General features: G+C 34.6%; 1 protein-coding gene and 1 non-coding gene across 4 annotated transcripts; one reads left to right on the plus strand and one right to left on the minus strand.

Annotated features, from left to right (window-relative positions):
• Positions 1 to 240: 240 nt before the first annotated feature.
• ZBTB41 (zinc finger and BTB domain containing 41) lies at positions 241 to 49,198 on the minus strand. Of its 3 annotated transcripts, XM_059413038.1 has the most exons (12): positions 49,097 to 49,198; positions 47,165 to 48,419; positions 39,633 to 39,840; positions 38,677 to 38,746; positions 36,388 to 36,535; positions 32,722 to 32,851; positions 27,152 to 27,247; positions 25,647 to 25,753; positions 23,962 to 24,067; positions 18,494 to 18,582; positions 8,326 to 8,431; positions 4,756 to 4,839 (listed from the first exon to the last, which is right to left on the minus strand). In XM_059413038.1, the coding sequence occupies exons 2-12, from the start codon at positions 48,285 to 48,287 to the stop codon at positions 4,836 to 4,838; spliced, it is 2,187 nt and encodes a 728-aa protein (XP_059269021.1). In that variant the 5' UTR covers positions 48,288 to 48,419; positions 49,097 to 49,198; the 3' UTR covers positions 4,756 to 4,835. The 3 variants fall into 3 exon arrangements, with proteins under 3 accessions (XP_059269019.1, XP_059269021.1, XP_059269022.1); XM_059413036.1 differs by lacking the exon at positions 8,326 to 8,431 and having other exon boundaries at positions 241 to 4,839; XM_059413039.1 differs by lacking the exons at positions 4,756 to 4,839; positions 8,326 to 8,431 and adding an exon at positions 14,961 to 14,985.
• A 13,436-nt stretch (positions 49,199 to 62,634) lies between these two features.
• Positions 62,635 to 62,822, plus strand: LOC132026358 (U2 spliceosomal RNA). Its single transcript, XR_009406876.1, has one exon. It is a non-coding gene; the product is annotated as a U2 spliceosomal RNA (small nuclear RNA).
• Positions 62,823 to 72,089: the final 9,267 nt, after the last annotated feature.

A 72,089-nucleotide genomic window follows, 5' to 3' on the forward strand; every position in this document is an offset into this window, starting at 1 on the left:
GAAGACAGAGAAGCAGACACACTACTCATTTTATTTTATTTGTCAGATTCCTCTAATAAGCATCTAGAGACAGGCCCTGGAGTGGCTTTAAAGTAACTATAAAGGCCACAAAAGAGATTAAAAAAAAAATGTTCACACAAGTACTTAGTGCCATTTTCCTAAATAATTATAAAGTAATCTTAAAAATGTGCTGCCTGACCAGCAGGTAGCACAAACATAAAACCCATAACAACAACAACAACAAAATCAAAATCATTTATTAACCAGTACAATCTAGCCAGCAGAATCAATTTGAAGCAACTACAACACAGTGAAAAGGCACAAAGCATGCAATTCAGAAAAGAGTGGGTATAAAAAGGACACTGTCAAAGAGCTAATGCTCTAAATCTGACTTTTCATCAATGATATGTTAAAATGATCTGGTAGGAAGATAACTCAAACTTACAAACATACCAGTTTAATTATGTATTTGTTTGCAATTAAAGAGTGAAAAGCAATGAATGATATTTAATTACTTATTAGCCCTTAACAGTTTATAGTCACTCTGCAAAGATGTCTTGACACTTTTAAAGTTGACAGGATATTATTAGTGTACCTATTTCATGACCTACAATCACTTAAAAGGAAGTCACTTAATAAAGCACCAGTTTAAATCCCTATTTATTCTACTCCTTTTCTCAGCAATAAATGACTAAATTACTTAAAAGTATGCAAAGATAATTACCTTTACAGTTGTTGGTTAAATCTTGCTGGCATGAAGAACAAATGCTAATCTTAAATGGTACTACAGGCTGCAAAAAATAGGTGGGGTTTTTTATAAAAATAACTTTGACTTGTCTTAAAAAAAAATTCTAAGGCAAAATTATTTTAATAGTGTAGTGTAAAAAATAAGCTTATTATTTAGCATTTAATAGTGTCCACTTAAAGATAACATTCAATTAATTAAACTGAGGGAAACTGAGTATTCTTACTTGTAACTGGTTTGTCAGTATGACTATTCCCAGAGTATTTTCTTCTGTTTTTATTTTTATACATATAAACACAAACAATCTTAGTATTCAAACTAATGATTTTTTTTAAAAAATCCATAATCCTAGGACTTCAACTGTGCTTCTTTGGACAAATATTTATTCAAACAACAAAGAATTTTAATTCTCTTAAACTATTTTAATACCTACTAAAAATCTTTGGTGCATTTAAGTAAAAACTGATTAGGTTAACAAATTTCTACACTTGATAAATTATTCAGTTTACATATTAAGTGCTAACTGCTATCAGCTAAAAAATTAATTTAAAACAATAAATTATGTTCATAAAATAAAAACTCTGAATGAGGCTAAGCTTAGTTGCAAGATTCAAAACTTTAAGTATAGTTACAAAATTAATGGATTTTAGAGTTAATGGAACATTTGTCCAAATACTCCAAATTAAATATTATAAAAGGTTAACTGAAAAGAGTAGGCCTCATTACATATTTTTTGTGCCAACTTCAACAACTTATATACATTCAGTTTGCCCAAATCCATGAGGTTTTCACAATTTTAAAATTTCCTATATTCTAATTTTGGAAATTAGAGGCAGCAGATTTGTGTGTTTGTCCATCTGCTGAGTAATTTCTTCATAAGAATTATGCTATCTAATTCCCAGACTGTTTACGATCACATGAGAAAATGTAGTGCCTGGCACACAGTAAGCATTTATTAATGCTAGCTTTCTTTCCTCATTAGTAGCTCTGACATTAATGATGTGAGCTTAACTGAGTCCTTTATCTTAACCTCAGATTCTTCATCTCTAAAATGGGAATATAACATGTCCTTTCTCTTTTAGAGCTGGTTATGAGGTTAAACGAGATAACTGAAAGCATTTTATGAAAGACTAAACCAGTATTCAAGTTTATCTACAACAATAACTAAATATCATTCTATTTCACTTTATATAAGAAATGTGTTCCAGAGAAGTTTTATACTGTAAACCAATTCCTACAATCAAATTACATATTTAAAGCATTAGGAAATTATTATTAAAAGAATCCTCAAGTAAATACCTTCAAAAAGCAAAGTATTCTTTTCAATGTGAAAATGCAACACTCTCTTTCTTTCTTGCTACCAAGCATATAATATACCATACACAGACCCATACATACCATCTGCCTTTTTGTAAGTCCAAACTTTTCTACGATGGTTATGTAAGGCAGGGTATACTTTTAGGTATTATTTCATCTCATTACAGTAAGTTTTTTCATTAAAAGTCTTGCTGGTCTTTATGATAAAAATCATAAAGATCTGCATTTTTAAAAGTCAATTTGAAAGACTAACAGACTAATAGTACCTCATATAGTCAAGTTCAATCATGTAAGTACCTCAGATATAACATTTCCACACAAAAGTAAGAACCTTTTAAAAAGAAGAATACATTAATTTTATCTACTGGTCCTAGATTAATTACAACCAAACCTTGATAACTGAGGCGAAACTCAGGTTGGTTTTGTTACTTATATGAGCTACTTTGGTTAACTGCCTCAATCTCGACATTTTTTTTCTTTTATTTCCACTAGTATGGTGAATGCTCCTGTAAAGTACCTTCATTTCTTAAGTGCTTCAGCAAACAAGTTTCCCCATTATTAAGTGGTTAAATTTTATTCATTAAAACTTCATTATTTTATTTGTGATTTTTTTCACAAGGGCTGGGCCAGACTTTACAGTTTACACAAAAAAAAGTGCTTAAAGCAATTAGGAGTGTAAACAAAACTGAACTAGAAAACTCTTAAAATTGCTCTTTTCCAGTAGTTTACATACAAATGACATGCTAATAATAAATCAACCCTGCCTATTCTAATCCTTCAAGCAGCTCTACTAGGAAACATTATCCTAGTTTAAGTTTAAATTGACTTGAAAATATGGAAAGTGCACATCTTTAAAGGTATTTTATAATTTTAACTTTTTTCCTCGATTAATTTTTATCAGTGTGGTTTTTGCTCTAACTGCTATTTCTTTTCACCAAGTCCTCAACTTTTATCTCCTACAAAAATAAAAAATCAAGGATAATTACAGATATTGGGCTTATGTGAAAAGCAAAATAAAAATCTACATTACATGTAAATCTGTATACAAGTAGTGGTTCCCTTTAATTAAAGTAAACATTAAGTTTAGTTAGACATGGATTTTATACTTTGGCACCTTCCCTTATGATTATATATGAAATATCTAGGTTCTATTTCCCACAATTTTATTAGCCAAAGTAAATGAGACCAAAAGTAGCTTGTTAATTAAATTTCATTGATTAGTTATAATTGCCCCTCCTTTAGTGAGATTAAGATACATGCTATGATGTATTGCTGATGTTTCTTAAATGATAAAATTTAAAAGATGAACTTACCTTTAAAGCTATCTAGTTAAAACTGTCATAATTTGCCTTTAATACATTTTCAACTTGTATAATTTAATGCCTATACATTAAAAATATGCATTTCTTATTCATAATAATTGAAGCATAGGCAAAAACCAATTATTTGGATAATTATTTCATTTCTAGGTTTCATTTAACAAACTATTCTTACATTAAGTTAGCTTCCTTGCTTTGAGTTTGTGAAAAGACCAAAGGATTAATTATAACCTGAAATTAGGGCCACATTAAAAAATAAAAAACAAACAAACCACGGAAATAGCCAAGAGTTCCCTATAAATTTAAATTCCTAATTTCAGCTTTTTAAAATGAAGAAATAATAATGAATCTTAATAAGGAAGAGTTGCAATTATCAGTGTACTCTTATATTCTTTCTTAAAGGCTACATGGTCAGTCCTTAATCTTGTTTAGAAGATGGTCAAGGAGAAAAACAGACTGAAACTAAAGAATGAAAATTTCCATGGATAATTAAGAAAAAACCCAAAAACAAAACCACAAAGTCAACAGCTAATAATTTTGAAAAGTTTGAGAAACCATTAAAAATTAGCACTAAGTTATCTTTAAAAATCATAAAAATGTTCATTTCAAATATTATACCTCAAAATGTGTCCCAATATTCTGTTCAGTAAACAGAGATACATATATTTTTCTTGATTTGAAATGGTTCTGAGGACTGGAGAAACTAGAGAAAATGAAAAATAGCAGCCTTACTAATTTAAAAGCCATCAGTCTAGGCTACCATTAGCACAAAACCATCAAAAGTCTGTGGAATGTTTAGATTTACTCATGAATGATGCTCGTTATTAGAAATACTTTGTACAGCAGTAGCATTATCAAGGCCTAGCAATGTTCCAAGATAAGACTGTTCTCTAGGATCTAGCATTTGTTCAGGTCGTACTGGATGAACTATATTTGCAGGTTGAGGAGTGAGAGTATACTTTTCCAGAAAAGCTAAATCAGCTGCTCGGGGATAATCAGTCGCTTGTGGCTGTGGCGATAGGATCTCATGAGAAGACGGTGGGAGTGTGGTTGTATGACGCACCAGATCGCTCTGAGTGTCAGGCATCTGAACTGGAACCAGTGTTACTGGAACACACACTTCAGACACATTCTGTAACATAGTCTTGGCTTCTGACTGATAAACTTTGGGCTGGTCCATATATTGTTTTGTTTCTGTTTGAAAGATTTTATCATCAGATGAGTATTCTACTGGCAAAGATACAAGTTTTTCCTCAGAAGTATTGAGTGGATCGTCAGGAGATTTTATGCCATGAACATGGTCAATGTGGTATTTCAGCTTGTCTTTCCGCTTAAATGTTGCATTACAGTGCTGACAGTTGAAAGGCCGGGCATCAGAATGAATAACCAAGTGTTTTGTTAAAGTTTTCTTAATTCTGAAAGATTGATTGCAAATTTGACACTTGTATGGTTTTTCACCTGTATGAACAAAAATGAAATTAAGTGTAAAATGCACTCGCTTGGTAAGACAATGATTTAAAGTAATAAATTATCTGCATGAATACTCATAAGAACTTAATAAAAGCAGTGATATTATATGTTATCACAATAAAGAAAACAGGTTCAAACACTAAAAAGATCCAGGCTTGAATTCTATCTGTACCACTTACCAGCCAAACCTGGAGCAAGATAGTTTCTTTCTCTTTTTTTAAAAAGATTTTATTTCTTTAACAGACAGAGATCACAAGTAGGCAGAGAGGCAGGCAGAAAGAGAGGAAGGGAAGCAGCCTCCCTGCTGAGCAGAGAGCCTGATGTAGGGATCCGTCCCAGGACCCTGGGATCATGACCTGAGCCAAAGGCAGAGGTTTTAACCCACTGAGCCACCCAGGCGCCCCGCAAAATAGTTTCTAAGCACTGTTTCTTTGCCAGTAATATGGAATAATGATTGTACCTACCTCAGAATTGGTAAATGGAATGAATAAGAAAATGAGTAATGCTTAGATCTGTACCTGGCATAAGTACTTAATGGACTCAGATTATTAATATTGCTTTTTTTTTTTATTTCTACTACAACCCCTAAAAAAGTTATAAAACCAAAACATCTGATTTTCTCCCACACAAGAAGGGAGAAACTCCAATTAACCAGGTTCTTAGAATCATACTAAGAAGTAGTGATTTTTATGTCTTGCCTAGTCTCCTTCTGGAGAGTTGATCAGGGTAAAGATCAAGGAAGCTGGACTGCTTTTCACTTTTCCCTGAGTCAGGTTTCCATGTTGTAGTTTTACATTTGTTTGTTTTTTTAATATGAACATTATAAATTCTAGTGGTAGGCAGAATAACAGCCACTCAAAGACATACACGTTCTAGGGAGCTATAAATATGCAATTTCCATTGGCAATAGGGACTGTGCAGATCTGATTAAGAGTAAAGATCTTGAAACGGGGAGATTAACTAGATTATCCAGATGGGCCCAGTTTAAACATACAAGTCTTCAAAAGTGGTGAGCGATGAAGAATGGGTCAGAGAGATGCACTAAGAAGAATTCAACCCCTGCATTGCTGGCTTTGAACAGGGAAAAAGGGGCCAGAAACCAAGAAATGTGGTGGCCTTCAGAAGCTAGGAAAAACTCTCAGCTTACAGTACATAGTAAAACTAGAACCTGGGTCTTGGTCCTACAGCTCAAAGAATCAATTCTACCAACAAAACAATTGAGAAGGAACCCAATTCTTCCCTAGAGCTGCCACAAAGAAATGCAGCCCTACCCAAATACAGATTTTAGCCTATGTCAGATTTCTCACCAAAAGATCTGTAAGATCATACATACTGTATTGTTTAAGCCACTAAGGTTGTAGTAGTTTGTTACAGCAGCAAGACATACAACTGTACAACAGACATAAAGGCACGTATTTTTAAAGCTAAAAGAAAAGATTTTATATTGTTAGATGGGTTTATTGATAGCACTATTTTCTTTATCCTTCCATTAAAACAAGGCCAATTCTAAGAAAATTAAGAGAACTGCATCTTCAAGTTGGGCCACTAATATCGAACAATTGTTTACTTGTTAAATATTATTGCTTAATTGTTACTTTGTAGACCATTAGAACTTTCAAATCCCAGTGAAGAAAATTTATATAGACTGGGATGCTGGTTTCTGACACTATTAGATTCCTACTCATTTCTGGACTGATATCATTACTGATGTCACTAAAGAAGAAATAAGACCTGAAGTAACACATTATATAAAGGGTTAAAATTCCTGAAGAGATACTATTTGCAACTGTGTATAGAAAACACTGTATCCAACATATGATCTCGTCTGCAATACCCAGAATCAGGGACAATATGAAAAAGGTCATAAAAGAGTGTTCTGAAAAACAAAATTATACTTCCAAAATGCAAGAAGAACTACAAAGCTCTTTCTGTAATTCCTGGCATCAAAACCAGTCACACCAGGAGCTTTTATGACTTTTTTAAAAACAAAAACCCTAGCACAGCATTATTACCACCACCACCAAGCACAGGATTTATTTTTTAAAGATAAAAATTTATTAGTTTTAAGTGTTCTCCTTTGGCACAGCATTAGCCATGATAGTTTCTTAAGCACATTCCTTAAAAAGCTTTCATAAAGGACTTAATAAAGTCATAGTCAATCAGTTCCAGTGTCCCACAAATACTTTTAAGAAACTGGGACCCAAACAGGCATACTGAGAAGTTCTTTGAGAAGTTTTTATGATCATTTTAAACAAATATCATTTTCCAACAGAAAAATCAATTTAGGTTTGTAAAAAGATAAAGATCCACAAAGGAAATGTTGAAGTATTATATTTAAAAATATATTTTAAAAAATATCATATTTAAAAAGCAAATCTAGAGTGCTTAAAGAAACATAGTGAAAAGGGTCAATTATGAATTTAATGAAAAGAGGAATACATATCAAAGAAACATACTTTCTACAGCAAGTCCTTCTGTAGCAAAATTACCTATTTGACAATATTTAATTCAAGTTGGATGCATCTCAAGATCATAAATCAGAGACCTAAGAAAACAAAGGAAAGGTCTCTTACAAGATATATAGGAAGATGTTTATTTTTTAAGAGTAGAAGTAGATAAAACAACACTTAAAGAAAGCTAATCTGTTTCTCAACTAAAACCACAGAAACTTATGAGTTTTTAGAATTAAAAACTGTTGGGGCACCTGGGTAACTCAGTCGGTTAAGCATTCTTGATTTCAGCTTAGGTCATCATCTCAGTCATGAGATCAAGCCCCACATCAGGCTCCGTGCTCAGCACAGAGCTGCTTGAGATGCTCTCTTCCTCTCACCCTTTGCCCCTCCCCCACTCATGCTGTCTCTAAATAAAAAAAATAAAATCTTTAGAACTAAAAACAGTCTTCCAGTGGATCTGTTATATTTAGATATTAAAAATTAGTATATGAGGGACACCTGAGTGGCCCAGTCGCTTAAGCCTCTGCCTTCGGCTCAGGTCATGATCCCAGGGTCCTGGGATAGAGCCCTGCACTGGGCTCTCCGCTCAGCAGGGAGCCTGCTTCCCCCTCTCTCCCTGCCTACCTCTCTGCCTACTTGTTATCTCTCCCTATCAAATAAATAAATTAAAAAAATTAGTATATGAAAATATAACTTAGAACTTCCATTCAGACTTAATGGAGTAATTCATGTCACACTAAGTCTCTTGCTGCTGAAGAGGAAAAGACACAAGATTTTTAAAAACTCAATCTACTCTTTAAGGGACTGAAGTACAAACAAGGCAGGCAGGACGTGAGAAGCCAAGATTCTGGAGACACAAGAAGATATGGAGGTGTCTTCTTTCCTCAGTGCACTTTCAGATTTAATGTATGGGGAAACAGAGGGCAAGTGGCAGCTGGAAGGTAAAAGCTGGAGTTTGGAACTAGCAAGAATTTAAGGGGTCAAGAGCCTGGAAAAAAGAACAAAGAAATGAACAAAATACCTGTATTTTCCAACTCCCAAGATGACCATTTGCTGGATGAGATAGCTAAAAACCAGAGGCTGGGATACTGAATGTTTGAACAGATACAGCAGCAATCCCAAGGGTACTAGGGAAACAAAGATTAGAGTTTAAGTCTCATCAAAGTGGAGAGACTCTTGGTATAAACACCATACTTCAGTTGAGACCCCAGAATGATGATGAACTAGAAGAAAAGTAGAGTAGAAACAGACCAGAAGAGATCAATGCCATCTCAGTCTATCTGCTTGTGAGAAAATTAAATATATCTGGGAAAAAAATACAACTTCAAGAGCTTCTGTAATTTTTCATTCACAAAATCTAAAGTTCAATTCAAAGCTGTCAGGCCTATCAAGAACAGAATCAAATGACCAAATGCCAAAAGAGGGAGGGAAAAAAAAGATAACAGATACACCTAAAGGTGAAGAAAAACTACATTAAGACTAGAATATTAAAATGAATATGAGTAACATGTTCAAGAATTGGAATCTATGGGAAAAAGGAAATTCTGGAACAGGTAAAAAAAAAAACTGAGCAATTCAGTAATTCAGTAGATGGATGTGGTAGCAAATTAGACACCACAGAAGAATAATTAGTATATTGAAAAATGGATCAATAGGAATTATCCATATGGAAGCACACAGAAAAATAGGATAGAAAATACAGAAATATGCCTGGGTGACTCAGTTGGTTAAGCATCTGATTCTTGATTTCAACTCAAGTCATGATCTCAGGATTGTGAGATCAAGCCCTGTGCTGGGCTCAGGGTTGGGCGTGGAGCCTGCCTGAGATTTTCTCTTTCCATCTCCCTCTGCCCCTCCCAACCAGCACATTCGTTCTTTCTCTCTCTGTAAACAAAACAAAACAAAACAAAACAAACAGAAAAAGCATGAGAGATAGCTATAACATACATAAATTGGAATCCCGGAAAAAGGAGAGAGTACAGAGGAAAGGCAATATTTGAAAGAAAAAATGGCTGAGAATCTTACTAAACAATAGAAAGACATCTCAAGTCAAAGATGCAGTAAGTTCTACAAACCTCACAAAATTAAAAAAAAAAACAAAAAACAAAAAAACCCTAAAGCCAAAAAGTACATCTGAGCACACTATAATTAAACTACTAAAAATCAAAGCTAGAAAAATCTTAAAGCGCAACCGATTAAAAAGAGACATTTCCTTTAAATGAGCAACAATAACAACAGTATACTTTTCAACAAAAACAAAACAAGTTCAATGAGGAAAAAAATGACATATTTACAATGTTGAAAGAAAATTAAATTCTAATGCAAATTCTATACGCAGGAAAAATATTCTCCATAAAAAAAACCAACAAAAACAACATTTTCAGATAATCAAAACCTAAGAGAAGTTGGTGCCTATCCTGCAGATATTCACCAAAGGAGTTCTTCATGCAAAAGGAAAAAATCCCTGGGACGCCTGGGTGGCTTAGTTGGTTAAGCAGCTGCCTTCAGCTCAGGTCATGATCCCAGCATCCTGGGATCGAGTCCCACATCGGGCTTCTTGCTTGGCAGGAAACCTGCTTCTCCCTCTGCCTCTGCCTGCCACTCTGTCTGCCTGTGCTCACTCTCACTCCTCTCTCTCTGACAAGTAAATAAATAAATAATTAAAAATAAATAAATAAATAAGGAAAAAATCCCAGGTGGAAGAATGCAAATGCAGGAAATAACAAACAGTAAAGGGCAAATATATGGTTAAAAATAAATAATATGTGTTATATAAAACAAACCAAAAAATAATGTCTTTGTGTTTTAAAGTATATGTAGAATTAAAATACATTCTGCATAAAAGGTCAGGATAAAGGTATTGTAAGGTCTTTGCACTGTCTAGGAACTGGTAAAGAACTAACAAGATAGACTCTTTAGGGTTCTATCTAACAAAATAGCAATCTTTAGGGTGACTACTAAAGAACAATGCAAGAACATTCAACTGACAAGCTAATTGAAGGGAAAATGTGTAATAAAAATTTTTCATGATCATAGGGAAGTGAGGATGAGAGAGAGAAAGCATCAAGGAACACGTGAGACCAATAGCATGATGACAGATTTAAACCCAATAAATATCATGTAAAATTTTAATAACTAAACACATCCCAATTAAAAGAGATTATAATGGATAATAAAACGAGGCTCCAAAGAGACACATCTTAAATAGAGGCCCACAGAAAAACTGAAAGTAAAGACAGAAAAAATATATCACTGATATCAGTAACATAAAAATACTTAGAAAACATCCCAAATATTTAGGAATTAAGCAATGTAATTAAAAATAAACCATTAATAAGAGAATAAATCAGAATAGACATTAGAAAATACTGTAACTGAACTATGATGAAAACAGGAACCATAAAACAAAGGGTGGAATCTCACTAAAGCAGTGTTTAGAGGGCAATTTATAACTTTAAAATACATACAAGAAAAAATAAAAAGAAATGCTAAAATTCAGTAAGTAAGGCATGGATTTAAAAAGCTAGGGAAAAACAGAAATTAAACCCAAACAAAATTAAAAGAAGAAAAAGCAGAAATGAAATTTAAAAAATGCATAAAGAAGGGAAAAATAACAAATACCTACAGTTACCGAAAAGATACATAATATGATAACTTTAATTTTGAACAGATTTCATGGAGTCCTTTAAAAATAAAAAATCTGACAGCTCTATATTAAATAATATTTCACTGAAGTCTTTCTCTAAAGAAAATAAGTTCAGAGGGATTTATCAGCGAATTCCTCCAAATATTAAGAAGGAAATAATGCAGGGCGCCTGGGTGGCTCAGTGGTTTGGGCCTCTGCTTTCAGCTCAGGTCATGGTCCCAGGGTCCTGGGATGGAGCCCTGCATCAGTCTCTCTGGTTGGCAGGGAGCCTGCTTCCTCCTCTCTCTCTGTCTGCCTCTCTGCCTACTTGTGCTCTCTGTCTGTCAAATAAATAAATATTTTTTTAAAAAATAAGGAAATAATGCCAACTTTACATAAACTCCTCCATTTCTTTTAAAAAGATGTATTACTTCCCAAATAATTTTTGAGGCCAGCAGAGTCATAGTAACAAAACCTGTCAGGGGCATTACAAGAGGGGGAAAAAAGGAGAATGTCTAATCAACATAGGCCAAAAAAAAGACCAATCAGGAATGCAAGATCTCATATTAAAAAATCAATGTCATTTATCTTATTAATAAGGGAAAAAGATATGATCACCTCAATAAATGCAGGAAAAAAATCTGATAAAATTCAACACCTATTCATAACACTAAATAAATGAGGAATGGATGGTAATTTATCTGATAAACAGTATATAGAAAACATCATACTTTTTTAAGATTTTATTTATTTGAGAGAAGAAAGAGAACATGAGCAGGGGAGAAGGGCAGAGGGATAAGCAGACTCCCTGCTGAGCGGAAAGCTATGGAAGGGCTTAATCCCAGGACCCAGGATTATGACCTGAGCCAAAGGCAGGAGCTTAACTGACTGAGCCACCCAAGAGCCCCAGAACACATCTTACTTAATTATGAAATACTGAAAGCTTTTCCCTGGAGATTCAGAGTAAGACAAGGATGTCCACTACTCAGTATTTCTAATCATATACCACTAGTGATGTCAACCAAAGTAGTAAGGCCAAGAGGGAGAGAAAAGGATTTAGAAAGGGATAAATTAAATTTTCACTATTCACAGATGGCCAGTTTGTATGCCTAAAAAAATCCAAAAAAGAGATAAACTATGAAAATAACTTACAGCAAAGTCATTGGATAGAAAGTCAATATACAAACTCAACTGCATTTTTATACATCAGAAACAAATACAAATAAAAACAGTTTTCAATTTTGTATAAAAACATCAAATATCTAGGCACATATCTAATGAAAATGTGCGAGATATCTGCACTAAAAAGTTGTAACTTCTTTTTTAAGTAGGCTCCATGTCCAAGGGCCTGAGACCATGACCCTGAGACCAAGAGTCATATGCTCCACCAAATGAACCAGGTACTCCCCAAAACCATAACATCTTTGAACAACATTTAAAAGAACTTAAGTTAATGTACAGACTGTTCATGGATTGGATGATTCAATATTATAAAGATAATCAATTAAGGAAAAATTGACTATATAATTGAAAATGGAATATAATATTAATATAATGTTATATTATATAATTAGTATATATTAAATATATAATATATAACAATACATTGTAAAATATATATTAGAAAATATATAATTATATATTTTATATATAATTTATTTATATAATTATATAATTGTTATATAATTATTATATATTATAGGATTTGTATTATAGTATAATTATAATATATATTGAATATAATATTCAAGGACATTCTAATAAAATTCCAGCAGGTGTTTGTGTTTGGAAATTAGTAAGATATTTCAAAATTTGTCTAAAAACATAAAGGAACAAGAATAATAAAGACACCAAAAAAAACGTTGGATAATTTATAGTACCAGATATCAAGTCATAGTAATTTACATATATAGCAGTGGTGCAAGGATATACAAATAATACAAAAGAACTGAGCAAAGCCCAAAAAGAAACCACACATATATCATCACTTAATTTAAAACAAATATGCCAATGAAATGCTGTAAGGAAAGGATGGTCTTTACGATAAATGGTGCTCAGGTAACTAGAGAGCTACATGCAAAAAGAAGTTAAAAAGGAAATTTGATCTTTACGTAATAATGAACACAAAAGTAAATTACAGAAGGTTCATAATCTAAATATGTAAGTTAAAACAGATCTTCTAGAAGGTAACAAAAAAATATATTAACAACCTTGGAATAGGCAGAAATTTCTCAAAGAGGATACAGTAAAAAACTAACTAGAGGGCGCCTGGGTGGCTCAGTGGTTAAGCCGCTGCCTTTGGCTCGGGTCATGATCTCAGGGTCCTGGGATCGAGTCCCGCATCAGGCTCTCTGCTCAGCAGGGAGCCTGCTTCCTCCTCTCTCTCTCTCTGCCTGCCTCTCTGCCTACTTGTGATTTCTCTCTGTCAAATAAATAAATAAAAAATCTTAAAAAAAAAAAAAAAAACTAACTAGAAAAAAACCCCTGATACATGACTTCTAAAAAATTCTAAAACTTCATTCACTGAAAGATGCCATTACTAGAGTGAAGAGGGAAGCCACAGAGTAGAATGAATCTGCAATTTATATATCGAACAATGGACTCATCCAGAATACAGACATAACTCCTGAAGATGAATTAGAAAAAGACAAACAATCCAGTTTAAGAAAATCAACAGAAGAATGAATCAGGTATTCCAAGAAAGAGGATATTCAAATGAGTATATATGGGAAGGTGCTCAGTATCATTATTTTCACAGAGATGCAAATTAAAGCCACTTTGAGACAGTGCTACATATCCATCAGAATAGCGCAGAAAAAAGGCAATATCAAGTGTTGGTGAAAATAGGGAGCAACTGGAATTCTCATAAACCATATACTCACTGGTAAAAACACAAACTGCATAATTACCTTAGAAAACTGTTCAGTCATGTCTACTAAAGTAGAACATATATGCATATCTTATCAGCCAACAAACCTGGCCAGGCATATACACAAAAGAAATAAATGTGTATGTATAATGAAAAATCATGAACAAGAATTTCAGAGCAGCTTTATTCATAATACATCCAGGTAATTACAAACCAAGTGTCCATCAAAGTACAATGGATAAATAAACATTTTATCAATAAAATGGATAAAATTATTATGAAAATTAAAGGAAATAAACCATTTCCATGGATGAATATCACAGACATCATACTGAGTGAAGTAAACAACCCAAAAAAAAGTACATACTGTATGATTCCATTTATATCAAGTTCAAACAGGCAAAACTAATTAGTGGTGATAGAAGTCATAATAATGATTATTTTTCAAGGAGGTTATTAACTGGGAGGGACCAAAGAGGATACTTCTGCAATTCTGGTACTAGTAATATATTAATAATTTATATTAATCTAAGTGGTGTTTACGTAGATGTATTCACTTATAAAAATTCATTGAGGGGCACCTGGCTGGCTCAGTGGGTTAAAGCCTCTGCCTTCAGCTCAGGTCATGATCTCAGGGTCCTGGGATTGAGCACTCGCATCGGGCTCTTTGCTCAGCGGGGAGCCTGCTTCCCTTCCTCTCTCTGGCTGCCTCTCTGCCTACTTTGATCTCTGTCTGTCAAATAAATAAATAAAATAAAAATTCATTGAACTGTTCATTAAGATTTGGGTACTTTACATATAGTTTAAATAATTCTACCAAGTCTAAATTCAGGCCCTAAATTTATCAGCTTTAATGCCTGTTTTAAATGAATGCACTACATTTCAACAAGACTACTGCTGAGAACAGATCTAATCACTATTCTGAGAATTACAACAAGCAAAACGCATAACAGATGAGAGTAAGTCATCTGAATTCCAACTTATTTCCCTAATTGTGCGGTTTGAAAACATCAGATAGATTAGATGTCAGTCATAGGTAAATATGATAAATTCATTCATTCAACAAATACTATTAAGCACCTACTATTTGCAAGTCCTGGGTTAGGCACTGATCATATCTTCTCATCTGAACCATTAAGTACACTGACCTGGCCAAAACTGAAACCAATCCATTAGTTACAGCTCGCCTAGAGAAAGAATACATTAACAGAAAAGAAAAGGTCTATATGGGATCTAGTTAAGGGGATTCCAAAAAAACCTGAATCTGTTTCTTGAAAAAAGCAGTACAGATAATGCGCTAAGGGTATCCTGGCGAGGCAAAAGGAATCTGGGGAGCAAAATTATTCTGGTCACAAGAGAGGTACTAAGTTTAGCTTTACAAAACTAAAGATGATTCAGTATCCTTCACCATTTCCTTGATAAACTATTCCATAAAATTACTACTTAATTTTACTCTATAACTGTATTTAGCAATTTTTCTAGTTAATAAATTTAGCAACTCTGCTTCCTTGATTCGAGAAAAAGGATACCTTGGCTAATACACTATTCATTCTCTAGAAAGTGAATAATAATAAGCTGACATTCTCGTGAATCTATTTCCAGTGGTAATTATGAAGACTCCTAAGAGTATTTATAGCTCTCAGTGTACAGATATAAAAGTGAGTTAAATCTCAGGAATGGACTTGGGAATATGGTAACCTGTTTTTGGAAGGGTCACACTGTCTGGGTAGCCTGATGATTAAATTAACATTAGGAGTTGGCAAACTATGGCCCGAAAGCCGAATACAGCCTCTTGCCTGTTTCTGTAAATGAAGTTTTATTCGAATACAGCCATGTTTATTTGATTACACATTATCCAAAGTTGCTTTCATGCTACAGAAGCACAGTTGAGTGATAGAGACTGTCTGGGCCACAAAGTCTTAAACATTTTTTAAATTAAAAAAAAAAATTTTTTTTTTTTAAAAGATTTTATTTGACAGACAGAGATCACAAGTAGGCAGAAAGGCAGGCAGAGAGTGCGGGGGCGGGGGGTGTGTGTGTGTGGGGGGGAAGCAGGCTCCCTGCTGAGCAGAGAGCCCTATGCGGGGCTCATCCCAGGACGCTGAGATCATGACCCAAGCCAAAGGCAGAGGCTGTAACCCACTGAGCCACCCAGGTGCCCCACAGTCTTAAACATTTATTATTTAGCTCTTTACCAAAAAAGTTCACTGACCTCTGCTTTAGGTGATTTCTCCCTCTCGTTTCTTAACTGCCATAAACTTTATCTTATTCCGTGACTGAGTTCACTTCTGCAGTTTTCAATGGGCAGAGTGACTTGTCCCTAATTCCAATTGAGACATTCAGAGATGGAAATTCCACATTGTCACTGGTCACTGACTAATTACTATAAGTCAATGTTTTCAAAAACTTAATATAATCATGAAGCCCTTATTAAGTTTCTCCTCTTAAATAATTCCTGCAGTTCTACAATTCTTTTTTCTTTTTAAAAGATTTATTTATTTATTTGACAGATAGAGGTCACAAGTAGCCAGAGAGGCAGGCAGAGAGAGAAGGGGAAGCAGGCTCCCTGCTGAGCAGAGAGCACAGATGCAGGGCTCAATCCCAGGACCCTGGGATCATGACCTAGAGCCGAAGGCAGAGGCTTTAACCCACTAAGCACCCTGGTGCCCCAGTTTTACAATTCTTAAATCATTAATGGTCTTGAATTAACTTCCTGTAAGTTCATCTCTTTCAAACCATAAGCTTATTAAGCTTATTATTCATAAATAATATGGAAGATAGCATTAATATGGTTTCCTCATTTTATATTCCTATTTATGTACCCCCAAATTATGACTTTTTCCTTGGGGGGGTGTATTTTATTTTTAATAGCAGCACTGTACAAGTAATAAATGAAATTGCCCAAATCCAGTTATTTTCCACTCTGGTATTTATGAAATCAATTATTTTTCTCTTCTAGAACAATGGCTTGAGAAAGTCCAAATAAATATAGAACAAAACAGCCATAAATGCACAAATAAGTTGTTTTTTTTTTTTTTTTTTTTAAAGAAAGAAAGGTTAGGTTTAAGAAGGGAGTTGAGGGAAATGGGAAGGGGAGATGAACCATGAGAGACTATAAATTCTGAAAAACAATCTGAGGGTTTTGAAGGGGCGGGAGGGTGACAGGAGGGGGGAGCCAGGTAGTGGGTATTATGGAGGGCACATATGGCATGGAGCACTGGGTCTGGTGCATAAACAATGAATTCTGTTATGCTGAAAAGAAATTAATAAAAAAAATGAAGAGAAAAAAAAGAATTCTTAATTTCTATGGGAAGTCAAACAAGGACTATGACAACATCTAAGAAAGAATCCAACACAGTGTGTATTTCAAAATATGGCAGCATTACCAAGGGGGAACAAAGAAGGGTTTAGAAAATGGTATCTTCTGGAAAGCAGCTGAAACAAATCATTCTATTATAAACTACCTAAAATCACAACTCACTATGTGAAAAGGAAAGTATACAAGAGTAACCTGGTAAGGGAAATAAAAATCAAAACCACACTGAGATACCACCTCACTCTAGTCAGAATGGCTAAAATGAACAAGTCAGGAAACGACAGATGTTGGAAAGAATGTGAAGAAAGGGGAACCCTCCTACACTATTGGTGGGAATGCAAGCTGGTGCAACCACTCTGGAAAACAGCATGGAGGTTCCTTAGAAAATTGAAAACAGAACTACCCTATGACCTAGCAATCAAACTACTGGGTATTTACCCTAAAGATACAAATGTAGTGATTCGAAGGGGCGCATGCACCCGAATGTTTACAGCAGCAATGTCCACAGCAGCCAAACTATGGGAAGAACCTAGATGTCCATCAGCAGATGAATGGATAAAGAAGATGTTGTATATATACACAATGGAATAGTATGCAGCCATCAAAAGAAATGAAATCTTGCCATTTGCAATGACGTGGATGGAACTAGAGGGTATTATGCTGAGCGTAGTAAGTTCATCAGTGAAAGACAATTATCATATGATCTCAATGATAATGAGGAATTGGGAAGCAGAGTTGGGGCTTGTGGGGTAGGGAAGGAAAAAATGAAACAAAATGGGATCAGGAGGGAGACAAACCATAAGAGACTCCTAATCTCACAAAACAGACTGAAGATTGCTGGAGGAAGGGGAGGTGGAGAGGGTGGCTGGGTTATGGACATTGGGGAGGGTATGTGCTATGGTGAGTGCTGTGAAATGTGTAAGCCTGATGATTCACAGACCTGTACCCCAGAGGCAAATAATACATTATATGTTAATACGAATAATTTTTTAAAAAAAGAGTAAACTGGTAAGAATCAAATCCTATCTGACTTATTCATTCAAAAGAGGAAAAAAAAAGGAATGTCTTCAGAGAGTTACACAGATACAGCACAAACATAAATATCCAGAAAAGGGGAGTATTAGAGCTAAAAGGTGAGTAAATTCCCCATGGAGAAAAATTTGCCCGAATTTTACAAAATAATATTCAAAAATATTGAAGCTTATAGAGAACTGAAGGGCAGAATATTACTCATCCATGACCTCAATTTTAATAAAGTAAGTAAAAATCATATGGGGAAAAGACAAAAAATTTAACCAAGAACAACCAAGTTTAAAAGTCCATATTTTACTCCTGAATAATTACACAAAAGTATAAATAAAATACCCATTAACTTTTACCTGAATGCGTCCGAAAATGCATTTCCAGACTTGATTTGCCTTTAAAAATTTTCTTACAAACATCACATTGATGAAAGGTTGCTTTATATCTAAGAAACATAAAAAGGGTAGAGTTTTCAATATAACTTTAATAATATAATGAAAAGAGGTTATAACACTTAAAAAGTTTACATGTAATTCTCACATTAATACAGCACAGAACTCCAAAGGAATGTAGAAATACTTTTAAAGTATCAAACTTACTTCTGGCTCTTCCTCCTCCAGTTACATTCAATAAGCAAATCTATAAAAAGAGGCCTTAGACTTTAAACCACTTAATTTTAAGATTTAAATCACTAAACTCCTGTAATATTATTATTTGCTATTATAAATATCAAAGGAAAAATTATAGGGACAGAAACAAACCAATTATGGGTTCAAGGAAGAAAAAAGGAGTTGAACAAAGAGGTCTGGCGGAAATTTAGGGGTGATGGACTACACTGTATCTTGACTGTGGTCATGGTTATATGACTACATGCATCTGTCAAAACATGCACAAAACTAGGAATTTCTCTGTATGTAGAGTATACCTTAGTCAAATTTAAAAAATAGATGCTGGGGCTGAATGAAGAGAAACTGCAGCAACTCAAAATGTGCCTCCATCAAAAAGGTGACACTGCTCCAATTGGTTCTCTTAATAACACAAATAATAAATATTACAAACTTGAAGCTAAATTTTATACTTAAATTTTAAAAGAACACAATATCAGAGCTTTATTTTTATCACAGATTAAAAGACATAAGAAGCTACAAGGTACTCAAATCTACCTTATCAAGCAGTAAAGTGCAGTACCTAAGAATATGTGTGTGTGATTTAAACAATCCTGGACTCCAATTTCATTGTGGGATTAAGACATTGTAAAATGATTAGCATTTAAGTGGTGGTTATTAGGAAACCTATCATCTCACCTTGGAAGTAATTCATATCTGATGAGCACATGCCAAACTAACTCAAACACAGGTTACTATAATGTTCTGTAAGACAGTTTGCTTTTAACCTATCTACTGAGTCTTACTGGAATGTTTAACGCATATCGTTACCAATATTCAACAGCAACAGTACGCCTAAGGTTTCAAATGCCACTCGTACTTTTCAAGCCATTCAACTCAACATTTACAAAGCGGCTACAAAAACTCCATGCAAGGTCCTGTCTTCCAGAAACTTACTTCTACTTGATGAAACATTTAAAAAGATAATCTAGATTTAGTGACTTGGGAGTGTCACTGATGAACTTAGCAAAAGACCTGTAACTAGTATACTTGTTTTGTCTTATTCTGTTCATATTCACAGTAATTACAAATGGAGATACAAACAGGGGCACACATAGAGAGACACAGGGGTCTTTTCTGCCCTGCATAGGACATTTAGCAATGCCTGAAGACATTTTTGGTTTTCACAACTGGGGCTAGGTAGGTGCTACTGCCATCTGGTGGACAGAAGTCAGGAATACCAATAAATAAACCTAAAGTGTACTGGCCAGCTCCCCAACAAAGAATTAGCCCGCCCAAAATGTCTAAATTGCTGTGACTAAGAAATCTTGGTCTATATTATGAACTGAGTGACTTTTTAAACACACATAAGCTCAAACACTTTAAGTGCCTCACAGTGAACATAAAATAAAGATAAAATCTACAAAGACCTCAATGGGTCAGGCCCTATGCATGTATCTGGGATTCTTCTTTCTCTTATGGATGTTAGAGTATGGGTTTTCAAGATAGGATTAATAAAAAGTTCCAAATGAAGTTGAGATGCCCACTGTGAAAAGGACTTAAAAATGGGTGGCTCAGTTGGTGAAGTTTCTGCCTTTGGCTCAAGTCATGATTTCTGGGTCCTGGGATTGAGTCCTGCATTGAGCTCCCTGCTCAAGGGGTGCCTGCTTCTCCCTCTCCCTGTGCCCTCCCTTAACCTGTGCTCTCTCCCTCTTTCTCAAATAAATAAAATTATTTTTTAAAAATGTCTATTGAGTTAGAAATAAGGAACTTACGCTGACAACAATTTAAGAGGTATTAGTAAAGTCAGAGATCACATCACAACAGCTTGTTACACTGAATGGAAAGTGGAGAAGTAGATATGGATACTGAAATAGAGACACCATTTTTAAATGTTTAAAAGGGAAGAAGAAATGTAGAAAATAATGGGTAAAAGGAGGGGTGCTAACCTTCATCACTCCACATTCTCTTCCTGGAAAATGGGCTTGAATGTATTCATGTATAAATCTTTATCCACAGGTCAGACTTCACTCCTGAGATTCAGACTTAGATTTACCTATCACATTTTATGTTTGAGTTTCTATTAAGCATCTCAAAGTCAATACACACCAAACAATTCATCATCTCCCTCTGTAAACTTAGTCCATCTTCTGTATTCTCTGTCTCAGTGGCTCATTTATCAAACATCCATTTGAAAAGAGGAACTCCTTGAGAACAGGAATTATCCATGACTACTCTCATTCTCTCAAAAAATTAAGTATTTTTCAAATAAACACCTTCTACTATTTATTACTAATGCTATTCCCTAGCTAGGCACCCACTATCTTTTTCCAAAATTCTAACAACTTTCTAAGTGGTTGATTTATTTCCCTCAATTTATCCACTACAAACCCAGCCTCCCTACACCAATAGTGATCTAACCCAAAAGAAATCCAACTGTGTCACCCTCTTGTTTAAAATCTCCAATGGCTTTGTATCACACAGGAATAAGTACTGGTTCCATAAAATGATATGCAAGGCTTCACATTCTAGATTCACCATTAGCCAGCCCTTGTAGAAAGTGGAACCTACAGGTTCTGGTTCCAAAATTACCTACGCCAGTAGATAGACCCACAGGCTCCTGCACCAGTGAGGGAATTCCAAAATTCTTTCATAAGGTTTCCAAGATCAAAGTTATTTTCAAAATAATACTGTAACATTATTTGCCTTTCTCGTTGTATTGGCATTTACACTAAAGACATATACAAAAAAAACATGGCAGGTAAAGGTGCTGGTATCTGAGCTCTGAACAAGGCAGTGGAACCAAAATGTACTAATGATGATTGTGCTCCTCACTGTCAGGCACTCACAAAAAGAAAAGAAAAATGTGGTAAAAGAGTTAAATTACTAATTTTACTAAGTTTCAACCTTTCAGACTGTGGCCTTTGTACTGTTCTCAGTCATGAAGGCACAAGGACACAGGGGCCCTTCTGCACACTGAAGTACATGTGTCTGAGGGATGAGCTGAAGGAACCACTTTCTTTATGAAATACCATTTTGCTTGAAAGAATAAAAGACAAGCCATGGTTACAGACTTGAGTATTTGGCAGATACTTTCTTGAAAATTAAAAGAAGTAAACCTGTTACTTCAGTATTGTCATCAGTGATAAAGTTTGAGCTTTCGAGCTAGTATAAAGATTTTGGAGAACTTGTGGCTGCCCTTGTCACATTGACAGCTTCCCAACACACCTTTCTGAGAGACTGGAGGCAATGTGATTTGTTGATCTGCTACTGGGAAATGTGCTAACATTTAGACAACTGGCATAACTTACTGAACACATATTTTCCAAATGACAAATGCATATTACAACTTATGCATAGGTTAAAAAATTCATTCAAGTAAAAGACCAAGAGACTGTAACAGAGTATGCAATTTCATTAATCTTGTTTCAGATTGCACCTTGCAACTATCTTGAAGAAACTAGCATTTAAATAGTTTTGGTGTAGCCACAATTATCTAAGACTGCTATACATCTAACTATGTATAGAGAGAGGCTGGATTTTCTTCATTTACTTCAAATAAAATAATGCATGGCAGTAATCCAACTGTCTTCTATTAAGCCAGCAGACAGATTTACATATGGGCATATTACTATATGGCAATATTATTATTTTTAAGTGAATTAATAAATAAGTACTTAATTTTTTCTCAACTGAATTTCTAATACATTTACATAACTTAAATAATGTAATTTTTATATTGTAATTTATATAATAAGAGCTCCTGAGATACTGAACAGTTTTTAAAAGTATAAAGGAGTTGAGAAAAAGTTATAGAATCTCAGAAGCAAGTGAGTCTGCAGTTCAGTCTATTTTCCATCCATTCATACAATATGTAGAATTTCTTATTTCCTTCTTTAAAAAAAAAATATTTTATTTATTTTTTTTATTTGAGAGAGTGCACCCAATCCACAGGAGAAACAGAGGAAGAGGAACAAGCAGACTGCACTGAGCAAGGGACCTGACGCTGGGCTTGATCCCATGACCCCGAGATCACGACCTGAGCCAAAATCAAGAGCTGGATGCTTAATTGACTGAGCCACCCAGGTGCCCCCTTATTTCCTTTTCGATACAGCATCATATGTATCTTTCTATTCTAGCACTTAATAAGATTCCTATTATCTCACGAATATAAGAATTCAAGACTATAATGAATACACTGACTCACTGAATCACTGAATAAAATCAGTGAAAGAAAATATAAACCAGTATATGGAAATATAAAAAACAGATACAAATCAGCACTTCCTACTCTTCTTCAAAATGGTCTATCACACACTACATTTAAATATATTATGTATATTTCGTTGATCATGCTCAGTATATTAACCTAAGCTTCTTGGCACCCTGGACCATGTCTATTACTTAGCATTTGTTCCAACATTTAGTCCAAGAACATGGATTCTCTGAACATTTTACACTCAACAACTCATCTCAGTTAAACTTTGACTAAACCTTATTAAAAATTTGGTGATGAAAATAAAAAGAGAGACCAAAAAAACAGACTTTTAGAGAATAAACTGGTAGTTATCAGAGAGAGATGGGCAGGCGGAATAGGTGAAACAGGCTGGGGATTTAGAAGTACATTTATCATGATGATCACTGAATAATGTATAGAATTGTTGAATTACTATATTATATATCTGAAACTAATATAATTGTATGCTAAGTATATTGGAATTACAAAAAAAGTTGGTGTTTAGGACAGCACATGCCTCCTTCAAATAAAATACCACTTTAAATGCTCAGTGTGCTTAAAAAGAAATTAAATTCTGACTAGAAAGTGTCTCAATAATTGCTCTTATTAAGTATAATATATAGGCAGCACACTTATATTTTTAGGTAAGAGACACAGCAACCAAAGATAAATGATGAGATCAGGCGCGTTCAGGGTGGTATGGCCATAGACAACCAAAGATAAATGAAATGCCCAAAGAATTTCTAGATTTTATATTAATCATTAACTTCAATGTCTACCATCTTTAGCCTAAGTCAAATGAAAACAAGTAAAACAAAAATGTTTCATTCAGTTCCTTTAGGTCTGCAGAGAAGGAACAGAAGCCAGAAAAATAGAGCTAGTTAACTTACCCCAGCTAAACAAAAAAAACTATGAAGCAAGTTATAACTTTCCTCTAACTTACACTTATCCAATGTAGTAATCAAATTGCTTTTTCACTTACTTTTGCCACACCTTCTCTCCCAGGTGTACACTTTTGTAATGAACAGTGAGATGATCCCTACGACCAAAACATTTTCCACATTCTTCACACTGATGAGCCTTCTCACCTTAAAGACCCAAATATTTTGATTATAATATGCACTTCACTTTTACCTCCAGAAATATTATCAAACAGTAAGATAACATAGTGGGAAATATAACAGAAAAGTAAAGCCACCCTTTATTCTGGGCTATTTGCTTTATATTCTTAATCAAATCTCTTTCTTCAGTGAATCTATGCTTATTTTCATGGATGTGAGCCCTTTTCCCTCACTTGGAAAAGAAACCACTTGGATTTTTGCTGTAGATTTCAAATCTTACGTTTCAACATAACACAGCAAAATAAATGAAATTACTTCAAACCTCAGTAACTTTCTGGGAGTAGAGTAGGTCTATATGTCAAACACTTCAAATGAAAATATAATGAATCAAGAAGAGGCTGTTTTACTGTTGATAAAAAGGACCTGAACATTTTCAGATCTTTGCTGTATTTTTTTTTAAGGATTTCATTTATTTATTTGAGAGAGACAGTGAGCAAGAGAGCACAAGCAGGATGGAGGAGTAGGAGGAGAGAGAGAAGCAGACTCCCCATTGAACAGGGAGACCGACAAGGGGCTCAATCCCAGGACCCTGGGATCACGACCTGAGCTGAACGTAGATGCTTAACCAACTGAGCCACTCTGGCACCCCTCTTTGTACTTCATTTTTAAAGTATTTTTTATCTGTGGGGATTTCACACATTTATTTGTAATGAGCCAAAATATAAATATGATGTAAAATTCCAGATGAGTCCCACTTCTCATCTCTATTCTTATATTCAGTTACAAAGGCTTGCCTTTAAAAACCACTGTCTTAACTTAATCCAGTATGCAATTAAAGCATGTGATCTCTAGAATTAGGAATTTAGAATTCTCCTCCTGAAAATGAAAATGTGTAATTTCAGTGAAAATGTCACCAGACTGTTAGCATCTCTTAAAAGTATTGATAACAACTGCACCCTGCAACCTCACTGAGATCATGTAAGAAAATAATTAAAATAATAAATAATAAATAAAAATAATTTTCATACTTTATATTTAGATTATGTTTATAATAATAATAATCACCTGTTCTACTGTGCTCATAGATGGCTCCTTCCCATTATTGTGCTCATATAGTTGACTTTCTAAGCACTTCCTGAACGTCAATCCAGAGGAAAATATTGAAAGAAAGCCCCAGAATATAAAAATTATAAATATGGTATAAAGATCTGAAACTGATCAGGATTATTAAGGTACTCTTTTCCAAAAACAGGGTTTTAAAAATTCCTATTACATAAACTTTAAAACCCAACTATAATCATTTCTCTTCAAATACATTTTGCTAACCAATTATTACAGACATCCACATAATATATAAAATGCAAATTTTGAGAATTTGATTAAAATAAACATCAAAATATAGTCTATAGTCATAACAGGTAACCAAATGATTAAAATTACAGTGAACAAAAACAAAATTATGTTCCTTTCAGATATTTAAAAAAAAGTTTTCAGAATCAGCATTATCAATGATAAATTATCAAAATGATAGCCAACATAAGCATGATGTAGTATGTTCTCTAGTAGGTTCTTTTTCAAGGATTTTGTAAACATCATTACAAAGTACCTGAATGTATTTTTTTGTGCTTTGTAAGATGGTCATGACGAATGAACGTTTTCCCACATTCATCACATTCATATCTTTTATCATCGTGATGTACTCGTAAGTGAAGTCTATAAAGAAAAAAAAGTTGAAGACCATAAAAACTGGTGACACCAAAGGAAAAATCTTGATTAACTCTAACTAAGGGAAACTGGGTTGTATACTCACCTACCTTCATACATTATTTGCTCCACTTCTATGACTTTCATCTTTCCCCACTCTCTTACTACCTAACTCTGGGGTTTCTACTCATCTCTTTCAAAAAATGAAACACCTCAACATCTGCACATACACTATGTCTCCAAGACCTTCCTTCCTGACCTAGATCCTCAATCTACTTCACTGAACATACTAAATGTCTAGGGTCACTATCTGACTGGTGGAGTTTCAGAGACAGCAGAAGTAGGAATGAGCCGGGAGGAATCAGAATCAGACAAATGGGTAAGTGACTTACACTCATGATATAGCAAATAATTAAGAATTAACCCTTCTCTTTACAACTGATACCACTTACAAATCAACACATGAGAATTTAGTAAATTTTATAAGTAATGAACTTTCTGACAATTACATTTTGTTACTTTTTTCACACTAATCACTTTGGTTGTAGTTCATTTTATAGTCATTTTATAGTGTAGTTCATTTTATAGTCACCCAAAGATAGATTATAAAAGGTTTAAATTATTAAAATTCAATTAACTTGAATTATTTTTAGCACCATAATCCTCCACCTATAAATATCCCAGTGAAATGAATAACTTTCCCATTCAAGTTGCCAAAACAGATATTGATTCCATAACAAAAGATGTAGTTCATCTACATCTAACTACATGTAAAATTAAAAAATTTTTTTAAAAAGAGGTAAATAATAAGTGAAAGTGCAAACATTAAAGCCTTAAGATTAAAAGCCCCAAGAGCATTATTAAACCTGTAAAATGTACACATGTTTCACAGAAGGTAGTTAATTATTTATTCAGGAAAAAGTCAACTTTTCATAGACTGGAAATGTGGTCTGGTATTCAGCTATTAAAAACAGTTAGACAGGTTACAACTAATACACAGAAGATTTTCCAACATTTAGAGTCTTAGAGTTTTCAATTTTGCCATATTTCATACTGAAATATTTTCAGATGATCAAGAGTAATGAAATATACTAAGGTTAGAATATCAGAGTTTTAATGAGCTTTGATTCAAAGAAAAGTAATGCAATACACATTTAAATGACAGTTACTTGGACAGTAAAGCATTTAGCAAACTTGGTGATGAAATATTTAATATTTTGCACTATAGAATAAAAGACTATTAAAAGTTGTAATGTTGGGGAAAGTCTGTAAGTAAAGTTTTTTGCATAACTTTATTTATTGTAAGTGCTAAGAAATGTTTTAATTCAACAAACAACTAATGCAATGATAAAATGGAATTACAATAATTTATCTTACCTAATATAGGGGGAAAATGGCTTGACTTACCTGTATGAACTTCCATGACGGAAACTTTGCCCACAGATACTACACAGATGAGGTTTTTCTCCACTGTGGATTCTCAAATGTTCTTTCAAAGTAGTCCTGTGTTAAAAAAAATATACATTTATCTAAAGACATCTATTGTCAATATTTATATTAAGGAGGTTTCAGGGATGTCTGGGTGGCTCCGTCACTTAAGCATCGGACTCCTGATTTCAGCTCAGGTCATGATCTCAGGGTTGTGAGACCAAGCCCTGCATAGGGCTCCATGCTGAGTGTGGAGCTTCCTTAAGATTCTCTCTCTCTCCCTCTTTCTCTGCCCCTACCCCTGCTTTCATTCTCTCTCAGGCACGATTTTCAGAAAGCTTACTAGAAAGATATTCAAGCTAACAGATCTTATGTCAATTTTCCCTTTCTCCTATAGTATTTTCGCTTTTTATTAGGTTAGTCTCACCAGTGCATAATCATGCCTGTTTTGTCTCTTTCCTTTAAAAACACATACACATACACAAAATTAACTTTGGCTTCCTTTGCCACCAACTTAAGCAGCTATCAAGAAGTACAACAAAAGGGGCGCCTAGGTGGCTCAGTGGGTTAAGCCTCTGTTTTTGGCTCAGGTCGTGCGTGATCCCAAGGTCCTGGGATCCAGCCCCACATTGGACTCTCTGTTCTGCAGGGAGCCTGATTCCCCCTCTCTCTCTGCCTGCCTCTTTGCCTACTTGTGATCTCTCTGTCAAATAAATGAATAAAATCGTTAAAAAAAAAAGTACAATAAAAAATGCTCAACTGTACTACTGCGTTAGGTAAAGCTGATGTGAATTTTAGCAGAGAGAATTTAATAATATATAAACAATCCAGTTTATCAGTACCATTCCTTTCAAATATGTGCTCAGTAATCTGTGAAAAGAATGTTTTAGGGCAAAGGAAGCTTTACAAGTCCTTGTAACTTCCAGATGCCAATGTGAAAAAGAACAACCATATAAAGAATTCAATTACTGTCATTCCTAAATCCTCCAGCCCTACTAACCTGGGATGGACTTGTTAAAATAAAAAACAGAGATTAGCCTTGAAAATTCCCTGAGCAGACAAGTCCCACAAACAAAGCCTAACGTAGCTTATTTTGCAAGGGTAACTTGTGCTGGGTCATTTGTTTACGCCTCTGAAAACCACAGGCAAAACCTAAACCCTTTCCCAAGGCTGATGTGAGGTAACCATTAACCCATTCCCTATCACTTAAGAAAATCCTGATGTCACAACCAACCACTGTAAAGAATAATCAGTCACTGCTTTCTCACTGTATAAGCTGCATAAAACAACATACCTGAGTCTCATTCTGTGTTTTGGTTGGAGTGTTCCTGGTTTGCAAACTCTCTTTTTATAGATGCACAATAAGGTTTTACTAATTACTACTTTGGTGATGCACTGGTTTTACTTCTGTTACTTCTGAACAGGGTATTGTCCAACCATTGCTGCTCCAAACACACAGCTAGCATTTCCTATAGTTCTAACACTCAGAAATTTCCTTCATATGTAAAGTTCTGAGTAAGGACAGCGAAGTTATTTTGGGAGGAAAGACAGTAAAAGGCAATGTGTCTGACTTTGGCAGGCTTTTTACTGTTTCTACTACTTGCATTTATTTTAATCCCACATCTAGTTAGTATTAAGGCTGAACCTGAAATGAAGGCAGACCTATGCCAGTAGATGGTGCTCTTCTACAAGGCCCACTTGACAGGAGCATCTGCAGGTATATTCTGCTTTGTAGAAATTATCCCTAGAACTATTCCAGACTCCTACCTATTAGGTAATTAAAAGTGAAAAGATAGAGTGCTTTAATTTTTGGTTTGCTTTTTGTTTTATAGAAAGACTTTTAAGAAAAAAGAATGTATAATGCATAAAATGAACTATATCCATCTGTAAGTTTTCATGTAAATATAGCATACTGATTTTCCTATTTTACCATCATATCAATTTGGTATTTTAAGATAGTGGCACTTCTAATGTTTTAAAATTATGGAACTCTCATTTAATGAAGGCTATAAAATGTATACATATTTTTAAAAGACATCTATTATTACACTTCAATGCAGGACGAGGCCTAGAACATTGTTATACCTTAGAATGCCTCTACGTATTCCTCCTTGATTTCTCAGAGATAACTATTTATGTTAACCATTCCCTTTCTTCTTTGTTTTACTACCTAGCAGTATATATATACTACGTATTTTTGAAAAACAGTAGCAAGCACAAATCTAACAATATTGCTACTATTAGGTAAAGAGCCTACAGAAATAGTACGAACAGTGTCTCTGTATCAAAGTCTGGCTGTAGCTTGCCTGAGCATTGGCAAAAGCCCTTTCCAACATGTCAGCAGGTAAGGTCAAAAAATGAATACTGGAAAAGAGGGTACATCACAATTAGAGCATCTGACTATCTAGAATGGATCAGGTACTAGAAGTCCGACAGAAATACAGCCAACGTAAATAGGCTGCTGTATATATTTTGCTTCTAAGCTTACTATGAACTACGTCTAATTTTCAGAGACAGGTTGAAAAAGAACATTTCTGTGAAATGAAACAAGTATGGTTAAATCAAGAAGCAAGGAATAAATACAATAGTAGGAACCTCATTAGCATGCACATACTATACAGTGGCAGAGTACAGGTGACAATTTGAATCAGGGAGAAGGAAATGGGGAACTGCTATTCATTGGGTACTTTCAGTTGCACAAGATGGGTAAATTCTAGAGGCCTGCTGTACAACATTATGCCATAACACAATAATAATACTCTATTAGTAACTTAATACTATATTATAACTTAGTAACAATACTGTATTGTACACTTAAACATTTGTTAAGAGGGTAGACCTCATGTCAAATGTTCTTACCACAGAAAATAAAAAATAAATTTTGGGATCAGACCTACTCTCGCATTTTGTCCCCTATTTAAAAGAGGCACATGCCAGCAGGGATCTTAGCAATGACAACTTCAGTCTGTCCCATGGCATTACTACTACTAGTGTGGGCTGACTTCCCATTGTTACACATGTTGCCCATCTGACAACTTGGAAACTTCATGCACCATCCTCCTATGAATTCCCTTTGCCTCTTTTCAGGATTAGAATTTCTATCTCCTGAAGCCCTGGTCTTCCTCTTCATCGGTTTATGTTCTCATTCTGGTGAATGAGAATTCAGCTGCTTCACGAGAAGGAATACATCAAAGGCCACTTTCTGATGTCACAAAAAATGTCTTAATAATCCTCAGACCTGATTGTCAGTTTGACTAAGAACAGAATTCTAGCTGGAAATAAGCTTCTTTAAGAATCTTCAAAGTCGGGGGGGTGCCTCAGTGGCTCATGGGTTAAAGCCCCTGCCTTCAGCTCAGGTCAGGATCTCAGGGTCCTGGGATTGAGCCCCACATTGCATCAGGCTCTCTGCTCAGCAGGGAGCCTGTTCCCTAACCCCCACCCTCTCTCCCCCTGCTTCTCTGCCTACTTATGATCTCTGTCAAATTAATAAATAAAATCTTAAAAAAAAAAAAAAAAGAATCTTCAAAGTTGGGGCGCCTGGGTGGTTCAGTGGGTTAAAGCCTCAGCCTTTGGCTCAGGTCATGATGATCCCAGGATCCTGGGATCAGGCCCCACATCCGGCTCTCTGCTCAGTGGGGAGTCTGCTTCCCCCTCTCTCTCTGCCTGCCTCTCTGCCTACCTGTGATCTCTCTCTACCAAATAAATAAATAAAATATTAAAAAAAAGAAAATCTTCAAAGTAACACTGTATCATCTTATTTCTAGTGTTGCTGTTCAGGGAGATGTCTAAGTAATTCTAATTCGTAACTCAGTATATGTAACTTTTTTCCCCTGAACAATTAGAAGCATATAGAAGCTTCACTTTGTCCCCAGTGTTCTGAAATACCACAGTGATGTATCTGGAAGTAGGTTTATTTTCATCTGATGCCCTAAGCATTTGATGGATAATTTTAGTCTGGCAACACATATCCTTCAGTTTTGGGAAATTATCTTGAATTATTCAGTGACGATTTTTCCCTTGCTATTTTCATTGTTTGCTCTTTCTTTCTGGACCTCTTGACTGTTCTCTAACCCTTATTTTACAATTGTTTAACTTTTTGTTCTTTATCTTTTGGGAGATTCCCTCAACTTTGTTCTTTAATTCTTTGTTCTTCAATCCATTAAGGTCTTCACTTTGTCTATTATGCCTTGAATGTCAGAGAGCTCTGATCTGTTACAGCATCCTGTTCTTGTCGAATGGATTCTAGATCTTCAACTAAGGCTATTCATAATATGAATATTTTTCTCATGAAGCGCCCAGTTGTTTACGTATTTTCTTGCAAGTTTTCTTCTTTCTGAATAATCTGTTTCCTTCAAGGTTTTTTTTTTTTTTCTTCTTCTTCCTGACTATGTTAGAACCTAGCTTCCATGTTAAATGTTTTCCTTCTGTGTTTAACTCTTCTATCTGTCTGTGACTATGTGTGATAGACTAAAATGCAGACGGCACAATAAAAGAGCATGCAGGAGTGGGCCTTGATGACTAGGCTTCACAGTAGGTGACCAGAGTGTACTATTTGTTAGGGAATATATTTGCCCTTTGGTTTTTCAGATTGTCAGGGAATTGTTCTCTAATCTACTGCCTGGGGGCTAAAATCTAAAATCCAAAATCTCAGCAGGGATAAGGCCTGGGACTCACTGCTTTCAGCATTCAGAATACATTCATCATGTAACAACACTGTATCTTTTAAGTTGGGATAGGGGTAGGTGCTCAGCAGCAATGACCTGTATGGGTGGCAGAAGAAAATCCAAATAATCTAACTTCTAAGAAGTTTTTACTCTAGTGTTCCCTGTTCTGCCTCTCCTTTGCCCTCGTTCCAGATGTACCTGATATTGCCCACTCCTATACCTTTAGTGGATTCTATGATGTAAACCATGTTCTTGATTTCTCCAATGCCACCTTAGGATTTATTTTCTTAGATCTGCTAAGTCAGTTTCCACTGATCAATCTGCTTTCTAGCTTCCAATCTGTGTTACTCTTGTCACACTTCTGTTCTGTTCTCCCTGTCTTTGTAGCTTACTGTCTTTTAAGTGAGTCTACCAGTCAATAACCTTTAACGTAGTTTTAGTGGGGTTTCAGAAAGAGACAAAGTGATATCTATGTGAAATGTATCATCTAGGGGCACCTAGGTGGCTCAGTTGGTTAAGCCTCTGCCTTTGACTCAGGTCATGATCTCAGGGTCCTGGAATAGAGCCCTGCATCAGGCTCTCTGCTCAGCAGGGAACCTGCTTCCCTCTGTCTCTGCCTGTCTCTCTGCCTAACAGTGATCTTGCTCTGTCAAATAAATTAATAAAATCTTTAAAAAAAAGAAAAAATTTACCATCTAAACCTGCATATCCTTTCATACCAACTTCTATAGCATTTTATGTTATTTCTTCTTGTGTCCTTAAATTCCAAATTAAAGTATAATTTAAGTATATTTGGCCTTACCCTAATCCTTATAAACTATATTCATTAATTATTTCTATATAACGGGTACCAGGATTTTTCTGGGTGTATAGATAATTCCTCACCTTTCTCGTACTGATTTTCCACAGATAAAGCAAGTCCATTTTCTCTTTCCACCGTGGGTACATTCTATATGGCGTTTCAAATTTCCAGTGTCATTAAACTGGCGACCACATATATCACATGGAAAAGGACCTAAAAAGGAAAGAAAAGTGTATATTTAAAATTTAAAGAATAGATACTAAATTAAATTAAATAGGTATATTATGAATATTTATCTACCACTGTAAATGTATGTATTATAATACAATGCAGTTATTCACTTAATAGTTTTTTCTTCTCTTTAGATTGTTTATTCCTAAAAGTCAAGTTACAATCATACCTGTATGCCTAGAGCTGAGTTTAGGGTATGGCATCTAATATAATAAATGCTGTATAATCTAATGGGTCAATAACCTGAAATGGCCAATTCCTAGTTTGAAATCAGACTGGAACAAAGTAAAAAAGGTTACATATCAGATTTCTGGGAAAAGAAGGTACTGAGAAACTTTGGAAGAATAAACAAAGGACTTTAGAGAGTTCATAAACTGGAAATGAACTGCTGTTCCTCAAAAACACAAATTTTTAATGATGTTGCCTAGACTGAAAATATTGTAGATCTACTGTGAACTTTAATGAGAAATTAATCGTAACTGAAAAACGGGAAGAAAATGGCATTTGGAGACTGAAATTCAGAAGCATGTCTATAAGCAGAATTGTTCAGTAGCCGCAGTAGTTTTGGGGGAGTTTCAACATATTTTTGAGAGATGACCTCAAAATATATTAAGTATCTTTAACATATTCTCATTTAAAATCTCTAATATTTCATCTTCCATGAGGTCTGAGCCCTTTATTCATTTATTAACTAATTCAAGAAGTATTTATTGATTCTTAATTCATATCTAGCACCGGGTTAAGTAAAGTAGTGAGTGCTACGGAAAATCCCTCTACCTCCTCTTACAACCCTCTCTCACCCCAGAAAAAATTCCAAGAAGGTGGAAAAAAAGAGATTCTGTATTTGCACAGTTAAAAGATAAATAGATGAAGCAAATAAAAGTGAGATGAGTATATTATGGCAAGTGTATGTTAGGCAAACAGTGAAATAATTGTATCTATTCCTGAAGGCTCCAGCTGGGTAAAGAAAGGAGCATTCTCTTTCATGTTCAGTTATCTACCAGTCCATCAAAGGAAATACTGATGTTCTTTCCCCTATATTAAATACCCAGTTTTGCATGCAGTTAAACCTCCTTGAACTTGTATTTATGAAGCTATGCTCAGAAATTAATAAATCAGTTTTCATGTCCTCTAAATAGGATAAAATTAGAAGATTTGACTTTAAAGCCAACTATGATTTTTATACTTATACACAGAGATATAGTAAATATTCTTCTACCCTAACTGTTCAGACTGTATTTCTTAGAAATTTCTCCCTCTGATTTATAGAATATATAATCCGAATGTATGTCCTTGAATAACCTAAAGCAGTAATACAAACAGCAGTAATTACACTGTCTGTAATACACAGTAATATACACGACCATCAGCATCAGCATCACCTGCAAACGTGTTAGAAATGCAGATTCTTGGCCCCCCTCAGACATGAACCACTCACCTAATATACAGTGATTCAAGTAAACAGAAGCATAGAGGTGTGATGTATGTATACATAAAATGTATATACTACATATTATATATATATATGTACAAATAGTATACATATATAAAACATATGCACATAGTTCTAGTTCAACCACCTTTTCAGGAATGCCTTCTTCAGTAATTCTAACTGCTATCAGTTCAAGGATCTGCTTGTATAATTTTACTGATAGGAAAATAACTATTGTGCAAGATAAGTCACTTCAATTTATAAGTTCCAATACTTTATAAAATTTCTAAATTGAAACTAAATTTATACCTTAGGATATTCACTTGATAGTCTTATAATGTCTATGTATTTACTAAATGATACATTTAACAAATGTTGAAATAGAAAATCAGGAACAGAAAAAGGAAGTGGAAGCAACTATGTTAACCATAAAAATTACTATGTTTTGCATGTTTCTATAACAAGAGACAAAGATTACCTATGGTTTTCATCTCAAAAAGGAAGAAGCCCCCAATTCCCCAAAAGAAATTCTTTTTCCTAGAACTAATGTATAAAGAAATTTCTCACATGGAACATGCGATCATAAATATGTCTCTAAGTACAGTTCTAGTTAGTATAAAAACTGCTTCATATGATGGCTTCTTAGAAATGCTAAGATGAAATACTCTGATAGAACAACTTACTAAAGGCCAATCAAAAAGTACTAAGAAAATACTCTTCCCGCATACATGTCTCATATAATAAAATTGCAAAGACTAAAGGTTCCTTATAGCACAATTGTTCTACCTTTCCCAGACAAATTATTGCAAGGCTCTTTCAAATAAGTTTAAGACCCTACGTCACCGTAATTACCCACCTCTTGAGAATGTACTTCTCAATATCCCTCTTGAATGTGGTATTCAGAAATGAATGCAATATTCCAGATGAAATTAAAATCAGTGAGATAATTACCTCCCTGATTTTGAACAACAGATTTTTATTAATATAGTTTAAAACTATAGTGGTTTTTGTCAGCAATTTTCTTGGTTCAGATTGTGCCTAAAAACCTTCTGCTTTTAAGCCCATCTATAGAGGAGTTCGACTTCTGTACCGTTTTATAGTTCTGCAATCCTCAATGACTAAAAGTCAGATAATTCCCATGTTTATGACTTTGTATTTACTCTTAATTAATTTTAACTTAATTTATTTTAACCTTTTCTATAGCCCAAGATTTTTTTTACATTTTTATTTCCTGCCATATCAACTACCCCTGCCAGCTGTCATCCACAAATTTTTCATAAGCACAAAGTATATATTTTTATCTAAGTTGTCAATAAAAAAACATTGACTAGGACAGGCAAAAAGCTGCTTTCTGCTTGGAAGGCAGCTATGCTTACCACTATACCACCAAATGCTGCAAAGCAAACAGCCTCTACTTTGGACTAGAGTAATTCCTTATCAGTATTAACTGTCATAAATGTACCTAACTGTACTACCATCTAGCACACACTACCATCTAGCACACAAGTTTCCACCGTGGCCATAGCATTAGACAGAGGTTTCATCAAACACAATACGGAATTCTGCATATACTAGGTTCATTTCATTTCCTGAGAAATGAGTTTTTTCCAAAACAAAAATGCCTTATTCAAGCACTCACAGACCTATCCAACAATCAACTGTGAATAAAAATAGTTTATGACCACAGGCACATCTGCCACCAAAACAGAACTTAAACATAAACTTAAACATATTTAGTTGTCAGTTAGCAGGAACGCAACAAGACCAGTGTTCCTCCCAATTTATCTGACTTCCTTCTCCTACGTGGTTCAATAGCAGCAGGCTCCTCGAGCATTATGTGATAATCAATAATTACTATGACTGGGGTGCCTGGGTGGCTTAGTCTGTTGATATTGATCTTGACTCTTGATTTCAGCTCAGGTCATGATCTCGGATTTATGAAACTGAGCCGCATGTCAGGCATGCAGAGTCTGCTTGAGATTGTCTCCTTCGCCCTCTGCCTCTCCCTCCCGCAAAATTAATAAAATCTTAAAATTAAAAAAATAATTGCCATGACTGTTCTTAGGAAAAGTAATTTGCATATTACCCAGATGGAACTTTTCTTGATGCTTTAACCTTGCGAATCGTGATTTGAAATGTTCTTCACAATAGGTACACTTAAAAGGCTTATCTTGAGAATGTAGAATCATATGTTCCTCCAAGTGTGGTCTTCGAGTAAAAGATTTCTTACAAATCTAAAATAAAATGTACACAAAATGTAAGGGAACATGGATTAAAAATTAAAATACCACGCTCATGATGTAAAATAAACATATAAATTCAAGTATTAAAGAGAAATTGCTTCCAACAGAAAAGTTACCAAATGTATAATCAAATTCTCATTGTACAGAAAAAAATGCCTTGGAGGAATTATAGTGTGGGGTTATTTTAAATTTGTACTAAAGGTAGCTGAATTTCAACTCCATACATTTCTAACAGGCTAATTTCTAGGATTACACAGTAATCTCAGTATCTTAATTCTAGTCAGTGTTTCTAAAATCCATTAAATTTATATTTTAAATCACTTATATGTCATGAATAAAATGCTTTATTTTATTGTTGCCATATATTTAATTAGCAATAGGAATAAGAAACCACAGAAAAATAATTTTAGAATTTATCTCTTAAAGTAGTCAAAAGTAAGAGATACAGCTTTTTAAAGAAATCTGGCAGACATGAGATTTAAAAAGGGGGAGGTCAATGCAGGTTCATCATTGTAACAGATATACTGATGGGAGAATGCTGATAATGGGGGTGGCTATGCATTTGTGGAGACAGGGGGCATATGTAAAATCATTATACTTTCCTAAAAAAATATGCTATAAAACTCTTAAATGTTCTAAAAAAATAAAGTCTTAATTTTTTTTTTTTAATTAAAAGGGGGAGAGGAGAACGGGCTGCTAGGATGACAATGACAGCCACAATAATACAGTAATAGAGCATGTACTATACACCAGGCTCCATGCTAAAAAATTCATGGTTTATTTTACTTAATTCTCACAATAATCCTATGAGGTAGATATAATTATTGTCATCATTTTACAGCTGAGGATGATGAAGCTTAGCAAGGAGAAGAAAGCAACTTATGTAGATCCAAATAGTTAATAATCAACTTTAATCCCTAGAAGCTGAAATCAGAGAAATGGTGGTAATTTTGCTGTATACATAAACTGAAGCCTGAAAATAAGGAAGACAAGTGAGAGCTTGTGACTCCCTCAAAACAATATTTACCTATATACCTATATATTTACCTACATTCAAACAATAGTACCTATAAAAAGTACTTTAGGGGGTGTGGTAGGCTATGTAAAAATTCTTTGCTACTACTGAAAAAACAGAAACTAATCCCCATCTCCTTAAATCTGACCTGGCTATAGTGACTTGTCTGAACAACAGAATGGGCTGAAAGTGATGCTGTCTAATTTTTGAAGCTAGGCCATTAAAAAATCCGATAGTTTTGGGGTGCTTCGGTGCCTCAACTGGTTAAGCATCTGACTCTTGATTTCGGCTCAGGTTATCGTGTCATGGGATTGAGCCCCACATCAGGCTCCATGCTTGGTGGGAAGTCTGCTTGAGATTCTCTCCCTCCCCCCTCTGCTCCTTCCCCACTACTGGTATGTGTTCTCACTCTAAAAATAAATAAATCTTTTTTTTTTAAAGTCTGATAGTTTTTACTTATGCTTCTTGGAGCTTAGCTACCATGAAAGAAAGAAGATTAAGTAGCCTCTTGAGCAGACTACTTGTAGAGAAGAATCAAGGTCCCTAGCCAACTGTCCCTGCTGAGCTCCTGGTTGTCAGCCAACACCAAGTTCCAGCCATGTGAGTGAGCCACTTGGAAGTGGCTCCACACCAAACCAGATCACCTGTATCAGCCGAAAACAACTGAGTGATTTCAGCTGACACCATGTGGAACAAAATTACCCAGCAAAGCTGTGCTCCAAATTTAGATTACTGACCCATAAAATGGTGGGATATAATAAAACAGTTGTTAAAGACCACTAAGTTTTGAGATAGATAACCAGAAGCGGGGGGTAGGGGCGGGGGAGGGATTCTAACATAAATTTTAACTCCTACTTATACACTAATGTCAGTTTATATATATATATAACTATATAGTTATATATATATATATAAATTAAGATTTCCATCAGGTCCACCATCTAAAAACTAACCTCTATGGTGCTTAATTTACAAAAATTAGGATAACCTTGTATAAAAAAAAATGATTCTAAAAGTGAGATATGTTAGGTTTTGTATTACTCTAAAATCTAATTACCTTCCCCAAAGGTAACAATACATTTATTTTGGTTTTCTACTACAAATGAAAAGCTCTTACATCACATTTCCAACTTTCACTCTTGGTCTTCTTAATGGAAATAAATTCTTGAGCATTTTCAGGATGAAATCTACAAAAAAAAAAAAGACTATTAGGAAAAGAATGTATTAGTTAAGTCCATATTCCTTACGATCTGTCAACAGTGATTATAAGAATCAGGTGCTGATTTCTTTCATAAAGAGACAGGCACATGTAAATACCTTAAGAATACAGGTATTGTTAACACTCAAAAATGTATATGTCTTCTCACAAAACAAACTGAGGGTTGCTGGGAGGAGGGGGGTTGGGAGAAGGGGGGTGGGGTTATGGACATTGGGGAGGGTATGTGCTTTGGTGAGTGCTGTGAAGTGTGTAAACCTGGCGATTCACAGACCTGTACCCCTGGGGATAAAAATATATGTTTATAAAAAATAAAAAATTAAAAAAAATGTATATGTCTAAATTTATGCAGAAATAGTCAAAGAAAATCATACATTCAGGAACCTAGCTATTCACAGATAATCACTTGATTTTTTTTTGGCCCACATTTCAAAAAACTTCCTTTCTTAAAATTAAATATGCAATACTGTACTAAACATGCTTTCTTTCACAAATTTTTACACACTAAAGACAAAGTTGAGCACGAGGAATAAGGTTCCTAGGATTCTAAAACCATGTACTCTGAAAATATACTTGTCAAAACCCAAAATAAAAAAGGATAACCAAAATGCTGCCTTAAACTTCTGTAATTCTCATTTCAACATAAAAAATTCTCCATCTCAATGGCATTTAAAAAAAAACAAACATTTGCTGTTCTTAATAAATTCTTGATGAAATATATTTGCAATCAAAATTGTTTGCAAAATATTAAGCAAAGAAAGAACTGGAGACAAGCACTCCTTAGATGTTTTTGGCTTACTCCATATTTAAATTGGAAGGCACAATAAAGTATATTATGGAAGCAAGATAATACTTGCCTCTTAACATGCTTGGCTAAAGTCTTCTTGCTTGCATGAAGTTTATTACAGTAAGGGCACTTGTGCTCCTTCTTATGAAATTCTGTTTCATTACTGTGCTTCTTTCTGTGAACAGTTAGGTTAGACTTTGTCGAATAGCGCTGGTGACAAATATCACACTCAAAGGGCTTCTCACCTGTGTGAACACGTGTGTGGCTCTCATATTTCCCTATAAAAAGAGATAAAATTAAATTCAGTACACTTAGTACACAGTGACTGAAATTTGACAGTGGGATAAAATCTCATGATTAATAACACATTTAATACACACACCCACCTACACACAAAAGTAGAAAAAGTTTATCTAAATATGTATCTCTGATAAACATCAAGACTTAATATTTTGATCTCACTGCTTTCCTTGAAAACTTGGGGCATTAAAAAAATCCAGTTATTCATGTTTACACATTTTAAAAATCAAGACTTTGGGTAAATTTGCTTAAAATTCTGTTGGCAAATTCTCCGAATGTAAATAAAACTTTAAAATATATGTATTTTTTAATTTAAAATTAACCTTCACTAAAAGTTCTACGCATCACTTAAGACTTACTATTTTTATACTTCACTTTTACTATGTATATGCATGAATTGAAAGAAATTTTCAGATTTGACGGTCCTTCCAAAAATACCTTAAAAAGGCAAAATAATATACTTATGTATATTATATGTATGTTTTATCTATCTTCCTACAGAAAGTAATCTGGAAATGGTACCACATATCTAGAATACTCAACAAAACCTATACTTCACTACAGCATATTCATATAAAATCTCTCCAACTTGTAAGATATTAGGAAACAAGTAAATCACCTGTACTTGGTGCATGCTTAACATTACACTGCTAAATCCAACATATACGGGCAGCATCAAAGAAAGCAGGAAAAGGAAATGATGAACTGGTATAATGCATAGACACCCACAGTTATATTAATGTGATATTTGTATTATATTCTGAATACATATCTAGATCCTATACAAATGTTACAGGTTTCTCCAGCAAGGCGGGAAAAAAAATAAAGAAATTTTAACATGGGCTTTCCAGGGAAAAAAGTTACAATAAAAAATTAAGTAAAAATTGACTTAATTTTTATTTATTTTCTTATTTAGACTACAATTTTTTCAGATCATTATTTAGAATGGAAATAGGTAAGGGCACAGACCCTGGGTCCATGTACCTAGATATAAATGCTGGCACTTATAAATGCTAATAATGGGCTGTGGGATCCTGGACAAATAACCTTTCTATGACCTAAAATCTTTCTCAAGTGAAAATATGAAATGAAAATATGTACTTCATAGGACTGTTATAGGAATAAATGAATCAATACACATTAAAGCACTTCTAAAAAAAAAAAACCAAAAACACTTCTAACAGTGTCTGACACATTATAAACTATCACTTAATGTTTGCTATTATTACTTTGGAATCAAAGCTGTGAATGTGCACATCTAGCAGTTTAAAGTAGAAATTTCAATGAAGGATACTTCTGAGCGAAAAGCAAGAAAAATAAGAAAAAAAATATTAGCACTAAAGAACAGTAGTTTTCAATTAAAAGCTTAGCTATGCTCTGAAAAATAAATGTTTAAGTTTTTCTTCAGGCCAAAGCTAATGTAAAAAGTGTAGCAGGATTTCATATACTTAGATGATGGTTGATGCATTATTTACATACATATAGTCAGAAAACTCAATGTTTGGTCACTTGTTAAATTAGCTGTGTGATCTTAATTAAGCTAACAATTTAACCTCTCTGAATTTAGTAATACTGCATGGGGTTGTAAGAAGTACGAGTTATTATACATACAATGCTTAAGACACTCCAGCACGTAGTAAGCTCTAAGAAATATTTGTCATTTAGTACTATTATTTTGTGGTTACTAGTCACAGTGCAGACATGTAGGTATACTTCAAATATAAACTTGGATAAAACTGATTAATGAATATACATTGTAATAGATCAAAGTGGAGTTTCAACTCTCTGAGAACACTGGAAGAACTTCATTTTTCGGGGCCCCTGGGTGGCTCAGTGGGTTAAGCCTCTGCCTTCCGCTCAGGTCATGATCTCAGGGTCCTGAGATGGAGTCCTGCATTGGGCTCTCTGCTCAGTGGGGAGCCTGTATTCACATTAATTTTGTGCAGTTTTTTGCTTCAATTTATGTATGAGCACATGTGTAAATATGTATGTTATATAATAAAATATGCATCTCTGACCTTGAACTATCCAAAACACTGATTTATATTACTTTTTGCAGGGTTTAACCAGACCATTATTGTTATAATAATCTTTCTCAAGTGAAAATATTTTCTTTGGGAAAATATTTCTTTGGGAGTTGACTTTATTCATTTTCTATTATCATAATATGGCATGTATGTGTTAGATTCCTTAACCTTTATTACAAATCAATTAAATATAAAGTATAGAATTTAAACATTATTAATATGTATTAAAATCCCAATTTTAATTTCAAAAAGATTGAGGTCTTTGCATACAATTAAAAAGTTTTCCTTGATTGTGAAAGTCTCCACATTTCATTTTTATTAAATTTCAAATTATGCAAGTGACACATATTTGTGGTTAAAAAAAGTATAAGCAAATCAAGAGTGTGTGTGTATATATATATATATTGTGTGTGTGTGTGTGTGATTTTAAGTGATTAACTTGAACTATTTTTTTTTAGACTAGGCCCACTCTTAACTGGGCATTAACTGTGCACGTTTAGTTAAAAGAAAACCAACCATCTAATGCTTAAATCTCATTTTTATACCCAAGTGAACAAAAGAGCAACCTAATAAAATCTTAAATTATAAGAAAAGTAAGAAAAATATTTCACCAAATTTTGTAATTTTTATAAAAATGTCTTTGCTGAAAAGATTATCATTAGTAACATTTTCCCTTTAATTAAATAAATTCTTTCTTGGTTGCAAATACAAATTAAGATACAAGTAGTTGAATAGTAAAACCATCAAAATGACAGTTAAATTAAAAATCAAAAGCAATTTTAACTATTCAACTTCTATTCTCCTACAGACAAGTAGACTTAAGATTCAACCAAGAAAAACAATTTAAATCAGAAGAGACAAAAATTTTTTAAAATTCAATAAATTCAGCAGAGTCCAAAGAGATCAATGAAAATAACATAAAACTGAATGACTGATTATGACATTAAGAATCTCTAAGGTGAAAAAACTCTTTTAAGTTATTAATTCAGTTTTATGCACATAAGCATTGCAAGGCCAGTTATCTATATGGATTTGATTTTCTTAACAACAGAAGAGACACAACTTCTGTGGAAACACTGTGGAAGAATTGTAATCTCTAAAGAAATTTCATGTTTAAAAAAATTGGTAGCAGAATGGGAGGTACTCAGCATAAATACAGCCAACATCTAAATCTGTTTCTTCTATTTTTTATGGGGTGCAGGGGGATTCAACAGTAAGTCAAAACGTGCATTTCAAATAAACTTTCAATAAAAAATAGTATTCCTTCAGAGAATAATACATTATATCCAACCATTCTTGATCACCAAAAGAAAATGCATAATACTAACAAATTTCATCCACAGAATTTTTCTGAAATGAATCCCAATATGAATTGCATCCCAAAATAAAGAAATTTTCACATGAAAACACTTGACCTTGTACTTAAGAATTTATTATCCGCCCCCCACTGTGGGTTATGCAAAATTACCATTGTCAGATTTCATGAGCAGTTTTTACAAAGAGAAACATTGTCAAATTAGCTCGTTATTTATTTGCTATTGCTAAATCTTCTATTATTCCTTGAATTTATTCATATGGCATACTCTAAAGAATACTTAACTAAAATACTTAACCTTAAAGAACTGTGTCACTGTTATATAACTCTTCTCTATGAAGAACAAAGTGGAATCTCTGTCAGGTTGGTCTAGAGAGTCACATTTTTTAAAAAAGCTATAAAGCATGTTCTACCTCTAGAAGAGATTATAAATTTAATCCAAGGAAAGATTTTAGTTCCCAGTAGGAACAATAAAAAAGATAAATTATCCAAATTTTCTCTCTTACCCCATCTGTCATCTTTTCCCTATTTTTGCCTTTTCACCCACTAGGTTTTTTCACCCACTTTAACCTTAAGGGGAAAGGTCAAAGGACTTTTTTTTACATGAGAATACACAGAGAGGAAGACAGCTGGTAGCCTTAGGAAAAATGTAACTAGATGTGGAGTCCCACTCCAAGCAACTATTAAAAACATCAGAAAGGATAAAAGATCCAAAGTAATGGAATCAAATTAGTCGACTACAAATTGTGGAGCTAATGGTTCCAGCAGGTCTCATAGCTTATTCATTAATTCTCATAAAGTACTCCAAGACACCAAAGTTAGAAGCTCATAAAGAAGCCCAACTGGCTTCTTAAAAGTCCAAGTTAAGTCAGACACCAACCTTTCAATTTTGTTCACTTGAACAGGAGCTTACTGAATGAAAACTTAATATGTGAAATGACCTAGAGCATCAAGAAAGGACAGTAACCAGAAGACACAAAATTTTCAGGCTTAAAATCTAATGAGAAATAAATAACCAAAAATCTAGGTAGGCGTGTTTAAATCATATGATAGGAATATGGATGCTATAAGGCTTACTGGAAAATGGTCCTTGAACTGTGTTTTGTTTTTAAATAAACAGACTTCTGATGGAGATGAGAAAGGAGGACATTTAAGAAACACGGATCCTCTCCTTCCACATTTACATTCTATCCATCACCCAGTCCACTTAGTCTATATTCAGTGCAACTCTCTGATCTACCCTAGTCCCACAGCCCATTCTCAGTGCTACTCATCTAACTAGTCCAAGCCTACAATATCCTCCTGGTCCTTTCTAATTTCATTCTCTGTGCTGAAGCCAGCATGACCTTCCTAAAACTTCAATAGGCTGCCATTTCCTTTGTCCAAGTTTTTCTACCACTCACTGGATAGAATCTGAATATTCTATACAGCATAAAAAAACATGCAAAATTTGACCTCTGCTTAGGTGCCAATCTTCATCTATCATTTTCATTTTACCTCCTTATGCATCTTGAAATCACCCTTCAGCAATTTCCAGATTACAACATACCTTGATGATGTCTTTGCACATGTTGGTCCTTTTGCCATATAAATTCTTCCCTATTCTTTATTTCTAAGCTCTAATGCTACCTGCTCTATGAAATCTTTACTGATTCCTTCAGTCCTTTGTACTTTTTCTGGTAAGATTACCTTCACTGAAATATGATTGTGTTTTTGCATGTACTCATTAAACTTGAACATTCTTGAGAACACAGAAAATGTAACTTCCCATCTATTTATTGATATTAGAGCGACTCAATAACTATATTCAATTAATTAACAATAAGAGCAGCTAATATTCCTTGAACACCTAAATTTCACACAGTATTTTGAGTGATTCACAAGACTACCCCATTTAATTCTCATAACAACCTCCATGAGATGGTACCCTTAGCATTACATTAGCATCATCCCACTCTACCTATGAGGAAAACAAAAATACAGACAGGTTAAGTAACCTGCCCAAAACCTGGATTAAAAAATGCAGATGGTCTGAAATCACTATAGCTCATGGTTTTTTTTTACCCAGTATGATATAATCTCACTTTCAATCTTCCCCTCTCTCTCTCTCAGTCCTGGGTTTTGAAAAGCAAACAGCCCTGTGTGAGACTTAAGCAAAAGAGATGGGTGGATACAAGAGGGGTGTAACGTCCAATGCATTCAGAAAGGTAGGCTGCAGGTAAGTCTACAATGTGACCTATTGATTCTCACAATCTTGGTTAAAGATACTGCAAAACACCTTCCTCTTAGTATATCAGGAACTTAATCTTGCGCAGTGTTTTCCTAAATTGTGTGCAAAGAGCTGTGGTGGTTTTTTGGACATTAAAGAAGTACCACAGAAGGGTCTTATGATAAAATTATTTGAGTAAATGCCAAGTTTCTTTACTAGAGAATTTGACAGTTATTATAGACTATGGATTATAGTATATAATTTTTCCAGTCTTACTTGAAAAAGAAATCCTCTCTCTTAAAGTATCTCACAGCCCTAGTGTTCAACAGGACAGTTCAGAAATCTTAAGTGTTGGGCCTACAATGCCATTTGTGCCTTGACCCGTTCATTCATCTCAAGACAAATTAGGCCAAGTTAAGGCAGAACAGAGGAGGCATGTATTAGGAATATAAAGTCAAAGAAGCAGAACCTATTGAAAAGATAATGTGCTCTCAGGTGTCTGAATCCAAAAATATTCTCTTCTCACAGTACTTGTTTCAGCTCTATGAGAGAAAGTATTTATCCAGTCTGAGTTTAGCAAGTTCCTTGTATTCCTCTGCTCTTCCAATTGAATTACTCATAAAAAGTTATTTGACTCATGTTTGAGTCTCAAACACAGTAAAAACAGTGATAAGTAATTATTAAATTGGACTGTCAAAAATTCTAATTTGGAGATTCCAAGGCACAATAAAAAGCAAAAAGCGGTTACAACTTATGCTGTAGTGTGTACTGTCCTATATTTTGAGAGCAAATGATTACCAGTATCTTATTAAATCAATTTCTACCTAAACCAATTAACATAAGTAACTCAACACTGCAAAATACATGGGGATATATTAAACTGCATAATAATGTTACAAGGTCAAACTGCGCTTAAATGTTCCTTTTAACATTGTATGTGGTGGAATATATTTCATAATTTCATAACTTTGATTTATATAGAAACAGCTTAATTGCTGCAATTTAAAATTCACATTAGAACTCCTCATGTAAAACACCTCTAAAAATTATTTTACTAGCAAATACTAGACCTCTTGAAATTATATGTTCACTGACATATTTTTAACTTAAGGTTATAGACCACATTGCCTGCATATACTTTTCTAATAAAAGAAAAGTCTATTTATTAATTATAATTACCAATGACTACTACTAGTCAACACATTTCCTAAAGTCTCTACCTACAGAATAAATTATATCCAATTCAGTTTTATTCTTAACTACAAGGCTAAACTGTGAAACATTCCAATTCTGTATAGTACTAGATTCTATAGAAGAGACTGTGTTTTTCTAATTCAAACACAGCCAGGTTCAAGGGAATTAGTACACAAATCATTAAATTGAGTAATATAATCGAATTCAATTTTCTATCACTCAAAAATAGCACTTATCTATGAAATTAAATCAACATATAAATCAAAACATTACATTCATAATTATTAAGTCTGGAGTTTTTTCATACCAAATACCTGAACTAATGATCTGTCACCTTTTAATGGGACATGGGGTAGAGAAAATAAAAGCTAATAAAAAAATAAATTCCTGAATCAAAACAATTTTAAAAAAACAGGTTATAATATGTATTGACTACCAAATACCTACCCTAGTTAAGCATTCCTTTCAAAAGTTACCTCAAAGTTTAGTTTTTCATTATTACCTTTAAAATATCAGGAAAAGTTATTAGAGACAGAAAACAAGCTTTCTTTTCTTACCTATGCGGTCAAATGTTTTATCACATTTAGGACATTGCAGTATCTTTTTGTTACTGTTCTGAATGACTACAGGAGTTAACCCCTCATGAATATTTCCTACAGAATCACCAGCTTCAGGTTCTTCTTCTGCATCATTATGATCTTTTTCACTTTGTTCTTCAATGTCAGAGTATTCATCTGACATTTCCTCCTCTAGTTCATCTTCTTCAGCATTATATTCACTTCCAGGGTCCTCGGAATCATTTCTGTCTGACTTTTCCTTATCAAAATTTTCTTGATTCAAATTGTCTGACCCATCAGCACTTTCTTGTTCATCATCACTGGTGTCATCAAACTTAACAGGACACTTGAGATTCCTTTTCGATCTTCTTGTGGAAAAACTTCTCTCCAGCATTTTTAACCCATGTTTTTTCCCTAATAAAAGGGATCTATGAGTTTTAGCTAAATGATTCTCTAAAGACTTTTTATAACAAAAATGTCTACTACAGAATTTACACTGATGATTATTTGATAGTCTTCCAGCTAATTCACTTAGTGTTTCTTCTGGTGATGACTTTTCAGCCAGCTCAGACTGAAAAGTGGCAACATTTTCATTATTTAGCAACTTAACTGCATCTATAATGTCCAGAAATTTTGCTGCCTCTAAAACAAGGGGTATTTCATATTTGTACACAAAAAATTCTGATGTGTAAAGAAATTCAAGCAAATGCTGAAAAACTGAGTGTGTTACGTGATCCAGGGTGACAACATCAGTGCTTGGATTTTTGCTCAAACAGGCATGGAAATAACTACTGCCAACAGCAACAACAACTTTATGGGCACTGAATTCTTTTCCTTCTACTATGATAAGTAAGTCACAGAAAGATGGTTGCTTCTGCCTGTCATCATTTAAATACTTCAGCAAATTCTTGTTATACTGCAAAGAACTCAAAAGTTTTCTCTGATCTGGAGAGGGAGGAAGTTCCTGGTAACAGTGAAGAGCTTCAGGAGTTGGTCTCTCTGTGGAATGAGTATAGGTTACTTCGTCACACTCCACTGCAACATTGCCTTCTGAAGAATCTTTGCGATAGCCTAGATGGATCTTCTCGTCAAGATTTGAAGTAACCTTTCTCCTTTTCTTCATTGCAGTACAACAATTTCAGAACAAGAAACTTCATAAGTGTCTTAAAGGATTTATTTTAAAAAAACAAAAAACAAAAAACTAGATTGTCTTGGTTAACAGCTTCTGGAGGGGCGTGCCCGAGGATTTCATGGTCTGCAAAAGAGTAACAACCACGTAAAAAAAAAAAAAAAAAACCAAAAAAAAAAAAAAACCCACAAAACTCCATGGCAAAGCAATCCTAAATTATTCGCGGCATTCGTCTGCTAACCCTTTCTAAATCAGAACTAAATTAGGATAAAGTCACACGTTCTACTCATTCGTGGCTCAGATTTTAGGGTGGAGAACAAGGAGGGCCGGGTTATAAAAGACAGCCAACAAAAGAATAATTTTAAAGGAAGCCGGGGCACACCTTTCAGGCCTGATTCACGAACGGGGTGGGAAAAAAGGGGGCAAAAAAGGAAAGGACCCCCTCCAAGATCGCTGAGGGTGCAGGTTGAGGCGCGCTACATTCATGCTTAGGGGCGCTGGGTTGGTGACAATAAGGCCGTCGCGGCCGCGAAATCCACGTCTCTCCATTAACATGCCTTTTCCCAGGGCGGGCAAGGCACACCTCCTCAGGGACCGAGAGCCTCCCACGGCCAAAACCACCCCGCAGGAGACGGCCCCAGGAGGGGCGCTGAGCAGGAGGAGTAGGGTCAACCACAGGGACGACGAAAGGAAGCAGAAGAACCTTCCCGGGCCCTGCCCAAGCGAAGACTGCACTCGCCGACGCGAACCCGCTACCCTTCCCACCCCAGTTTCCCTGGGCAAACGCCCCACAGATCCATTACCGGGAACCCAGGGCTCCCCCGCTGGCTCCCAGCCGCTGAGCTCCACTCTCGGCGCGCTCGCTCCAGCGCCTACCCACTTCCGGGTTCAGCCCCCCACCTCACCCTCCCTCCCTCTGCTCCTTCCCCTCCCAGAGCCTCGCCGCCTCCACAGCCACGGAACACGTCAACCGCGCGCAGGCTCCAAGCCTCTCGGAGAGACCGGCGCGCGGCCCTGCGCGGACCACTGCGCATGTGTGCGCACCCGGCTTTGCGCATGCTCTGTAAGCTCTCCTTGCTCCCTAGGGGATCCTAGCTACGCCCCAAATCCGTTACTCCGGGTTTTCGCGGTGGTTTGGTGGCCTACTGTGATTGAACTAGACGAACCTTTGCAGGAAATCTCCCCGGGGAATGGCGGGGGATGGGGTGGGGAGACCTATGAGTTTAGTAGCACCTGGCAGACGCACGAAAGCACGAATGGATTTCATCCTCGCTGATATATTTAATAGCATGTGATCGATCACGCACCAAGGGACCTAAGCCCGTCTTAGCAAACACACTGCGTGTAAAGAACAGATGTCGATGTCCTTTCGTTTGTTTGTTTCTACTTTAAATGGCTAACGTGGCTGCTCCTAAAATTATTTTTTAACTTCTTAATGTACACAGAAGACATTGGAAAATGTACGTGTTAGGACAGCAAGGGCAGCCAAAACAAAAAGAAAAATCTACAAGAACAACTTTTGAAGCCGGTACCTAAGATTTTGCATTTCTACAGAGTCCCAAGAGATGCTGATAACTGCTGCTCTAAGCACCACATTTTTACTAGCAAGGTCCTGGGTCAGGTGACTTTACAGATGCAAGACAAATAAGAGACTGAGGCCAAATAGAATAGGTAACCAAACTGGTTACCCACTCCAGCCATCACCCCTCTCCCCGACAGGTATAGCTGGGAATCTGGAAGGGCCACCACTCCCAGTGGAAGAACTTGTGGGGGTGGAAAATTTCTCCTACGAAAACGGAAACTTGAGGAAACTTGACTGACTCAAATTTTCTTTGATTTGAAAATAGTTAAAACTTTTAATGAAAATTCCCAGCAAAAGCACTCATACGAATTCCAGACACGGATGCCTATCACCTGGGTGACTCATTCCCACAAAAACCAGCCGTCTAAAATGAGAGTAAGTGAATAAATAAAAAATAAGAGAGTAAAAGAACATAAAAACAATGTCCATAGGTTTCGGATATACAAAGCCTGAAGATATTGTATTTTTTAAAAACAGAAAACAAAATAAGTGTATTTAAAATATTTTTAAAAATAAAAAAAGTGAAAGGAAAATGAACAAAAAAATTATTAAAAATAACCAAGCAGATTAAGAAAATAACTTAGATATGAAAGCTATCATTATACTAGTACTTAGAACATAGATAGAAATGTATAATTATGAATTCTTATATTAAAACAGAAGAAAGGTTAAAACAAAGTAGAAAATGAATATAGCCAAAGAAGTGAAAAAAGAAAACCTTACTGAAATGTAAGAAAGAGAGACAACAGAAAAAAGATCTATTAGAATACTTGAAAAGTTGAGACATTTCTGTGAAGATATGGTTATTAAAGAAAAAAGAAAATACAAATATAAACCCAAGAGTTTATTTTCTTTAATAGTTTTGTAAATCGTGTGGAATGCACATACTGTCACTGTTAACAAAGTGACATTTAGATGAGTTCTTTAGAATATACCTTAAAAATTCCAAACATTCCATTATTAATAATATCTATATATGTAAAAGAGTTTAGCTGTTCCGATGTACTTTGCTAGTCTTTAACCTGTTATTCCCTGCATACTTAACTGAATGAGCTGTAAATCTATTTGATGGATCGCCAAATCCTAGAAACGTAAAGAGAATATAACTGAATGCAATAGTAATTAAAATGATGGATGTAATCCTCTAACAAAATATCAACCTGTACTTTAAAAATGGACAGAACTGAAATGAGAAAGGCAAATCTAGATTAATATACTAACTTAGAGTAACTAATTAGATCAGGAGATAAAAATTACTAAGAGCTATACCATTTTTTAAAAAATTATTAACAAAATTGACCTAAATGACCCACATGAAATAGGGCATCTAACAGTTACAGTATACATATGGAGCACTTATATAAACCAATCAGGTAAAAAAAAAAAAAATCAGGTATTAAGCCATAAAGGAATTATCAACATATTTCAAAGAAAAGCAAGAAAAAGAATAAGTCAGGAATTAATGAAAAAGAAAGGAAGCATTCTCTTACAGATCAGCAAAGCCAAATGTCAGTTCTTTCAGGAAAAAAATCTATAAACGGATCGTGTGTGTGTGTGTGTGTGTGTGTGTGTGTACACACATATACCTATATCAGGAAGGAGGAGGACAGGGACCCTTGGGTAGCTCAGTCAGCTGGGCACTGGACTCTTGATTTCAGCCCAGGTCATGATCTCAAGTTCTTGGGATCAAGCCTTGCATCAGCCTCCCCGCACAGCTAGGATTCTGTTTGTCTCCCTCTCCCTATGCCCCTCCCCCAGAAAAAGAAAGGAGGAAGACATTACACATCCTATAATTATTAAAAGTGAATAAGCATGTTATTCCAATAAATACAATAAAATAAAATGGACAAATTATTCAGAATCTAAAACTTAACTTTATATAATTGATATATATTTACCAGAAAGAATAGTCAACACCAAAAGAAGGAACAAACAACATGAGGTATAAAAAAGGCATTATTACAGATTCTAGTCACATTAAAAACATAACAAGAAGGTATTATAAACAAATTACAACAACAAATTTCAAAATTTATATAAAATAGACAAATTCCTAGGAAAACAAGTTATCAAAATTGAATCAAATAAAAGTTTAACTATCTTATTTTTTGTAAATTCATTATAAAAAGTCCTCCAGATAATAAATTCTATCACCTAAGGAAGAAATATTACCAATTTTATACAACTCTTCCAAAAAATGCATTTAAAAAGAGGAAGGGAGCAATATATATCTTACATTACGAGGCCAGCATAATCATAATACCAAAATCTGAGAAGGACATTGCAGGAAGTAAAAATTACAAGTGAAACTCACTCAACATTTAGGTGCAAAAGTCTTAAACAAAATCAAATCCAAGTGTTCTATATGTGTGTTATGTGTATATGTATGGGGAGTGGGAGTGGGAGGGAGAAAGGTTTACAATGCAACTAAATAGGATTTAGGGGGCACCTGGGTGGCTCAGTGGGTTGAGCCTCTGCCTTCAGCTCAGGTCATGATCTCAGGGTCCTGGGATCAAGCCCCACATCGGGCTCTCTGCTCAGTGGGGAGCCTGCTTACCCCTCTCTCTGCCTGCCTCTCTGCCTGCTTGTGATCTCTGTCAAGTAAATAAATAAAACCTTTTTTAAAAATTGGATTTAATACAGGAATGCACAAATTATTTAAATTTGGAAATGAACTAATATAATTCTTATAAACTGAATAAAAGAAAAACCAACTCAACAGATGCAGAAAAATATTTAATAAATTAAACATGTAGTCCTGACTTTAAAAAAATCTCAAACTAGAAATAAAAATATCTTCTCAGTACGATAAATGGAAAGTCAGCAAATACCATACTTGACCAAAAGAAAAAAGTCAAGATTTCCACAGAGATTGAGAATGCACGAAGAATGCCTTTTGTCTTCACTAATTTGACATTAAAAGAAAAGATTTTATTTATTTATTTGACAGAGACACAGTGACAGAGGGAACATAAGCAGAGGGAGTGGGAGATGGAGAAACAGGCCTCCAGCTTAGCAGGGAGCCCTATGCGGGGCTCAATCTCAGGACCATAGAATCGTGACCTGAGCTGAAGGCAGATGCTTAATGACTGAGCCACCCTGGTGCCCCTAATTTGACATGTTAATGGAGATTTTACCCAGAAGAAATAACCATGGAAAAGAAATAAAAGATATGAGGCTTGGAATGGAAAAATAAAATTATTATTTACTGAAGACAAGATTAGACATTTAGGGAAAAAACTATGGATATGTTATTAATTAATACAAAAAATTATACAACAAAAGTTAATATGAAAATAAAATAGTTATTATACTATATGAATATGAGATGAGTATAGAGATTATACTATATGAGATGATCGTATCTGTCAATGTAGTCAAATTGGTCAAATACACCTCTAGATGTTGTGCAGGTATTTTTTAGACGTTACTTATGTTCATTTCAGTAGACTTAAAGTAAATATCCTCCATAATGTGGATGAGCCTGTTAAAGAGCTATTATTACTGACACTTGTTAAAGAACAGTAATGCAGACTTTATTTAGGAGATCTACCTCCATGGGGCTTTGTGGTGGGAAACAGATATTGGCCTTAATTTCACATACAAAGAATAGCAGGAATTTATAGGCTAAGGGAGATGGCATGTCAGTGGATGGAAAATTATTAGGAGGAAACCTCAGGGTTAAGTGGGGGGATTTTGGCTAAAGAGACCTGACAGGATCTTGCTGAATGCAAGCCATCATGTTCAGTAATCACTTGGGATGTGATGGAGGATGAGAAAGATAGTGGACAGTAAAAGTGAGGGATTTTGGCTAAGCTTAGTTAGTGGGTTCTTGCTAATATTGAACAATGAGGAAATCAACTCAGAAGCCCAAAAGTCAGGTCCTGTTGAGGGACAGCTTAGAGGAGCCTCATTAAAGTTTGGTCAAAGGAAGAATCTTTGTTAGACCTCATCTAATCAGTTGAAGGCTTTGTGAGCAAAGACTGAGCTTTCCCAAAGGAAGCAATTTTCCCTGAGATTTCAACATAGAAACTCTGCTCAAGTTTCCAGCCTACTGCCCTGAGGTATTTGGACTCAAGTGGAACATCAACTCTTACCTGACCTTCTAGTTCACAGGCCTGCCCTATGGGTTTCAAACTTAACAAAACCCACAATCAAACATGAATCCAATTTATTTTTAAATTTAAATTCAATTAATTAACATATATCACTGGTTTGAGAGGTAGAGATCAGTGATTCATCAGTGTTATATAATACCCAGTACTCATTTTATCACATGCCCTTTTAATGTCCATCATTAATTAATGTCCCACCTCCCTCCACATTGTACCTATGATTAAGAGTCTCTTATGGTTTATCTCCCTTTCTGGTTTCATTTTGTTTTGTTTTTCCCTCTCTTCCCCTATAATCCTCTGTTTTGAAGATAGAGGCCATATTCATAGATTGGAAGAATCAATATTGTGAAGATGTCAATTGTCCATAAATTCTTAAAACATTTCAATTTCTTAAAACATTTATCTTATTGCTTCTATTTCTCTGGAGAACCCTGACCAATATACCAGCAGTGAATAATAAAGAAATAAAAAATTTAAAAATAATGCCTTTTAAATTTCCTCAAATATATAGCACCAGCTGCCATTTCTCCAAGGTGTCAGAAGTTCAGAGGAAGTAGATGTTGGAAAAAGAGCCCATGAGGAAAGAGCGAAAGTTGAAAACCACAAAAGAAATGAAACCTACACCCTCCAGAATCTCTTCCCTGTGTTTTCCTTTTGCTCATCTGTCATGGTCTTAAATCAATATCCTTTAACAGACTGTTTCATAAGTTTATGTGAGAAAGTGAAAATGTTTTTATTCATTTATTTATTGAATATTCATTGAACTAACATGTACCACGAATGTAACATTTTAAGTAAACTTAATGATAAAAAGATGTTTTTCAACAGCATTAAAAATATAAAATACCTGGGAATTAATCTAGTGAGTTATGTTCAAGACCATTATACACAATTCTCTACAACACGGCTGACAAATTTACTTCTGTATAGGGCCATGTATTAAATATCTTAGGCTTATAAGATACAGATAATCTCTATCCCATTTTATTCCTTATTTTCTTGACAACTCTTTAAAATGTAAAATTTAATCTTATCTCATGGAACATACAGAGCCATGAGCTGAATTTGACCTATTGGCCATTGTTTTCTGAGCCTTTCCCCTAAAACATACCTCAGAAAAATTAAAGAAAACCTAATAATTGAAGATAGAGGCCATATTCATAGATTGGAAGAATCAATATTGTGAAGATGTCAATTGTCCACAAATTTGTGTGTAGATTTAAAGACATCATTAAATTGGATTTCATCAATACTAAATGTTTTTTTCCCCCCAAAAGACAAGGAAATAAAAAGGCAATTCACAGAATAGAAGATATTAAAAAACATACCTGATTAAGGACTTATATCCAAAATTAAAAAAAAAAAAGAATGTTTGCAACTAATGAGAAAAGGAAATACACATAAAATGAGCAAATGAACAAAATCTTTGAACAAACACTTCATGAAAGAAGATAAGAACATGAAAGATTATTTTTATCTTTACACTGCATCTTAGAGAGGATGCTAATTAAAATCACAGTGAGATACCACTATATATTCATTAGAATAACTAACCTTGTAAAGACTGATGGTACCAAGTGTTGGTGATGATGTGGATCAACCAGAAATCTCATACACTTCTCATTGGAATGTAAAACTTAAAGAAAATAAAAACATTTTCTTTGGAAATAGTTGAGCAATGTTAAACCTACACAAACCACACAAGCTGGCGATTCCATCTTTATTTGAGAAAAACAAAAGCATTCTACCTATAAAGTCTTATATATAAAAGTTCACAGCAACTCTAGTTGTAACAGTGAAAAAATGGGAATTATCCAACAATGCATTAAAAAAAAATTCACCCCAATCAAGAGGGATTTAGTTCCAAAATGCAAGGGTGGGTTCAATATTTGCAAATCAATCAATGCGATATATCACATCAAAAAGGAAAAAGATAAATCCCATGTGTTCATTTTAATAGATGCAGAAAAAAAGCAAAGGACACAATATAATGTCCATTCATGATTAAAAACTCTCAACAAAGTAAGTTTAGAGGGCACGTATCTTAACATAATCAACACTATATAAGAAAAACCCACAGTTAACATTGTCCTCAATGGTGAAAAACTGAGAGTTTTCCCCCAAAGATCATAAACAAGACAAGGATATCCAGTTTCACCACATTTCTTCAACATAGTACTGTAAGTCCTGGCCATAGCAATCAGGCAAGAAAAAGAACTAAAGGCATCCAAATGGTAAGGAAGAAGTAAACTCTTCACTATTTGCAGTTGACATGATACTACACAGAAAACCCTAAAGTTTCCACCAGAGAACTACTAGCATTGATAAACGAATTCAGTAAGGTCACAGGATACAAAATCAATACACAGAAATCTGTTACATTTCTATACATAAATAATGAGGTATAATGAGAAATTAAGAAAATAATCTTGGGTGCATTGGGTTAAGCCGCTGCCTTCAGCTCAGGTCATGATCTCAGGGTCCTGGGATGGAGTCCCGCATCAGGCTCTCTGCTCAGCAGGGAGCCTGCTTCCTCCTCTCTCTCTCTCTGCCTGCCTCTCTGCCTACTTGTGATCTCTCTCTGTCAAATAAATAAATAAAATCTTTAAAAAAAAAATAATCTCAATTACAATCATATCAAAAATAATGAAATATGTAGGAATAAAGTTAACCAAAGAGGTAAAAGATTTGTACTCTGAAAACAATAAAACACTGATGAAAGAAAATGAAGAAAACACAAAGAAAAAGAAAGCCACTCCATGCTCATCAATTGAAAGAACAAATATTGTTAGTACGTCCACACTAACCAAAACAATCGACAGACTTATGCAATCTCTATCAAAATACCAACAACAAGGGGCATCTGCGTGGCTCAGATAGTCAAGTGTCTGCCTTCCCCTCAGGTCATGATCTCCAGGTCTTGGGATTGAGTCCCATGTCAGGCTCCCAGCTCAGTGGGGAGTCTGCTTTTCCGTCTACCTCTGCCTCTCCCCTTGCTTGTGCTCTGTCTCTCTCTCTCTCCCTCTCTCAAATGAATAAATAAAATCTTTTAAAAAACACACAAACAGCAATTTCCACAGAATCAAAAGAAATAATCCTAAAATTTGTGTAGTACCCAAAAGACCTAAAATAGCCAAAGTAATCTTGAGAAAGAACAAAACAAGAGGTGTCACAATCCCAGATATCAAGACATACTACAAAGTTGTAGTAATCAAAACAGTCTGATACTGGCACAAAAATAGACAAATATATCAATAAAACAGAAAAGAGCTCCCAGAAATAAACCCTCACTTATATAGTCAATAATTCTTTGACAAAGGACGCAAGAATATACAATGGGAAAAACAATCTCTTCAAACAAATGGTGCTGGAAAAACTGGATAGCTACACATAAAAGAATGAAACTGGACCTCTTTATTATATCATACACAAAATTAAACTCAAAATGGATTAAAGACCCAAAACTGAGACCTGAAACCATAAAACTCATACTAGAGAGCACAGGCAGTAAGGTCACTGACACTGGCCACAGAAACATTTTTCTAGATATGTCTCCTGAGCAAGGGAAACAGAAGCAAAAGTAAACTATTGAGACTACATCAAAATAAAAAGTTTCTGCACAACAAAAGAAACAATACAAAACTAAAAGAGAATCTACTGAATGGGAGAAGATATTTGCAAGTAACATATATGATAAAGGGTTAGTATGCAAAATATGTAAAGAAGTTATATAACGGAACACCAAAAAAAAAAAAAAAAAGACAACAAATAAATAATCCAATTAAAAAGTGGGCTGAAGGCATGACTAAACATTTCTTCAAAGACATCCAGAAGGTCAGTAGACACATGAAAAAATGTTCAACATCAGTCATCCTCACGGAAATACAAATCAAAACCACAATGAAATATCACCTCACACCTGTCTGTCAGAATGGCTAATTTCAAAAACACAAGAAAAAGCAACTGTTGGTGAGGATGTGGGAAAAAAAAATCCTCATGCACTGTTGGTAGGATTCAAATTGCTGCAGCCACTGTGGAACACAGTATGGAGGTTCCTCAAAAAATTAAAAATAGAACTACCATATGATCCAGTAAATTCTACTACAGGGTGTTTATCCCAAGAAAATCGAAACATTAATTCAAAAATGTATATGCACCCCTATATTTATTGCAGCATTATTTACAATTGCCAAATTATGAAAACAGCTCAACTATCCACTGATGAATGGATAAAATAGTAGTATGTAAATACAATGGAACTTCACTCAGTCATAAAAAAGAAGGAGATCTTGCTATCTGCAACAACATGAATGGATCTAGAGAGTATAATGCTAAGTGAAGTCAGTCAGTCAGAAAAAGACAAATGTAGTATGATTTCACTTATGTGGAATTTAAGAAACAAAAAAAAATGTACAAAGAAAAAAGAGACAGATGCTTAACTACAAATAAACTGATGGTTACCAGAAGGGAGGTGAGTGACAGGACGGGTGAATTACATGAAGGGGATTAACAGTACACTTACCATGATGAGCACTGAGAAATATATATAATTATTGAATCACTGTATTGTACACCTGAAACTAATATAATACTGTATGTCAACTACAGTGGAATCAAAATTTAACAAAAACTGGAATTAACCCAAATGTCCAACAGTAGGTGACTTCATAAACAAGTTGTATATTCAAAATATAGAATACTATTACTTTACAATAAAAAAGAACAAACTTATGATAAAGTTAACATAGATGAGTCTGAAAATAACTACACTGAATAAAAGACAAAATGAATACAGTCTGTAGAATTCCATTTTTCAAAATTCTAGGAACTGTAAATTATAAAGACAGAAAGCCAATCACTTTGTTGCTTGGTTACAGCAAATGGGGTCAGTTTGTGCTAGATTAAAATAGGACAAAAAGAAAAATTTTGTTCATTATTTTGATTGTAGTGATGGTTTTACTAGTGTTATAACAGACCAAAATATACTTTACAGGCATGCAGAGTATTGCATGATAATTAATCATAAATAAAGTTATTAAAAAAACAAGTAATGTCAGACACATGAATAGAGATATACAAGTAAGCAATAGAAAAACAGAAAACCCACAGGTTCAGATTCACAGATGAATTTAGTATATAAAAAAGTAAAATTTCAAGTCTCTGAAAAAAGATAGACTGTCAAGTAAATGAGAATAGATAAAGAGGTGGGCATCAAAAATAAAAGTTGTATATATATTTTGATCAGCAGATCGAAATAAATTCCAAATAGATCAAAATTCTCAAGGTGAAAACTGAAACCGTAAAAGTACTATAACAAAACACAAACTGCAAGAGAAGGGTCACTCTAAACATGAATCAGAATTCAGAAGCAATTAAGGGATAAAATTATTAAATTAGCCACATAAACTTAAAATTTGCAGGGAGTTGTTCTAATATTAGTAATGATATATTAAGTAGTAATGATATATTAATGATATATTAAGTTCTCCTGCTGTAAACTGCTAGGTCAAAATGCTGGGGGTTTTCTTTCTTTTTTTTAATTATGTTTGGTTAACTGTTGCATAGTACAGCATTAGTTTTTAATGTAGTGTTCAGTGATTCATTACTTACGTGAAACACTCAGGGCTCATCACAACATGTGACCTCCTTAATACCCATCACCTTGTTACCCCCTCCTCTCTTTCCCCTCCTCTGAAATCCTCAGTTTGTTTCCTGGCATCCATAGTCTCTCATGGTTTGTCTCCCTCTCCAGTTTCTCCCCCTTCAGATTTCCCTCTCTTCACCTTTGGTACTCGTGCTATTGCTTATGTTCCACATATGAATGAAACCATATGATAGTTGTCTTTCTCTGTTTGACTTACTTCACTTAGCAAAATCCCCTCCAGTTCAATCCAGTTGCATTCATGTTGATGCAAACAGTGGGTATCTATCCTTTCTGATGGCTGAGTAATATTCAATTGTATATATGGACCACATCTTCTTTATCCATTCATCTGTTGAAGGGCATCTCAGCTCCTTCCGCAGTTTGGCTCAAAATGCTGTTTTAAACAAAGTTTCTGTTTTGAATGTATGTGATAGCTACTGAAGTTGTGTTTAGGGAACTGTGATGTCAGGATCAGCAAGAAAAAGAAGCCTAGAGATGATCCTGTCACATGAGGGAGCTTCTCCCTCAAAGCAGTCACTTATTGAAAAACAACTGAAAAGCTGATAAGATGAGAGAAGTTTGACTCATGAAGCAACTAGATAAAAACTGAAATTTAAGGATCACCAAAAAATGAAGGACCTTAATAAACATTTCTTGTTTTCAGGTGGGACCCTAAAAAGCCTGACCTGTGAGTAAAAAATGTACCTGAAATAGTCCAAATCACAAGACTAAAGTCCTTAGTATTTTTGTTCCTTATTTGAGAAAGGCAATCTGGAATTGTTTCTTCTCTCAGCTTAGCTGTTGATCAGAAGCAAAACTAAATCCTATTTCAATTAAAATGACATCTTCTACACTCTTAACTTGTTAATTTTTAATATACAATATCCAGCATCAAATCAAACACATAGACAGAAAAGGGTATTTCAAGAAAGGAAGGGACAAAATGAACAAGTAGACAAAACAGTTCCACAGGAGATCAAGAAAATGAACTTACTGGACCAAGACAACAACAAAAAAGAAACTGTGAGCAATATGTTCAAGAAATTGACAGACAATATTGAAGATTCCAACTAAGAAATGGAAATTAAATAGAAATTCTAGAATAGGAAAAGACAAATGATAAAATTAAAAACAATTAATGAATTTAACTTGAGATTAAAAAGAGCTAAAGAGAAACCATTGAGCTAAAGATAAATCAGAAGAAATCTCCAAAATAAAACATAGAGACCAAGAATGGATAATACAGAAAAGAGAACATAAAAGTGAAACATGAATAGACCTAACGTAAATCTTAATAGAACCACAGAAGGAGAGGAAAATGAGAATGAAGAGGACTCAATATTTTAAAAGATAGTGGGTGAGAAATTCCCACTAATGAAAAAGATCAAGTGAGACATTCAAGAAACACTAGGAACTCGTGCAGGATAAGTAAAAAAGAAAAAAAGAAAATTAGACATGCCATATTGAAAGTGCTGAAAATCAGATAAGGAAAAAGAGAAATCTCAAAAGAATCCAGAACAACTATGAAAAAGGTATTGGCATTATCAGAGCAAAATTAGACCAAAAGCTGATTTCTCAATGGCAAACTTAGAATCCAAAAGACATCTTCACATCTTATTGATGCTAAAATAAAATAATTGGCAAGCTAGAATTATATACCTCGTGAATAAACCCTTCACATAAGAAGGGAAATAAAAACTGGAGTAAACCAATCTTGAGAGAATTCATTAGCTATAGACTCATAGTTACAGAAATACCAAACGGAGACTTTAAGGCAAAGAAAAAAATGATCATAGAGGAACTAAAGTAATAAAAAAAAAGAATAAAGAACAACATGAGTACATGTAAATAAATATTGACTCTGAAAACAGTAATAATAATAATTTGGGATTAACAAAATAATAACATAAAAGGCAAGATATACTGAATGGAATTAAGAGATTCTCAAATCCTGTGTTGTCCACCATATGTTAAAAAGTTCTAATTCATATGTAACTTAAATAACTCAAAGATGTTTGTTATGATCTCTGGGTAACTACTAAAATCAATATTAAAAGAGAGGGAGATTGGCCATTGAAAAAAGAATCCAGAAGAAGGAAAGAGAGAAAAATAAACAAAGCAGGTGAAAAAATAGAGAAATATAGTAAGATGGTAGATTTAAAACCAAATATGATAACTATTTAAATGTAAATTGACCAAATTATTCATTTAAAAAGGCAATAATTGGGGCACCTGGGTCGCTCAGTGGGTTAAGCTTCTGCCTTTGGCTCAGGTCATGATCTCGGGATCCTGGGATCGAGCCCTGTATCTCTGCTCAGCGGGGAGCCTGCTTCCCCCTCTCTCTCTGCCTGCCTCTCTGCCTACTTGTGATCCCTTGTCTGTCAAATAAATAAATAAAATCTTAAAAAAACAAAGACAATAATTGACAGACTGGATTAATAAACACCAACACTTGCTACATGATGATTACTATAGACAAACATATATAAATTTAAAGAAAAGTTAAAAGTAAATATTTGGAAAATGATGCACTATATAAGTACTAACCAAAATAGACTGATGTAACTATTTTAATATCAGACAAAGTAAATTTTAACAGAAGATGAGTTACTTGTGGTAGGACATTTCATAATAATACAATTTGTAATCTATGAAGAAGATACAGCAATTTCAAATATGTATGCCCATATGAAATTATCTATATATTTCATATATTTATACATTTCTATTTATCTATCCATATGTGTGTATATATATAATTACTATTTTACATCCTGATATAAGAAGATAAGAATACTATAATATTTTGTACATTAATTATTATATATAACATCATTATATACTTATTAATGGCAAAATGTAACTTAAAAACCCCACATATTTGGAAATGCATTAATACATGGATAGCCCATGAGGAAATAGCTCATAGATAAAAGAAAATAATCACAATGAAAATTAGGAAATATTTTGAACTGAATAATAATTTTAAAATATGTGTCAATCACCTCTTGGCCTTTTGGCTAAGATCAAGTATAGTATCTGTTCTTATCAGTTTAAAATACGCATCAAGGGGCACTTGGCTGGCTCAGTGGGTTAAGCCTCTGCCTTCAATTCAGGTCATGATCTCAGGGTTCTGGGATCAAGCCCTACATGGGGCTCTCTGCTCACCGGGGAGCCTGCTTCCTCCTCTCTCTGCCTGCCTCTCTGCCTACCTGTGATCTCTCTCCCTCTCTGTCAAATAAATAAATAAAATCTTAAAAAAAAAAATCAAAACAAGTGAGATAAAGCTAAAATCATATTTAGATGGCAATTTTAATTTTCTTTTGCAATATTAAATTTAAATGCATATACTAGAGATTTAAAAAACCTGAAAATATTGATCTACATTTCAAGAAATTACCAAAAAAAAAAAAATTCAAAGAGATTACAAGGCTGGAAATAACAAAGAACTGATATCAATAAAATGGAAAACAACCATTTAACAGACAAGCTCAATGAAAAAAAAATTCTTCTGGTAAAAACCAAAACCACATATAATTGACAAACCCATTAGAAGAATTACTTTCCTGTGTGCCACTTATTAAGCTGTTGTTTATTGATTCAAGTCCACCCTTCAATACTCTGCATTGTGATGTTGGGCCAGAACTCAGCTTTGCAGGCTGGGTCCCTTTAGTCTCTATCAGTAGAGAATAATAGTGAAGATTTAGAGGAAACAAGAAAAACATAGTTGGAAAGTGACATTCAAGCCCTCCTTCTTGTAAAAGTACCAAAAAGAAAAGACACTATCAAGAATGTTAAAAGAGGACCCCAGAATAGGAGAAAATATTTGTATATTTAAGGATCTGGTATAAAGAATATATTTTGTAAAACTTATAAATCAAAAACAAAGTACAGTAATGCAGCTTTAAAAATGAGCATTGGATTTGAATAGACACTTCTGTAAAGAAGGTAATGGCCAAGAAACATATGAAAAGATGATCAACATCATAGCCTTTATGGAAATGTAAATCAAAATTACAATTAGGTACTTACCACTCCACTAGATGCCCTTAATTAAAAAGACTGATAACAACAGGCATTGGCAAGGATGTGAAGTTGGAACACTCATACATTGCTGATGGAAACATACAATGGGGCACCCACTTTGGAAAACATTCTCAAATGTCAGTTCCTCAAAATGTTTAACATAAAGTTACCATATGACTCAGCAGTCCCACTCATAGGAGAACTGAAAACTCATGTTCACACAAAAACTTGTGCATGAATATTCATAGCTACATTATTTATAGTGGCCCCAAAGTGGTAAAAGCCCAATGTCTATTAGCTCAAAAATGGATAAACACAATGTGGTATAGTTTTACATTAAATATTATTCTGTTGTAAAAAGGAATAAAGTATTGATACATCCTATAAGATGGATGAACTTTGAAAAATTATGCTACGTGACAGAAGTGATTCTATTTACATGATTCTATGATTCTATTTATATGAAATATACAGGGCAGTTCACAAAGACAAAGATTAGTAGTTGTTAAAGGCTAGGAAGGGGGCAATGGAGAATAACTGTTAACGGGTACAGGTTTCTTTTTGGGATGATGAAACTCTTCTAAAACTAGATTGTGGTAATAGTTGTACACCTTTGCAAATATCCTGAGATTTATTGAATGTACACTGTAAAATGATAAGCCAGATGGCATACAAATTATACCTCAATAAAAATGGTATATTTGTTTTTGTAATTGTAATAGTATGTAATCATTTTTATGCATTAAAAAAGAGTACTTTTTGTTTGTATGGTATGGTCACATGTTTAGAAAAGAATTATACTGAGTGAAGACTGGAAGACATTGCACCAAAATATGACTAGAAATCTTCTCTGAGTGGTGGGGTGATGTAAGATTGACCTTCCCTCCCTCCCTTCCTTCCTTCCTCTCTCTCTTAAGATTTATTTATTTATTTATTTGAGAGAAAGAGAGAAAGAGGGCGGAGGAGCAGAAGGAGAGGGAGAGAATTTCAAGCAACTCCCCATGGATCTTGGAGACTGACCATGGGCTTGGCTCCATGACCCTGAGATCATGACCTGTGCCCATAACAAAGGTGGATACTTAACTGACTGAGCCACCCAGGTGTCTCAGATTTTCTTTTCTTTAAGTAAAAAAAAAAACAAAAACAAAAACAAAAAGCCGTTTCAACTCTATGGAAAACGTGTTATTATAATTTTTTTAAAAATACCATAAAGAATAAATGTCAGATAATGTCATAGTACTTGTGGTCTCATACAGACTCCAGACTCCAAAGTCAGAGCTTTGTCACATATGTTGGGCAAGGAATAAGAAAGGTTTTAGGGGGTTTTCCCCCCATCCTATCATGAAAACATCATGACTCTAAAAACTTCACGTAGTCTTAGGGAGTTCTCTGCTAAATAAAGGGGAAAATTTTGCTTCCAAATTTATTGAGGTATAATTGATAAATTGTAAGATTTAAAATGTACAACATAGGGGTACCTGGGTGGCTTAGTTGGTTAAGCATCTGCCTTTTGGCTCAGCTCATGACCCCAGGGTCCTGGATCGAGCCCCACACTGGGCCTCCTGGTCAGTGGGTGTCTGCTTCTCCTTCTCCCTCTACCCCTCCCTAGTCTCTCTCTCAAATAAATAAGTGAAATATTTAAAAATAAAGAAAGTATACAACATGATGATTTGATATACATGTACATTGGGGAAGGATTCCACCATCAAGTTAATGGACACATCCATTACCTCATATATTTCCTTTTATCTGTGAGGATATTTAAGTCCTACCCTTTAGCGAATTTCAATTATTCAATACAGTGTTACCAACTTAGTCACCATGCTATCCATCTGATTCTCAGACCTTATTCATCTAATAACTGAAAATCTGTACCCTTTACTAATCTCTCCCTATTTCCCCTAACTTTTGAGCCCCTGCCAACCAAGCTTCTACTCTCTGTTTCTATAACTTCAAGGGTTTTCGTTTTTTATTTCTTTGTTTTAGATATCACATGTAGGTGACAGCATTCAATATTTCTTTTTCTGGGTTATTTTATTTAGCATAATGTCCTCCATGTTGTTGCAAAGGGCAGGACTTCCTATATTTTTAGGGTGAATTATATTCACATATATATAATATAATATAATATATAATATTCTTTATCCATTATTTTGTCTACATGCCTCAAGTTGTTTTCAAACCTTGGCTATTGTGAATAATGCTATAATAAACGTGGGAGAGCATATGTTTCTTCAAGACAACAGTTGTATTTCCTTTGGCTATATTCCCAGAATTGAGGCTGCTTGATTATATGGTAGTTCTTTTGTGAATTTCTTAAGGAACCTACATACTGCAGTGGATATACCTATTTACATTTTCACCACCACTTTGGAAGTGTTTCTTTTCTCCACATTCTTAGCAGCATTTATCTCTTGTCTTTTTGATAATAAACATCCTAACAGATATGGGCAGTATCTCATGATTTTGATTTTCATTTCTCTGAGGGTTAGTGATGTTGAGCACCTTTTCTTGTACTCACTGGCCATTTGTATGTCTTCTTTGTAAGAATGTCTATTTAGGCCCTTTGTCCATTTTTAAATTGTTTTTTTTTTTTTTTTTGCTGGGGAGTTGTATTAGTTCCTTGAATATTTTGGATATTGACCCCTTACTGGTTATGTGGTTTGTGAATACTTCTCCCTCTGAAGGTTGCCTTCTCATTTTGCTGAATGTTTCATTTGCTGTACAGAAGCTTTTCAGTTTGATATAGTCCCACTTGTTAATTTTGGTTTTCATTGTCTCATGCAAAAAATCATTAATATGACTAATGTCAAAAAGATTACCTTCTATATTTTCTTCTAGAAATTTTATGGCTTCAGGTCTTACCCTTCAAGTCTTTAACCCATTTTGAATTGATTTTTTGTGTGTATTGTGTAAAAAGCAGCGTCCATTTTCATTCTTTTCATGTGGTTTTCCCAAAACCATTATCAAAGGGACAATTCCTTCCCCATTGTATATTCTTGGCTCTTCTGTTAAAACAAACAACAAAACAAAACAAAACAAAAAAACCCCTGACTATATACACATGGATTTATTTCTGTGTTCCTTTTTCTGCTCCATTTATTCATGTGGCTCTTTTTATGCCAATGCTACACTGTTTTGATAGGTATAGCTTTGTAACATAGCTTGAAATCAGTAAGCGTGATGCCTCCAGCTCTGTTTCTTCTCAAGATTGCTTTGGCTACTTGTGGCTCCATACAAATTTTAGGACTTTAAAAAAAAATTCCTGTGGAAAATGCTGTTGGAATACTGATAGGATGCACTGAATCTGTAGACTGCTTTGCACAGTATGAACATTTCAACAGTATTAATTTTTCAGCCACAAACACTGAATACCTTTCCATTTGTGTACTCTACTTTTTTTCATCAAAATCTTACAATGCACCATGCACAGATCTTTCATCTCCTTGGCTAAATTTATGTTTAAGTTTTTTATTCTTATGATGCTATTGTAAATCAAAGTGTTTTTATGATTTCTTCATTTAAAAAAAAAAAAAGCTTTACTTATTTATTTGAGAGAGAGAAAGAGCATGAGTTGGGGGGAGGGGCAGAGGGAGCAGGAGAACCAGACTGCGGGCTGAGCAGGGAACCCAACAGGGGGTCAATCCCAGGACCCTGAGATCATCTCCTGAGTCAAAGGCAGATGCCTAACCCACTGAGCTTCCCAGGAACTGCTATAATTTCTTCTTTTGTACCTACAATTACTGAATTAGTTTATCAGTTCTAATAATAGCTTTTTGGTGGAAGCTCTAAGATTTTCTCTATATAGTATCAGATCATCTGCAAATAAAGACAATTTTGCTTCTTTCTTTCTGATTTGGATGCATTTAGTTCTTTTACTTGCCTCATTACACTGGTCGAATCTTCCAATACAAAAAGTGGCAAAAGTGGAACATCTTTACTTTATTCCTAGTCTGAAAGGAAAATCTTCAGCTTTCTACATTAACTATGTTAGCTGTGGGCTTGAAATGTTAGATGTGGGGTTGCCCTTTTCTGTTGAGGTACATTCGCTATATAGCCAGTTTGTTGAGAGGTTTTCAGGAACAGATATCAAATTTTGTCAAGTGCTTTTCTTCATTTATTAGGTAATCATATGATTTTTAACCTTTTGTTAATGTGGTGTATCACATTTACTGATTTGCAGATGTTCAATGACCTTTGAATTCCTGGAATACATCCCACTTGATCATGATGTATGACCTTCTCTCAAGGTATTGTTGAATTTGGTTTTTCAATATGTTGTTGAGAATTTTTACATTTGTGTTCATCAGGGAAACATTAAACTTAAATTATATAGTAGACCAGATGAAATTAACAGACATATAAAGAATATTCAATACAACAGTGGCAGAATACACTTTCTTCTCAAGTGCACATGCAACATTCTCCAGGACGGATCCCATATTAACTCACAAATCAAGACTCAATAAGTCTAAGAAGACTGAAGTCACACCAAGCATCTTTTCCAACCCAACTAGTATGAAATTAGAAATCAATTACAAGAAAAAAACTTGAAGGGGCACCTGAGTGGTTTAGTCGGTTAAGCATGTGCCTTTGGCTCAGGTTGTGATCTCGGGGTCCTGGGACTGAGCCCCATATCAGGCTCTCTGCGCAGCAGGGAGCCTGCCTCTCCCTCTCACTCTCTCTGTGCTCTCTCCCTCTCAAAGAAATAAAATTTTTAAAAATAAATGATTAAGATTTTATTTCTTTATTTGACAGACAGAGAGAGAAATCGAGAGAGGAAACACAAGCAGGGGGTGGTGGGAGAGGGAGAAGCAGGTTTCCCCTGAGCAGGGAGCCTGATGTGGGGCTCCAACCCAGGACCCTGTGATCATGACCTGAGCTGAAGGCAGATGCTTAACGACTGAGCCACCCAGGTGCCCCAATAAATAAAATCTTATTTAAAAAAACCAACCTTTTTTTAAAGAAAAAAATTGAAAATAAACCCACAAACACATGAAGGCTAAGCAATATATTGCTAAATGACCAGTAAGTCAACAAATAAATCAAAGGGGGAATAAAAAAAAATCTTAAAGACAAATCAAAATGAGAATGCTATGTTCCAAAATCTATGGGATGTAGCAAAACCAGTGCTAAGAGGGGAATTTATAGCAATCTAGACCTACTTGAGAAAACAAAACTCAAACAAACAATGTAAACTTACCCCTAAGGGAGCTAGAAAAAGAAGAACAAAATCCAAAGTTAGTAGAAAAAAGGAGATATGAAAGATTAGAGCAGAAATAAATGAAATGGAGACTTACAACACACACACTCAGACAACTAAGATCAATGGAACTAAGAGCTAGTTCTTTGAAAAGAAAAACAAAATTGAGAAACCTTTAGCAAGACTTATCAAGAAAAAAGGAAAGCACGCCCAAACAAAATTAGAAATGAAAGAAAAGAAGTTACAACAATACCACAGATATACAAAGATATTATAATTATATGTCAACAAATGGAACAGCCTAGAAAAATAGATAATTCCTAGAAACATACAATCTTCCAAATGGAGAAAGAAAAAGAAAATCTGAACAGGGGGGCACTGGGTGGTTCAATCAGTTAACTGGCTGCCTCGGCTCAGGTCATGGTCCCAGGGTCCTGGGATTGGAGCCCCGCATCGGGCTTCCTCCTCAGCTGAGACCCTGCTTGTCCCTCATCCTCTGCCTGATGATGACCCTGCTTGTGTGTGCATGCTCTCCCTCTCTGTGTGTCAACTAAATTAATAAAATCTTTAAAAGAGAGAAAATCTGAACAGACTGATTACTATCAATGAAATTCAACCAAAAATCAAAAAATTACCCACAAACAAAATTTCAGGACCAAATGGCTTCATGGGTGAATTATACTAAATATCTAAATAGGAGTAGTCCTTACACTTCTTAAACTATTACAAAAAAAATGAAGGGGAAGGAATATTTGGGAAAGAAAGATGAAAAGCAACAATGACTAGGAAGAAACAAAGAAAATCTCCAGAAACAATGACAAACAAGTAATAACATGGCACTAAATTCATATTATCAATAATTACTCTGAATCCAAATGGACTAAATGCTCCAATAAAAAGACATAGGGCATCAGAATGGATAAAAAAAAAATAAGACCCATCTATATGCTTCCCATAGGAGACTCATTTTAGATCTAAAGACACCTGCAGATTGAAAGTGAGAGAATGGAGAATGATTTGTCATGCAAACAGATGTCAAAAGAAAGCTGGGCCAGCCATACTTATATCAGACACACTGGATTTTAAACCAAAGACTGTAACAAGAGCTGAAGAAGGGCACTATATATAATAAAGGGGTATATCCTGCAAGAAGATCTAACATTTGTAAATATTTCCCCAAGTTGGGAGCACCCAAATATATAAAACAATTAATAACAAACATAAAGGAACTCATTGATAATAGCACAATAATAATAGAGGACTTTAACTCCCTACTCACAGCAATGGTCAGATCATCTAAGTAGAAAATCAGCAAGGAAACAATGGCTTTGAATGACACCCTGAAACAGATGGGACTTAAAAGATCTATTCAGAACATTTCATCCTAAAGCAAAATACACATTCTTTTCGAGTGCTCATTTTCCAGAATAGACCATGTACTGGGTCATAAATCAGGCCCTAACAAATACAAGAAGATTGAGATCACACCATGCATATTTTCCAACCACACACTTTGAAACTTGAAGTCAACCACAAGAAAAAATTTGGACAGACCACAAATAAGTGGCAGTTAAAAACATCCTGCTAAAGAATGAATGAGTTAACCAGGAAATTAAAGAAAGAAGAAAAAAATACACGGAAGCAAATGCAAATGAAAACACGATAGTCTGAAATATTTGGAAAGAAGCAAAAGTCATTATAAGAGGGAAATACAGAGCAATACAGGTCTATCTCAAAAAGCAAGAAAAGTCTCAAATATGCAACCTAACCTTACACCAAAAGGAGCTAGATAAAGAACAAGAAATGACGCCTAAAGCCAGCAGAAGAAGGGAAATAATAAAGAATAGAGCAGAAATGAATGATGTAGAGGCAAACAAACAAAAAAACACTAAAACAGATCGGTGAAACTAGGAGCTGGTTTTTGTGTTTTTTTTAAAGAATTAATAAAATTTGTAAATCCCTAGCCAGACTTATTCAAAAGAAAATAGACCCAAATAAATAAAATCATGAATGAAAGAGTAGAGATTACAACCACCACCAAAGAAGTACAAACAATTAGGATACTGTGAAAAATTGTATGTCAACAAATTAGGCAATCTGGGAGAATGGATAAATTCCTAGGAACATATAAACTAGCAGAACTGAAGAAGGAAGGAAAAAACCCAAAAAACCTTAAGCAAACTGATAACCTAGCAAGAAACTGAATCAGTAACCAGTCCAGGGCTGGATGGTTTCCCAGGGGAATTCTACCAAACATTTAAAGAAGAGTTAATACCTATTCTTCTATTGTCAGCAATATACTGACAAATATAATCCAACAGTACATTCAGCACAACCAAGTGGGATTTATTCCGGGTTGCAAGGGTTGCAAGGGTGGTTCCATATTAAAAAATTAATCAACATGGTGTACCATATCAATAAAAGAACAGATAAGAACCATATGATCCTCTCAATAGATGCAGAAAAAGCATTTCACAAAGTACAGCATCCATTCTTGGTAAAAACCCTCAACAAAGAAGGTTAGAGAAAACATACCTCAATATCATAAGGGCCATATGTGAAAGAACCACCACTAACCTAATTCTCAATGGGGAAGGACTGAGAGCTTTTACTCTGCAATCAGAAACAAGACAGGGAAGTCCACACTCACCATGGTTGTTTAACATAGTCCTGGAGTGCTGTGAATTGTGTAAGACTGATGAATCACAGATCTGTACCCTTGAAACAAATAATATATAATATGTTAATAAAAAAATGATAAAAACACAGTACTGGAAGTCCTAGCCTCAGCAATCAGACAACACAAAGAAATAAAAGGCATCGAAGCTGGCAAAGAAGAAGTCACCTTCAGTCTTCAGAGATGACATGATACTCTATGTAGAAAACCTGAAAGACTCCACTAAAAGCTTTCGAGAACTGATACATAAATTCAGTAAAGTTGCAGGAATCTGTTGCATTTCTATACACCAATAATGAAGCAGCAGAAAGAGAAATCAAGGAATCACTTCCATTTACAATTGTACCCAAACCTATTAAGGTAACTTGAAATAAACTTAACCAAAGAGGTAAAAGATCCATACTTGGAAAAACTATAGAACACTTATGAAGGAAATTGAAGATGACCCAAGGACATGGAAAAACATTCCTTCCTAATAGACTAAAAGAACAAATATTTTAAAAATGTCTATACCACCCAAAGTAATCTACACATTTAATGAAATCCCTA

Source organism: Mustela nigripes, chromosome 10, assembly GCF_022355385.1.
Source record: "Mustela nigripes isolate SB6536 chromosome 10, MUSNIG.SB6536, whole genome shotgun sequence".
Taxonomy (NCBI): Eukaryota; Metazoa; Chordata; class Mammalia; order Carnivora; family Mustelidae; genus Mustela; species Mustela nigripes.

Coding starts and splice junctions, on each gene's coding strand:
- ZBTB41 (XM_059413036.1), bottom strand. CDS start 48,287: ATGAAGAAAAGGAGAAAGGTTACTTCAAATCTTGACGAGAAGATCCAT. Junction 36,536..38,676: donor GTGAAAGTTGGAAATGTGAT/GTAAGAGCTTTT, acceptor ATTTTATTTTAG/ATTTGTAAGAAATCTTTTAC. Junction 32,852..36,387: donor TCAAGAAAAGTTCCATCTGG/GTAATATGCAAA, acceptor TTTCCTTTTTAG/GTCCTTTTCCATGTGATATA.